Source organism: Rhyacophila brunnea, unplaced genomic scaffold, assembly GCF_057557595.1.
Source record: "Rhyacophila brunnea isolate RB1 unplaced genomic scaffold, BYU_Rbru_1.0 scaffold_19, whole genome shotgun sequence".
Taxonomy (NCBI): domain Eukaryota; kingdom Metazoa; phylum Arthropoda; class Insecta; order Trichoptera; family Rhyacophilidae; genus Rhyacophila; species Rhyacophila brunnea.
The window spans coordinates 34,148,199-34,220,287 of NW_028232848.1; the positions used below are offsets into that span (position 1 = coordinate 34,148,199).

Here is a 72,089-nt window from a genome sequence, read left to right on the forward strand (position 1 = left end):
AAATAACAAAATATATAAATTATTAATACTTTAAAATTCTCTTCTTGCCTTTGGAAAATAAATCAATCCAATGAGTATTTATTATATCATGAAAATAGTAACAAAAAACCACGATACGAATCTATTTACTTAAAAAAACATTGAGATTAAGAAATCACATAATATTGTGTATTTTTGCAGTCTATACGTTTGCACCACATAGATACACATACTAGTGTATGTATGTATGCAGTAATAGTAGGTAAGTAATTAAAAAATAGCGAAAGAAGAAAAAAATTGATACTTTTTATACAAATGTAAACAAAGCTATTAACCAAGCACATAAAACTTTTATAATAATGGGCGACCTAAATGCAAAAATAGGCCAACCCAAACAAGACGAATAATTAGCTACGAAATCAAACGGGTATGGAGAAAGAAACCAGAGAGGCCAGAGATTAACACTTTAGAGGCGGCCTTCACCCGAAGAGGGAATTCTTACAAACCAAACAAACTAATTACATACCATTGTTCAATTTATAAACATAATCTAATAGTATTATATACAAAAATAAAAAATCTTAATATATATATATAAAATAATAATAATTAATATTATATAAACTAGAAAATAAGTAGATAATACAACCATAGATAGATATATATGTTACGCCGAATGTGCGAAATTGACTATTACATGAAATGGGCTAAATTTTGCCTAAATCATGAAAAATGCAAGCCCGTTGCCTTATTCATGAATTAGACAAAATATCTGGTGAGTGCATGAATTCCGCAGTAATTTTTCTGCCTTGTTCATGCATTGGACAAATTAGATAGTAGCGCTACGGTGGTATTTTTTGCAACTAATTAAACTAACCAAATGTCATTGATTATAATATAAAAATATACCAATCAATAACTAAAATGACGTTCATATCCATTTACTATGCGCAAAAAAACTAGAACTATAATATGATAACGGATGAATTTTATTAAAAGGTATTTCCGCGATTTGATTCGTGCTTGGGTATCGTACATGCAATGGTCGATTGTACGTTTTTGATAGTTTGTTTGATAGACCTCAAAATGGACATTCAGTTGAATAATTCAGAATTTCAAAACCTAACCTAACCTAACCTTACCTAACCCAACCCAACCTAACCTAATAATATTATATTATGTCCAATTATAACTAATAAAATCATCCGTATTAAATTTACTTTTTCTGCTGTCATGTTGACAGTTTAAGAATTCCATGCCCTGGCGACTTCATGTACTCGGCAGAAAATTTACCTTATTCATGAATAAGGCAACAGGCTTGACTATTACATGAATTAGCTAAAATTTAGCCCATTTTATGTAATAGTCAATTTCGCACATTTGGCGTAACATATACCTATACATAATAAATATATTCATAGGTTTTATATATATATTCATTAGATATAGTCATTTAACTGTCATTTACTTTTGTTTGTAAGAAATAAAAAGGCTTTTTATTTATGTATTTATTATAATTAAAAAATTAAAGATTGTTGACTTTAAAAAGTTCAAGAAGGCATTTATATTAGATTTAACCGAACAAAATCTCTAACAATTCCTCTCATCCGAACTTCATAGCGACTGGATGACTTTTCATTTTCAAGTTGTATGTCACTCAAATCGATTTTGTCTTTCTTCAGCAAGGCATCCATATCCACTACGTCATCCTCCTCGCTCATTATCGATGGTAAAATTATCAATGACATCCCAAGGCCATACGGTAGCAGCAGCTTCAAATGCTCCCTGAAGATGACTTCAGGGAAAACGTCCTCGCACTTCACGTCCATCAAGGCTAACCTGGCAGTCAAAGACATGTAGTAAAACTCAATCATGTCGTGGAAATGCTCTCGCCGTATATTCTCGTCTGTGCTAGTGAAGAAGAGGAATGCCAGGTCGATTATTGGTGATGTATATCTCATTACTTGCCAGTCGAGCATCATGATGTCAATTGGTTTCAAACCCTAGAAAAAGAAAAATTATGTATAAGTTTTAGTAGGTAATCACATGAAAATATGTGCTACAGCTAGGTTGAAAAAATAGCAGTTAAATTTTAATTTGAACATCGTGTGTGACTCATAACATCAATTCCAAAGCAGCGTAAATGTAATATATATGGTTGAATAAATGCGCCTTTTCACGATGTCGCCTAACGCTGTATATATGGACGGCGTCTTTGATTTACAACAAAATGGTTAGTTGACACTTAAATTCTAAATCAATCATGCCACTGAAGCATTAAAAGTAGAATGTACTTATTATTTGTAATTTCATAATATATTAAAGATACTTTAAGTATTTACTTCAAATATTTGTTGTAAATATAAATCCAAGCAAATATTGATTGATTAAAATATATTTAATTCTAACATCTTAAAGCACAGTGACGTCCCATGGGGGTAGGCAGATTGAGCATCGCTTGGGGGCGGCAGTTACTCGAAGGGCGGGAAATCGAAGAAACTCATTTGGAATATATAGAAACTTATAGAAACTTAGTAATAACGAACATATCTCACTGGTTTTGTCGGGTTTGTGATATCTAGTTTTATTTCCGTTGTCGTTCGACGTCCTTGGTGACCAGAAACGACACGTGCAAATTTTCGAATAATTAGTCTGATATTTTGTTAGTAATGTATCCTTAGTCCTTACAACACATTTCTTAGTCATTGGACTCATGCAAGGATGATAAAAAATGAGGCGGCATTTTGGCGTAGCCTAGGGGCGGCATTTTATCTAGGGACGTCACTGTTAAGGCATAATAATTCTCAATCCGTAATACAAATATGTCTAGCGCAAAATGTATTAGGTACAACTACTAAGTAGATAGACGCATATTAGACTGTCTTGTCTACTTTCTCTACCAAATCGTAAAGTACGTCTATTCCTTTGCGCATTTAATTTGATCGTGCGTCGCCCAGTTGTCCGGCGGCCAGTTAGCGGAGGCCACTCAGCCGTGGCCAGTTGGCGGCGCCAAATCGTCCCATTACCTCGTAAATAGATCACTTATTATTATTTATACCTACATTGTAACAATTTATTTATCTGACATTTTGATAATTTACCGAAATTACTTTTCTATCTTAAGGTTCAAATAGACTATATGACGATCGGGCACATATATGCTAAGAGCGTTTTAGTGTCTATGATCAAATCTATGCCTTTCCGACATTTATACATACATATTGCATGACAGCTATGACATCGTATTTACACTCAGTGACACCCTGTCACAGGACGCCAACATAAGAAACGGGTTTTACGACATATATATGACCGATCGTCATAGAGTATATTTGAAGCATTATCAAGATCTTTTCGTGTCTTTTTATCGGGTAATTATTCCAATTTTAAACTACCTACTAATTTATTTTTCGTTGACATATTATTTAACGGCCCACGTCCGCCATGTAGATTTTATGGTATTTTCAGAGCATAAGCCAGGACATTCCTTAAACGTTATAGATAATCTATTTATATAATTTTGAAGCCTTATTATTCTTTATATTTATTTTAAACATTTGATGACTGCATAAAGTATTTTTATTACATAAAATAGTATTCTTTTAATCCTTTGTTGCCTAGTGGTTTCACTGAGAAACCACCCAATATTATTTTTGTGCTGCCATTTCAATCTAGTTTTGAGTAGCCACATTTTTTATAATTATAAACTATATATAGTTAGATATAATATGTTAACATGATCTTACTCCCTACTTCATTTATCGTTTGTAAATTTATGGCTACGGCCGTATGTTGTAGCTTTGTTATGGGTTGGAATTATTAAAAGATATTATTAATTGTATTTAATGTTGTCCATTATTTCCGGTTAATAACACAAAATCACATAACATATTATTACTGGTATACTAATATAAGGTTGAATATTACTAGGTACAATATGTGTTTCTTATTAGAAGTCCGGCTGAAGAGTGTTTTATATATTGGAATACTACTAGAAAGGAACAATAAAGATGATGCAACAAACTTAAGAAATGAACAAGATTTAACATGTAAAAGAAACAATGAACTCATTGTTTCAGCCGGTCGAATCCACTGCTGACTCACTAACAGTTACAATTTTGAATGGCACATAAAAGCTTTACCACTGGGAAATGTCAGTAGAAATGGTATATTTCAAAAAAAAAAATACTACCTTATTCTTAGGTCAATAATTATTATAAAACAATCATTATTCGTAGGATGTTTTATCACATTTGAATGGTCAAAGACATTGCTTATAATCAATATCTTTAGAATTATCTTCAAATGTGTTAATCGTGCCCATTGAGTAATAAAATGCCTAACTGTTGTCTAATTTGGGATCACGGTGATTATAAATATAATTTTTATCATAATTATTTCACTATACAATGTTAACATTAATTTTACTAATGGTTTTATAAATGGTTTTAAAAATTAATAAATCTAAAAAACTTAACACCACTGGACAGGATGTGCTGAAATATGACTATATTATTCTAAAACATTAGATCGAGAGGTTTGAAAGAATACTATTTTATGTAATAAAAATACTTCAAGTCTTTAAAAAAAATATAAATGATAATAAGGCTTCAAAATTATATAAATAGATTATTTACAACGTTTAAGGAATGTCCAGGGTTATGCTCTGAAAATACCATAAACCCTCCATTTTGACCTACGTTGGGCATGTGGGCCCTTAAATGAACTAATTTTTAATGTGTTTTTCAGTAGCGAACCTGATTATTGAATAGCTACATTACAAACATGACGTGGTTGTCGATGTTTAAATGAAGATCTTATGATTCTACTACCCTTAGTTTTAAATGATTTATATATTCTCAAATATCTGATTGAAATTGAAAACCTACTTAACAATATTATACTTTGTTATTGCAATTAGTGTTGCCAACTATCGTTGATAAAAAATTGCCATACCGGTTACGAAAACGAATTACTTGGCAGGAAAAAACACTAGATTTTGTTAAAATAAAATTGCAAGTAAATTTATTTATTCTATCAAGAACGAACTCAATACATTTCCTTTCGCATATGGAAAAAGTGAAAAAATCGAAAAATGTATATACGTGTAAAAACTATACATTTTATCAGAAATATATTTCAAAATTCACAACAAATATTTATATTGTGTCAACGACATTCAAGTTTCTCGTTTCATGTCATTTCATTAATCGTCAATCTGATGCCTCATACCTAAGCACACATTAAATTATATGATACCATTTCACTATAAAGCCACGAATGCTCATATTGTTTCAAGCGTTAAATTATATTTTATTTCTCACGCTATTAACATAGGTACCGACCTTCTAGTGCAGGATCCCATAGACTTTTCGTATACATAATATGCGGAACGCATTCTGACAATTGGAATAGATTGTAGGGGTCGCAAAGATATATAATGTCGATGTTGCCAGGCGATATTAGTGGTTTTTTTTTATTGAGGTTTTAATTATTTTTCTTATAACCCACCAAAAATTGTTCTGAGTTCTTCAATAAAACCAAGACCGAATCAGGGCTTGATTGAAAATGCAATAATTGTACCATGCCATCAGCATGGTCGTAGAAAAGTTCGCCCCATTTGAAAAAATAAAGATAGCCGGTAGTGCAATGTGTTCAAAATTATCGATTCGTAGGATTCTCCTTGGCTTAAATTATTTTATTTAGTAGCATTTTTGTATAGAATCAACCAGACTGGTTTCTTTACTATATCTATGGATATGACATTAGTTTTAGTATTATGGTTAATCCAGAAACAGTGTAGGTTGCATATTTATTATATAGGTAGGTGAATAAATGAAATAACGATAACCACTAACCACACTAAGTACCTACACATTTATTAAAAAAAAGAAACAACAAGACAAGTGTTCAAACTGCTTTAAATATCATGATCACAGTTTTTACAAACACTACTTATCCATTTGCGCAATGATATACATGTCAAAGCCGATTTCTTATAACTACATGATAATGTACGGCAGTTAGAATTACATTTGCATGGTTTAACTAAATAGTTTGGTAGAAGTTCATTCGTCATTTGTCTTGGATACAAATTATGTTCTCGTAACTCATAGCCAAGTTGTAGAAAATCAATAGGCTCAATAGTATAAATATTAGAAGTAAATCCCTGATTCGGTCTTGGTTTTATTGAAGAACTCAGAACAATTTTTGGTGGGTTATAAGAAAAATAATTAAAACCTCAACAAAAAAAATTGACCATTAATATCGCCTGGCAACATCGACATTATATTAAAACTTTGTAATTGTCAGAATGCGTTCCGCATATTTTGTATACGAAAAGTCTATGGGATCCTGCACTATTCCTTCATTAAGTGGGTATCTGATAGTCAAAAATTTGATGCGCATGAAAATAAATAAACTAAATATCTAGCGTATTTTCACCACAATTAAAGCTGTTATCAAAGCTTGCAATTTGCTGAGGTATCAAAAAATTCTAGATTTCTGCAAGAAAACGCTAAATTGGCAACGCTGATTGAAACACCCGAGGAGACTTGTGGCGCGTGGCCCGATTGGCAGCGATAGTGCCTTTCTGCGGCCCTGTTGTTAAATTTACGATCGTAACATTAATTGTCATTGATAATGCATATTATGTTACGCCGAATGTGCGAAATTGACTATTACATGAAATGGACAAAATTTTGGCTAATTCATGTAATCGTCAAGCCCGTTGCTTTATTCATAAATTAGGTCAATTATCTGCTGAGTGCGTGAATTCGCCAGGGTATGGAATTCTTAAACTGTCAACATGACAGTAGAAAAAGTAAATTTAATACGGATGGTTTTTTTTAGTTATAATTGGACATGATATAATATTATTATTATTAGGTTAGGTTAGGTTTCGTAATTCTGAATTCAACTGAATGTCGGTTGAGGTTAGCTAACAAGTGTCAACAAACTATCAAATCATACTATCACAAACATACAATCGACCATTGCACGATTGATACCCAAGCACGAATCAAATCGCGAAAATACATTTTAATAAAATTCTTCCGTTATCATTTTATAGTTCTAGATTTTTTTGGGCATAGTAAATGGATATGAACGTCATTGTAGTTATTGATTGGTATATTTTTATATAATCAATGACATTTGACACATTTGGTTAGTTTGATTAGTTGCAAAAAACACCACTGTAGCGCTACTATCTAATTTTCCCAATGCATGAACTAGGCAGAAAAAATACTTCAGAATTCACGCACTCGGCAGATATTTTGTCTAATTCATGAATAAGGCAACGGGCTTGCATTTTTCATGATTTAGGCAAAATTTTGCCCATTTCATGTAATAGTCAATTTCGCACATTCGGCGTTACACATACACGACTTGATTTAAATCATAATGATAAACCACACTGTATTAACATGCAAATTATAAATACACGCAAAGTAAATTATGTAAAGAATTTGTCTCACCTCATATTTGAATAGCAAATTGTTTATCCAGCAATCTCCGTGACAAATAATATTATACGGTTCAGCCGTAGATGGACTCACAAAATAATCCAGTTTATTACCTAAATCCTCCGAAAAAACCTTTAATTTTTCTATACACGTCGCATCTTCCAGCACTCCAATAGCTCTCTCACTGACAACATCATAAAAATTCGACGAATCAGAATTTAATATGAGAGGATTCTCCAAATTCTCGGTCAACTCTGCAAAAAGTTCTGGATTCACCTTTTTCATAGCAAACGACAGCGCGTGGAAATTTGCCAATGTAACAACGGTAAGTTTTAAGTGATTTAAATCCATTGATTTCTTTCTGTCAGCCATTTCAAAATGCTTCTCTTTTAAATCGTCAAGGATTAGAAACTCCTTCATGTAACTCCCGTTTGTCTTATAGCATTTAGTATATTTAAACTTTTCGTTTTGTGAAATATTAAACTTGTCTTGAAACTCTGACAACTTTGGTAAATTAACTTCATACGCTCGAATTTCTCTATTATACAGCAGAGTAATCGAAAACTTTTCTCTCAACATCTGCGAATCTAGCGGTACTTTAACTATTAAGTTTATTTCTTTTTGTTTTCCTTTTTCATCTGTACCGGACACTTTGACTCTGTCTATTATACCAAGAAAGTTTTCTCCTTTACCAGTTGCCTTTGTCACAGATACTTTATAATCATGAAGCTTCTCTGCTTTGATAATATCTTCAATTGCACTCCTCGTGTGCTCATCAGGCAACTCAATTAATTCGTCTGTCAGAGTCATTATAACAATTTCGATATAAAATCAATGAAGTTACTTCGTTCAATGCTCGAATGATACTGCAAGGAAAAAGTTGTGTTTTGAAAACAAACCGGCAACCAATTTATGTACTTACATTATCAGGCGCGCACATAAAGGGGGGGTTTTCGAGTCACGAACTAATACAGTTTATATTTGGTGAATGGAATAGTATTTCTTCTTTCTCTACGTCACGACCTCATGACTGAGAATCGTGACCCCGATAATTTAGCTGTCTCAACGTGGTGGCCCAGTTCTTATCAACATTATACGATATGCAAAGCCTGTGGTCACTAGAAGACTCAAAGCACCCATGTATTAGTGCAACCAATCTTTACTTTAATTCTCTGATGCGGCATTATCTAATAGACAAAGCAGCGCGGATGCCATAAACGAACACTGACGCTGACTATTAGACCGAACGAATTCAATAACTTCTTGTGAATGCGACAATAAATCGTAGGTCAGTACTCTTAGTTATACCTGCAGGCCCGGTTTTTATCGCTAAACTCAAATTTCGGAGTGTCTGGATATACGGAACGTTCATTGAAAAGTACGGGGGGAGTCCGCAGTAGAAGGCGGGTTAAACGTGAAAGTTAATGTCAGCTACTAGATTTTCTTAACCCCGCCCCCTCCCGATGGCTTACAATTAAAAATTATTATGAATATACCTAGTTCCCCATGAGTCAAATATCGAGTGTCTAGTAGAGTATCCTCCAGATAACCTTGCCATTATACACAGTGACAAGGATTTGTGTGTATACGCAACCGTATAATTGTATTAGTAAAGGCCAGGCACTTGATTAGTTTACTCACGTACGCCGTATAATTGTATTAGTAAATTCCAAGTACCTTGATTGGTTTACTCACGTTTTAATTCAAAAAATCTATTTCAAATGGCAAAGTTACGTGACGGCTACTCTAGTAACGTGATAATTTGTTTTACTACATGCTGCAATGACATGGCTAATAACAGTGGCGAAGGGTGACTTTTTGAAAGAGGTAGGCTGTGGTAGTAACCATGCATGTCAGATATATTTGCGGGAAATAAGAAGATAACCCAATATGAATAGGTACGCTAAAACGTAGAAATTTCAAAAGCTAAATTGGTTTGTTATAATTAGTTCATAAAACTAAGCAATTAGCTTGAATTACTTATGTATTTTCCTAAACATTTATAAACGTAACATACGCTCAAAATATATTACCTATCATGTATGAAAATATCCGTTGTTGTATATGTATTATGTTCCATAACAATTTATAATTTAACCCGTAAAACTAGACATTTTAAAATACTTCTATATTTAAAACACAGACTTAGGTAGGTACAATATCAGATATCTAAATTGTCTAACGAGTGAACTAATGAATAAATAAAAATCACGAGATAAATTATTTTATATTTTTATCAATACATATTTATGTGATTTAATGGCATAGAAATTATTTTTTTAAATTATCTTTTTATTAATTATTTTGAATAAATGCGCTCTCGCGACGCAAGCGCTAACGAAACAGCTTGCACATTTGTATGCGGGACGCCAGACATTTTGAAATTATGAGAAAAAAACTTCATATTGAAAAACCCGTCGATTAACGCAAAAATAATCCTATACAATATGTGAAGTGAAACGCGGCGTGTTTTATTTTTTTAAACTTTCAAGAGATGCCATAGATGGTGCTTATTGAAATATGGGAAAAGATCGTAAAATTATGACAATTATACGATAAATGTCTTTGGGGCATATTGAATATATTATTATTTGTGATTATATAAATACGTTAATATGAAAATAAAAACTATTTTTCTTAAGAAGGTAGGCTTTAAATGATCGCCTAGTATGGAGTCTTCGCCACTGGCTAATAAAATTGTAGGTTATGTTGTTTGACGTTTCAATCAAAATTTCGAGCATTTCTAGGTTCGGGTGAAAAAAAAGATGAATTCACCGGCACGAACATACCCGAATTTGACGGAATAGAGACGTATTTCACACGCATGTCTACCAACCTTAATTTTCACCGTATTACAAAAACTTACCAATTATTCTAGATAATCTTCGATAGCCGATAATAACGCTTTGTGTATGAAATGGCTTCCGTGTTAATTTGGACCAATTAAAATAACCGAAACGTACTAAAGTGCTGTTAAGAATAGCTGCGCAGTGCAAGCTAGTTTCTTGAAATCTTGAAAAAAAATGTAACGCCTCTGTGCACTGATTAATATTATTTGTATTCTTTATTAATATACGATTATCTACTTAAAAAGTAGATAATATGTTATCTTTATTTTATTTTATTTTCCATGTGTATTTTAATATTTTTTTTAATAATACTTACTAAGTACATAATAATATATACTTTTACACATTGCATGAACTGTACATAAAGCTCCACAATAAACTAAGTACATAATTATTTTTCTTTCTTTAAATAAAATAAATAAAACCTGCCCATATTAGATATCTTTATAATATTATTTTCTCGCAATACTAAATGCAATAAACTCAATAATCTCACCTCGAGTGCAATCTTGTCTTTAATACGAACTAAGGGTAATTTTGTTTCCAATATATTGTATTTTATATTGTCACTGTTCTGGCAGAAGACATTAATTCGAAAAAATGACATATTGAGTTAGTTATACCAAAATGTTCCTTATTTCAAACTTTACCGTCTGGAAACCTTCTTAATAAATAAACAGTCTTTATTTTAAAGTCATCCTTTTTACGATTACTTAATAAACTCACATGATAGACCATTTCAAACATTTTAAGAACTTCAAAGTCAAATTACTCAAAACTAGTATTCTCCAGTTAGTGTGTTCTGCCAGAACAGAGACGATATATAGCAAGAAGCCGGTTGGAAGACTGTCTAATAACTACCCCTATTCTTTGTAAAATACCCTATAGCCCGCCTTTCTAGTATTTCCTCCGACAATCTATGCCCGATCCAGCGCAGTCCCTGCATTTTCATATTACACTTGATCTTCTTGGCCCCATAAAGGTGTACAGCTCCTCGTTATACCGTGACCTTCAAATGCCATCATTTATATTATTAAATTATGCATTTATCTGTCTATCTGTAACGCATTTAAGATGTCTATCTCTGACGCACGTACATTTTCATGCAAAAGATTTTGCGTCTTTGTTGCGCGATCGCATAATTAGAGCTCCCACGATGAATCCCTCTGCTGCGCACTCCGGTTAATCACTTATCATACAAGGTATATATTATATATATATTATGTATTATACCAATTGTATTAAAGTTTCGTTATTTTCATAAATTAAAAAAAATCACGTGAATACACCTGATGTATCGAAATAAATACCTACGAATCTATATTGGTATTTAAAACGACGGGTTCTTTAGTTATGAATATTGTTACCCTATATAACACCCACGGTGGCCGCACGGCTTAAGCGTTGGACTATCACGTCGTGTTTTTCAATTTGTGTGTGAGTCAGGGTATGGACCTAATAGATTGAGCAAGTGGCTGACATCCATCATCATCATCAGGGGCGCGACAACCCGGTGTGGGTCCTGGCCTCCTCCAACAGCTCCCTCCACCTGTCCCTATCCAGTGTGGCCGCTTTCCAATTTGGTACCCCCAGAATACGGCAGTCACTGGCAGCTCCATCTAACCAGCGAATCTTTGGCCTCCCTCTTCTTCTACGTCCTATTGGATTGCTGGACATCACTCTCTTTGCCGGTTCATTGTCATTCATACGGTGCACATGACCTAGCCATCGCAGTCTCCCAATCTTAATTGATTGAACTGCGCTGCAATCTTCGTACAGTCCGTAGAGCTCAGCATTATATCTTCTCCTCCAATTGGTGCCATCCCTGATCGGTCCATATATACGGCGGAGAATTTTTCTTTCAAAGATGTTCAGGGCTCGTTCATTTCGCAGAGTTAATGTCCAGGTTTCCGATGCGTAGGTGAGCACTGGCTTTACAAGTGTTTTGTAAAGAGTGCTTTTAGTTCGACGAGATAGTAAGCGGGACTTAAAATGTCTTAACATACCAAAGTAGCATTTATTCGCAGACATGATTCTCTTGTTGATTTCTTCTGTAATATCATTATGTCGAGTTACAAGAGATCCAAGGTATATGAAACTGTCGACCGTATCAAACTTGTATGCACCAATATCTAACTTTGGTGCGACTTCTCGTGGTGTGACATAGACAGGCATGTATTTAGTTTTTGCCTCGTTTATTTGTAAACCCATTCTTTTGGCAGAGGCTTCTAGTGCTGTGAATGCCTTTTTCAGCGCCAATTCTGATATGGCAATGATGTCGATATCATCGGCATACGCCAGCAGCTGCACAGGCTTAGTAAATATCGTGCCGCTGCCACGGGCATCAATCTTTGCATCCCGTATCGCCTTTTATAGCGCAATATTGAAAAGAAGGCATGCCAGAGCGTCACCTTGCCTTAGGCCATTCAGTGATACAAATGGCTCGGATATTTCCGCTTGAAGCTTTACCCGGCATTGTACTGGTGTCATTGTCATCTCTACAAGTTTAATTATTTTCGTCGGAATTTCAAATTCTCGCATTGCTTCGTATAGCCGGTATCGATTAATGCTATCAGCTGACATCCACTTCTCGTAAAAAGAAAATCTGTTAATATAAACCTCCGCTCTGTGGAGGCCCATAATATGATCCTATTAGGATCGGTAAAATATTGCTTTGCTTATGATATAAAACTAGTGGGTAACACGATGGCCGCGCGGCTTAATCGCTGGCCTATAGCGTCCTGGGTCCCATGTTCGAATCCTGGCTCTGGCAAGTACACATATAATTTTTCATTTTGTGTATGAGTCAGAGTATGGACCTAATAGGTTGAGCAAGTGGCTGACATCCACTTCTCGTAAAAACAAAATTTGTTAATATGAACCTCTGCTCTGTGGAGGCCCATAATATGATCCTATTAGGATCGGACATGGTCGAAAGAAAAGAAGCAAGAAATAGCATTCATTATTCATCGCATCGAAAAGAGTGTAGACGTGAGTGGTACCCACCTGTTATATTTTTTTCAAGTATAACGGTGTTTCTCCTCCTGATTTTTTTTATTTTCGGACGCAACTGGTAGTACCTATGTTGTTTTTTTCTATTTTTTAGAGGTCAGAATTAAATTGTCAAACGCTGTGCGCAACTTTTGGTCTCGACGCGTATCATGGTTATGTTGATAACCTTGAATTTATTTAAAAATACTATCTCCCCGCCAATACAGCGGAAAAGGCGGGAAACTACAATATTTCTTATTCAGACGCAGTGTTGCCAACTAAAATTTTCAAAATTCAGTAGGTAGTTTTTTTGTTTTTTTCAAAATATCAGTAGATTGACAAACATATATGGAATTCAACGATTGTGCTTGGTGAAAGCATGCATATTGACATAATCTCACAAGTGTCTTTTAACAAAATATGTAAAAAGTGACTTCTATTCAACACAAATATCATAATTAATTTCTTCTGTTCCTGGCCAAATTTCAGAAGACATGGCAACACTGGGCAGGACGTCTGTTTGTCTACAATACATTATTATTCTACACAATATGGCAAGGGCCGTCAAAAAGTAACGATTCTTTCTTCCGATACAATACCGATACAAGGCATCAATACTTTTGCTTTCGATATGACGGCCCTACATATAGCGCTAAACCTTTCAAATTAGCCACATATTCACTTACATGCCGAACTGCCTACATGCATTAAGTATTCTCTTATTAAAATTCTATTTTACAACGTTTTTTTTAGCTCGCATTCTTATTTGTCTGGTGGTTGTTTGTCCGGTACAAATCTTGCAATCGATTTTAACTAACAAGAAATGAAAATATAATTACTATTAATATTAATTATATTTTCATTTCTTGTAAAATGGAATTCTACCAAGTAAATGCTAACTCAATTAATGATTTTAACTAACTTCCCGACTAGCTAGACATTTGAAACTTTTATAATATATCAGAACACGATGCCAATGCATTTTTTAAATACTTTTAGCCATCTTTAAGTAGTATTTAATTCATTTTGAATTAATTCTGTTTTGTATGAAAAGTTATTTCGATACCATTATTGGTTGCTAGGGGTCCTAGCAACTAAATTATTAATATATACGTGCGTTACTATGGAAATGCAGAAGCGACAAAGAAGATAATATATATCATGTTATTTGGTAAAGTACGCTTTATGATGGTCAAAGTCAAAGGTACTTTTAAAATTTAAGAAATCAAAATTATCAATCACCACATAATATTGAACTGTTTATAGGTCAGACAAACATCACATCGTTTTTGTGTATCAAAATGATTATGAGACATTTATGCAACCTGCATTATGAATAATTTAAATTTATTAATATTAATCTTGTATATGTACATAGAATTTTACAATTTATTGTAGTGTATAAAATATGTACATCTAAATAAGCCTCAGGTAAGACTTCATAGCTTAATAATAATAAAATAATTACAAGATAAAATGAATTATATATACAACGTTTTTAAATTTTCTGTTGAATCATATAAACTTGACTTGACTAGCTTAAACGATCAAAAAAAAGTGTACTTGATAGAAATACTGAATAATGAATGTCATTTCATATTGATTTCCATAGTAACGTACGTATATATAAATAATTTAGTTGATATGGTATCGAAATAACTTTTCATACAAAACAGAATTAACTGAAAATGAATTAAATTCTACTCAAAGATGGCTTAAAGTATTAAAAAATGCATTGGCATCGTGTTCTGATATATTCTAAAAGTTTCAAATGTCTAGCGAGTCGGGAAGTTAGTTAAAAATCGATTGAAAGATTTGTACCGGACAAATAAGAATACGAGCTAAGAAAAACGTTGTAAAAAAATAACCGTTCATTGAACTGTTAGTCGTTCAGCTATTATATTTATCTTTTGTGCAATTATTTTTATCTATGTAATTGTCTTTCTCGGCATTTTTTTAAATTAATCATAGTAAGAAAATTAATGGTAAAAAACTCTATCTACCAGAGACAATCTATCGTACTTAACTATATTGAGATTGTGCAGAAAATATCTTAAATATGTACGGATATTGAATCTAAATTATGACATATTTCAGAGAGTATTTATCTTTTGAGTCTATACATACCAACCTGACATTACTAAAAATGCAAAGTCCAAAGACATCCAACGGGTGAGATTTTCCGAAAGTGTTATTTCAAATTGCATAAGGGTGGCACTTTGCCTAAGGACGTCAATGGTTCTGTGATACTGCAGTGGCGAGGGGCGGAAGTAGGTTGTTAATATTCGACATAAATAGTGCACAGTGAACTTTGTCAATCATAATTATTTGTTTTCATTGAATTAATAATACAATTTCCAGGGGGTGCTGGTTAGTTTTTAAAATTTAATAAAACCCAGCCTAATCCAAACCATAATTGTTTAGGTGTGCTATATGCGATCCGACAAAATAGTGCACACTTTTTTAGTCATACTTATTTGTTTTAGTTTAATTAAGAATTTACGTATTACAGATGGTGTTGGTTGGTTTTTTTTTTAATTCATTAAGGCCTAACCAAACCATAATCGATAAAAAATATTGTTCTATCCATAAAATATCTAAAATTGTGTATGGTTTATAATTTTAGATATTTTATAGATAAACGAACATTATTTTACGATTATCTACATCACTATCTATCTACTTTTTAAAAACTAATCAACATCATCTGTAAATTATAGTTTTGATTCGATAAAAATAACTTCGTATGACTGACATAGTTTTATGTGCACTATTTATGTCTGATCTTAACAGCCTACCTCGGCCCTTCGCCACTGTACGATAATATTACTAAAATTGTAAAAAAATACTGATATTATTTTCATAAAGCCTTAAGGCTATACTTCAGTTGAGGCATGGTCTAAAAAGATCGTGGCTAGGCGATGCGCGGATTGTGCAAATGACGCGTGCCGAACGAAATATAATTAGTCATAAAAATCCAACATGCGTTCATTTAATGTTATGTTTATTGTTATATTACTAATAATAATAGTATATTCATTGACTTGTTTTCTTTTTTAAATACATACGTAATGTTTTTTAGTCATCTTTACACGATTTAAGAATATTTTAATCCGACGCAATGACAAAACAAATCATCGACGCTCGGACACCTCGACTGTCTGTCTCCGATTGGCGACCAGTGAGAAATTTCGTCGCACCTACTGTTGAAAATTATTTGCCGTTTTACTGAAGTACGCTCTTAATAAAATATCCAATCTCAGAATATGTTGAAACTCTTAGTGTTTTTTGTGCACGTAATAAAAGCAAGTGAAATATTGAAGGGTCTATGCAATAAATCGCTAAAACTGATCTTAACTTAGTCGTTCTGTATAATATTATGATAAAAATATACTTTTGAGTCTTTTTCGTGGAATGGCAGTATTGTTTTTGACGTTATTCTTCTTTTGGCGCGTTTGGGAAAACAGATCAGAGTGTATTTATGGCGTGTGACGAAGTTGCGCGCGCCGATGTAACAATAATTTATTATTATACATATATTCATTTCGGTCTCAAGGGTGCATACGCATGCGCATAGTGTCATTTAGTAAGTCGTTCAATACAACCAAGTAAAGAGCACGTGTTGTAAACATAACCGATATTGTGTCATAATAATTATATATGTTTATAAACAAATTTCTGAAGACTAACATTCTACACTGTTAATTTATATTCATAAAACTGGTACTGTTCGGTTATACGGAATACAGCGGAAAACACATTTTGAAAATAGCCGATAAACTGGATTATTTGTTAGGTTAAACAAGGTTAAAAAATAGTACCATAAAACTTTATTTATATTGGAGTGTATATTTATTTTTCATTGTAAAGATTGTGTATCAAGATTTGAGGCTATACCTATTTATGTAAGTATTATTTATGAGTAAAATTATATATCAATAAATAAATTAATTTTGTCAATGTTGAGTTGGTAAATAATTCAAAAAATATATTAAAAAATATTTTTTTTATTAATTCAACATGGGCACTTGTGAATCGATTATAACCGCTGTGTGGCAAAGATGAGTTTTGGTCCAATACAATAATTAAATTACAGTTATTATTATGTGCTATATGAGACACTGATGAATCGCGTACGTTTTCATCAACCTAATCCACTGTAATATTAATAGACTCAGATAACGGCTTTTGTTTTATGATGCCAAAGAAGTATAACTTCTAACGCGCGTACGTATCATTATCATTTAACAGAGTAGTCCATTTCAACAAAGCAAAAAGGATTTTCTCCTTATTAAACCGATTCATTTGTTTTCGGGTATACTGCCCTTTGGATAAATGCCATTTTGGATACTGCCTACCCAGGGGCACGTCACTGCAGAAATATTATGCTGTGTGGTTATTCGATGAGTGGTCTGTTAAAATTAGCACAATTAATACCTACTTAATATGTTTTTGGGGCTTAGGCAACTCAAATCAAAAGCTGTCTTTACAAAAACGTGATCATTAAATTTAATAAAGGTTTATGTTTATAATGTTATTTTATTTCGTAAAGGTGAATCTCCTCGGGAGGCGTCCAAGGATGTCCACATCGGATTGTAGATACGATGATATTTATTATTAATAAACTAAATTTTAATAATAAATATGACCATAAAATATAATATAATAATAAGATATGAGCCTGCAACGAATTAAAATTTTATTACATTTTTTTACACAATTGTAAGTTTATCTTTGAATTAAAAAAAAACATTTTAATGTTTTCAGATACATATTTATTAATGAATATAGTTGAAATGGTAAATTATAAAAAAAAATCTCAAATTGCAAGCTTCGCATTTTTCCGCTAGGTTCTCTGTTGGCATAATATAGGATACCCCTTAACAACAATGCGTCACATCTATTACGTCACTCATCGTCATTTCAAAGTAAAATAGAATCTTTTTGTTTTACTACGACTATCATATTTCTGTTATTTATTGTAATTTGATTCGCAGTCGTTGTTTATAGTGAATTTCATTTTTGAAATAATATTTATATTTATGGGGGAATAAACTGGGTATTTTTCTCAATCACACGCATCTGATTCTTGTCATTTCCATCTCACCTACCCTCGTCCTTATTCTTACCCTATACACCCGTAACTAAAGATGACAGTAATGACACATAATTAGGGACCCCGAGCTATTTTCGATACCTATGAATCCCGGGATTGATAAACATAATCCCGGGATTTCGGGATTGATTTTTTTATCAATTTTTATGGAAAATAAAATAAAAGCGAAAATAAAACAGAAAAAATACTTTTAATAAAAAATAACTACATTAGAAATAAACTGAGTTTGAATGAAGTTTGATTTATACCCATGTGTAGGTTGCCGATTCATTTTATTTTTTCACATGAATTATTAAAAATGAGAAAGATTGGGAAAAAACAATGCTTCGCACTTTTAACAAAGAAATTCTACCATGATATCATACGTTTTACGGCAGTTTCATATTTGACTGACTAATTAGATTTATGATGTGGAAAGGCCGTAAGTACGCCATGATTATTTGCTTTACTATTTGAAATTCGCTAATCCATTCATTATGTCTTTACTATCAGAAACAGCAATCTCATATTAAATTCACATTATTATATATATTACAATATTATTTACTCCATTAAACTTGTGTATTTCCAAGATATTCCAATAAATGTCTTAAATAGTATAAATTATACTAGATTTATTTTTGACCGATTTTATCAATGTTATTTGTAAATATAAAAATTTTATATTAACAATGGGAAAAAATGCCAATCCCGGGACTGGTCCCGGGATCCCGGGATTGTCAAATTGTAATCCCGAAATCCCGGGATCAGAATTTTGGCTCGGGATTGGATTCCCTACACATAATAATATTAGTGGTTTATTTTTGAGTACGAATATATTTCCAATCAGTACCTACATTTCGACTACAAGCATGTGTTCTTGAATGACTTTTTCTTCTTATCTTAAAATTATATAATATTTAATCTGATACAATCACGAACTATACCTCTCATACGAACTTCATACCTAAGTGCGGATTGCTTATTCTCAAAATCAATATCAGATATCTCAATCTTCTCCTTCTGCATCATCTCATCCATATCAGGCACATCTTCCGGTTCTCCGACAAGTATCGGCACCAGCATCAGCGACATCACCAAGCCAAATGGCATCAAAAGCTTCACATGGTCCTTGTAAATGGCCTCGGGATATACGTCCTCCGCGTTAATGTCCATCATTTCCAATCGCGCCTTCAGCGTGACGTAATAAAAATCAATCAGTTCTTCGTAATGATTGCGACGAACGTCTTCGTCGGTCCCGGTGAAAATTAAATAGGCGATGTCCGTGATTGGTGACGCGTGACGAAGGATCTGCCAATCGACGAACATTACATCGACTGGTTCTGTGCCCTGAAATCAACAACAATTAAATCAATTAACAATATGCAGGTAACAGCCCACAGAAAACTCAATTCAACGGTAAGCAATATAAGAGTAATCAATCACTAATGGTGAATCTATCAATTCTTAAGCTCAAAATACATTGGCAGATTCTCAGGCCAGCCGCCTAGCCCGACCGTCTGCTACAATCGGCCCCGATCGTGAAAAAACACTATTTTTTTTGACTTTTGATCATCCTTTTAGTTGTTGTTGGGGCACTCCGACGCTGGGCCTCATCCCCTTCATCTCTATTTTTTAGGTCGCTGGCAAAGGTTTCGCATGATTCCACGTGGCGATGTTAGATTCCGGTCCTTGATGAGGGTCGGGAGATGCAGCAGCCTCCTAGGCAAGATGTTGTGGTTCGAATCCAAAAAAAAAACACTATTGAGTCGTTCCCTGGAGTCGTGACCAAATTGGAATAAATCCTATTTTTTGGGCATCATCATGTCGAAGATTACCGAGAACGTATGAAAATATCCGAATTAGCTTCGAGTTTCCAAGATTGGCCGCGCGAGCGTATCGTGTCTTGCGTTAGACTTTTGATATCAACACAAATTTGACGTTTACATAATGAAAGCTCCCTGACTTTATTAATTATTTTAACAGATAAATAATATTACAAAATAAAAATGATTCCCTACTATTTATAATCAGCAATCCATTAATTGTAATTAATGTTCATACTAGCAACTGAGCATTTACTATGAACTGATATTGATACAGTGACTGAATGCAGTCGATGTGTCCTTCTTTAAGGTTGAATTTAAACTGAATTGAAAAGCTATTTTGATTCCATATAAAATAAACCTTAATATTATGTATGGCATTCTCAGACGACAATATTCGTTAGAATTAAGTTTGAAACAATGAGCGATAAATATGAATTGCATTTCAGTCGATTAGATCAGTATTTCTCAAACTGGGGGGGCGAGGCCCCCTGGGGCACTGGAGATCCTGCTAGGGAGCTGCGAAATATTTTAGTATTTGAAATAAATCATAAAAACGTGATCACTGGACGATGTCTGATACAAATAAGTCGAATTTTCACACGATCACATATATGCGATATGGATAAAAATAATCTACTCCTTAATGTTTATAAATTATTTAGATTTTTTAGTTTTTAGCTAACTTTTATCAATAATTAAAATAAACACAGGTCGTGTCTTTCAAAAGAGACTTGGGGCAAACCCTGCGAATTAGAATTTCAAACATTGTACCAGTGATATTGACTTATTATGAAAAAATATGCAATCACACCCCTCTCACTGTTGTATGCTGTAGCTGTAATACATTTGAAGTAAGTTAATTTGTGTTTTTTTTTTGATTTTTGCTTTAGATGCAAATAAAATAAAATGTAAATAAAGTGTTGTTGGGCACTGAAGACTAAAATTTTTGGGGAGGGGAGCCTTGGATTTTTTCTGATTTCGGGGGCCGTAGTATGAAAACGTTTGAGAAACACTAGATTAGATTGATGAGAACAATGGCGTCGGAGGCTCAAATGGGGTACTCACATTTTGCTTGTATATGATCATACATCGCAATTTAAATGCTCGCTTTCTCTGTCTCTGATTATTTGATTGAAATGTAATTCTTAACAGTTTGCCATAGACTCATTAAATACGCAGTAGATATTATCTGATTTAATATTTTTATTTATAATTTTATTGAGGTTAATTGAGTGACTTTATCAGTAGGTAATTTAAATTATCAGATTATCACTTATCAGTTTATCAGTAGTCACATGCCAGTCACTATTGTAATATTGTACATGCAAATAGGACAGCCATGTCGAAAAAAAGTAACGATTGTTGTTTGCGAGGAAGTTTTTTCTAATATCTTTAACTAATAGCTCAAGTTAAAAGCTCAATTTAAAAAGTAGCTCAATTTAGAAAGCGCTTCAGTGAGTATTAAAAGCCATAAGTTAAAATTGGTCGTAATTAAGTATGACTCCTTTAGTATTGTGGTCAATCTGTGTGGGCGCGATACCCGAGAGATGCAGGTTCGATCCTGCTTACTTTTTGCAAAAAGATATTTTTTTCAAAATTATGTATGTTCAATTAATTTTTTTTTGTGTCCCGACCAATGACATTAATATGGACGAATCATCTGGATAAGAAGATGACACTCACTTTATTGTCGGGTCTGCCGAATGGGATAATCTGTTCTAACGCCATTATAATAAAGGTGATATTGCCATAAATTCCTGATGCTTTTTGTTGGGTCTGCCGAATGGTTCGGTTCGAACGGGTTCGCTCAAAAATGAACATTGACATTAGAAACACCGCTCTAACGCCATTACAATAAAGGTCATATCGCTATAAATTCCCGATGCGTGATATCGCATAATGGAAATTGCGTGACGTCTACCAATACATGCGAATGCGCGAATTTACTTGCTAGCTACTGTATTGAGTGCGTCGTCCATTAATAATGTCATTGGTCCCGACGTTCACAGAGTTTAAGATTTTCTTAATTAGCTTAAATTATTTATTAGCATCTCTGTGTATATACACTACATATCTGCTTATTTGACTTAATCTAAATGTTCAACAGTAAATAAAATTATTAATATGTAGTTACTTACATCGTATTTAAAAAGCATGTTGTTATTCCAGCAATCCCCATGGCACATCACGTTGTATGGGCCGGCAATATCCGTACCTAGGTAACTCAGCATTTTGTCATACAAATTAACTCCAAAGGCGGTCAATCTCTCCTTGCAAATGCTGTCATCTAAAACTCCAATCGCCCTATCTCTCATAAGGTCAAAAAGATATTCAGACTCCTTGTTCATTGTCATGGGGTTTCCTAAATCTTTTGTGAACTCTGCAAAAGACTCCGGGTTTTCATGTTTCATTGCAAACGATATTGCGTGTAAATTAGCTAGAGTATTCAGAGCAAGTTTTAAGTGTTTTGCGTCAAGGGATTGTTTTCTGTTTGACATTTTAAATCCTTGCGCTTTCAGGTCATCAAATACTAAGTATTCTTTATAAGTTTCCGCGGTTGCATCGTAGCATTTTACGAATTTGAATCTGTCCTTTTCCGGTATATTAAATTTACTTTGGAATTTAATCAGTTTTGGCAGAACTATATTATACGCCGTAACTTCCCGAGTATACATAATCCCAACGGGGAATTTGTCTCTCAATTGCTCAGATTCTAATGGCAGCTTTAACATTAAATGAAGTTCTGCTTTTTCATCGTTTTCTTTCGTGCCTGTCACTTTGATCCTTCTCAGGATACCCAAAAAGTTTTCACCTTTCCCCGATGCAACCGTCACGTCTATTTTATAATCCTTGAATTTCTCTTTTTTAATAACATCTTCGATGACGTTTCGTGCGTATTCACTACTCAGTTCAGCGGCGTCCCCACACTCCCCCATTTTAAAAAGTTAAAAAAAAAAAAACTCTTTCGTAAACGATTGCACTAACTTTGACAGGTCCTACAATACTGTCTGATCTTCTCGTAACACACTACGCGGAACTGGCGAAATTTAGGTAACCAGGTAAGCTGCATGTTGGGCCCGCATTGATATTAAATACCTACTTATTTATTTTTCGATAATCACTATTTTTACTACGTTTTTATTAGCTCGTATTATTCTTTGTCCAGTAATTTTTTTTTCTTGTTTGTCCAAGATTTGTAATAGACGATTGAAGATTTTTAACTTCCCGACTAGTTTTTGAATAGACATTTGAAACTTTTAGAATATATCAGAACACGACGACAGTGCATTCTTTCAATATTTTTAGCCATATTGAAGCAGAATTGAATTCATTTTCAGTTAATTCTGTTTTGTATGGAAAGCTATTTCAGAAACGTCAAAAGTAAAACACTATTATTGGTTGCTAAGGGGGTCCTAGTAACTAAATTATTAATATATACGTGCGTTACTATGGAAATCAATATGAAATGTCAAAATGATATTTCAGTATTCTATATTTATTCAGTATTTCTATCAAGTACAAAAAAAAGTATTTATTAATACATAGAATTGTCAAGTTTATATGATTTAACAGAACATTTAAAAACGTGTTATATAAAAAGTTATTTTTATCTTATTAATTAATTAAGTAATTATTATAAGATTATGTACATTTTTTTTATTTATTATTTAATCGGAAATACACAAATAATTATTATAACATCGTCATCAGCCGGAGTCGATACCAAATAAAATGACCTTGCTTGTAATATAAAATTTACGATTGGTTCGATATAATATACAACTTTACTGCACCTAAAAGCGGCGGAGTTTTTTGGTTTTGACCGTTTCCCGCTAGAGGCGTTAGTGTGTCTCGGCCATTTTACTTTTTTGACAGATTGCCGAATGTGAAGCCGTATGCCAGCGCTCCATTGGCGAGCCAAAAGTCCGAGGACAATAAATCGTCCGATTTGTCTATGCCCTGCTACTGATCAATGAACGAATAAAAAAGTCGAGCTGTCAAAAGTCAAAAATTGCGATTATCGTAATGTCTTCTGATAACCCTATAATTTTGTGTTATTTATATGTAGACTTGCGTAAAATAATATAGCAGTGAAAACAACACAAGATTTACGTTTTCTTTTATGAATTTCATAAATACAAATAAAAAAATAATTGGTAAATCTCTCATTTTATAATGTGTAAATTTACAAATAAATCAATGAAAATGTTTAAAACAATTTCAGATTTTTTGCGGTCCGAATGATTGCGTATTAATGTCAAATCGAATTTGCATTGCGATCGACGGACGAAGTCTGGCAACTCGGAGAGTAAAATATCAAACATGTTTTAAATCCAACGAGCCTGGTCTGCGGATTAAAAAGTCCGCAGACCTGGGGTGCTCCACGCGAAAAAAAAGTCCGAAGACTGTAAATCGTCTGACTTGCGTGCCAATGGAGCGCCGGCAGTAGGTATAATATCGTAATGCTCTGTCATTGTGTTATTTCTCTTGTATATAAAATTGGCATTTAAATATTTAAGTATTGTTATTTTGTAATATAGGTATGTACATATATACGTGTTTTATTCAATACATCGGCTCCTGTTTACATTCCCGTAATTACATTCTGATATCACAATTATTACGTAAGTATATGATTGATGTAAGTAGTTTCTTTATGGGTTAACTTTATTTGCTACCTACTTATATATATATATATATATATATATATACTGCTATGCTAGTATAATGATTACTAATGGATTTACCACATTTGCTCACTAGTACGCTAAAAAGTAAGCCTGTGGGAGAAGATGCAAAACTAACCTTCTCAGATATTAAGACGAATGTAATGTTTATCAATAAAAGGAAAATACGGACACCAGAAATCCAGTGAAAAGAAAAACTGAAAGAGTTGGTGAGATTCTTGGTATAATATTAGACAGGCACATCAATTGGGCGAAACCATAAAGGAATTAAATAAAAAGAGGGGCAAGGAATCGGCTTTCTCATACAACTGAATGAAGCAGGCCAACAATAGCCGACAACTTTCGAGAAATAGCGACGTGATAAAAAAAAAACAGGGCATCACGAAGGATTTACTTTGGTCATTATAACGTACCCATATAATATAATGTTAACGGGGAAAATTTGCCGCAACTTGATTACCAGCCCGCCTCACCATACTTTTTCACCATACCAGCCTGCTTCGCCATACTTTCATATAACCTGCCGCCCCTAGGGCGAAACACATAGACTAGATAATATCTAAGAAAGCAGCTCAAATGGGAAAATTATTTTTAAAAACAGCAAGAGCCACTTGGGGGCATCTGCTGAATTTTCCAAAATTATATAATAATTATACATCAATGTAACTAACTCTCCCAAGAAAGTAAGGGCATGTTTATTTAAAAAAAAATGCAAAGCGAACGACCAGTTGACAGTCGTGACCTAATGTTGATTTTTATATCAACATATTGTGTAGGTGTATAATATAAATATTATTATTCGGAACACACTTGCCTGACCAGTTAGTTATATCAGTCTTGCGGAATTTGTAGCTAATGTGTTACAAAGTTGTATAAAATATCTATTATTAACGTCTTTCTGTTGATTTCTAATATTATCGTATCAATGCGTCATATCGATTGTTGGGTGAATGTTTCTTTCTATTTTTTTAAAATCATTTTTCATCATTGATTGATTGATTTTCTGGTTTGATGGTCTATGGCAGGGTTGGCGAACCTTTTTACGTACGCGTGCCAACATTTCGCATATATTATTTTTTGACTGTCTGACGTGCCGAGCGGTTTTTCATTGGGAAAAAATAGTTTTTAAGAATTCTATTAAAATGTTTAAACATTACAAATGAGTTTGAGATTCTATCTTTCACCATGTTTCTAGACAAAGGCATATCTTTTATTCTTTGAATATTTTTTTCCTTATTTTCAAAATTTTATTTGAAGAGGTGGGACCATTTTAACCATACGTCTTTCATATTATATTCCTCATCACTGAACGGTTTTTTTTTAATTTTTATCAATTATGTTTGAGGCAGTTGTTATATTTGAATGACAGCCGATTCATTTCATTAGGTTAATTGATTGAATTTTTGAAGTTATACTTCTTTTTTTGGCGTGTGACATATAACACATAATTTATTTTTTCACACGAAAAAAAACACACTCGATTGGATTCGAACCACTGATTGTTCGGTTAGCAGCCGAACGCACTACCTTTACGCCACAGTATGATACTGCAATCGCGACGATTATATAGTATAATATTATAATTTAGAATTGTTCCGTTGCCTAGGCAGCGAATTTATTATTGTCGGCCATTTGCAATTCCTTACGTAAACAAACTATTAAACGTAAGAGTGACAGTTAGTACTTTAAAAATAAAAACAACGAGAAACTATTATATAATTTAGTAATATAAGTTAAAGTGTATAGAAATAAACCAACGGTGTTCCAATAAGCGGTACTTTTTCTTGAGTGTGTAATTTAACAAGATAATTAAGAGCTAGTCAAAGAATCTAGTTTATCACAAGTTTTGTTTTTGTTTTGTTACGCCAAAGAAGTATAACTTCTAACGCGCGTACATAAGTACACACACCGATTTTTTTTATAAATAAAACCTAAAAAACACGCATTGCTATGCTGCCATAGGTACATATGACATAAGTATATATTATATTCGTATTTTTTGTGATTTAAAAAAAATATTATTTAAATTATTTAAAGATTTTTTGTCATCAAAAAATATCATTAGCGTGCCATAGGTTCGCCATCATTGGTCTATGGCTACAATATAGTGACACTATAATATTCAATCAGGAAGTTATAGGTAAATAAGTATACAGTGGCACCATGGAGACGGTAAAAGCACCATGCAGTTGTAGTGGTATTGTTTCCTAGCATTGAATCAAGTATTGCAGAAAACAATTCTAAGGCATTGAGTCCACTAAAGCGGGCTTGCGGGGCGCTCGCGCATATTCTATGTGAATCATCGAAAATACAACGTAATCAAATACGCCAGCGCACACTGGATTTGACGACGCATTGTGCCCGCCCGCCCCATGAGTCATTGTTGTGTGGCTTCTCAGCGGCACGAATTAACGAAAATACAACGTAGTCCATTCATTGAACACGGCAAACAAAATCACGCTCCTGTAAGCGTCGTCGATAGACGGGCGAGAAGGCATTATTTAATAACAGTGAACTCTTTGTTTAGTTATTGCATGTCCGATATTTCGCTGGTAGAATGATGTCATCGTGAATATTAATTACAAGCCCCGAGAAATGTAATACTATTTTTATTGCTTTGTTATGAGAAGCGCTGATAATAATAATTATTTTGTGCTCCTTGAGCACATTATTACATAGGTGAAGGGTAATGCGCGGGTGGGAGGGGACCTACTTCGTAGAGAGCGCACCGAGCGCCGCTTTGGTGGGCTTTATGCCTAATGCTCCCGCAAGTCGCCTATGGCAGTGGTCCCCAACCTTTTTATCGCCGCATACCGGTCAAAGTTTGATAATTTTACCGCGGCCCGCTGAGGGAGGGAAGTTGATTGTTTATTAGATTGTTTTGATTTAATAATTTTAATTTAATTGTATTTAAACATGCCTTCAAAATAAAAACAGTTACACCAAAAAATGAATATAAAGTGATTTAATATTTTAACTCACTAGAACGCTAAGTCAATGAGAACCCTGAGCTTATTTCTTTGGAACGAGACGGTTCCATCTGGCGGTAATCGAAAACAATAACACCCGAAGTGTGTTGCGTATGTCCAGTTTATTCCGTTGTTTTGTTTTGGTTGTTGTCATTGCAGAAAACACCGCTTCACACAGATAGGATGTCGGAAATGGCAATAGGGATTTAAGTGCTGTGGTGGCAATCTCAAGTTATTAAACATGAGAAAGTATCGGTGAACAAAGAGAAGAGCGATACACATGGAAAGTCGCACAAACCCGAGAAAAATACACCACAGTAAATAAAATGGAAATAATTTAATGTTCCTTGGGCGGCCCGGTACCATTCGATCCACGGACCGGGTGTTGGCGATCACTGGCATATGGTGCCTCTGTAGAATGATTTAGGTATACATGACAACACTTCACGAGAAGCCGTTTGAATAAGGAGTGGACAATAATATCATAACCGTGATAGTCTATTGTTGCCGTTGTCCTCATTATTGGGGTTCGTGTCCATTAGTTTATCCTACTCCATTCATGTCTGCCCTTCTAATAGTTATTTATTTATTTAAAAAAAGACACGTTGAGTACATAACAAATAATTAATTCAGGACGTTCACAACATTACATTTAGAATAAAAAGTACCAGTAATCAGTCAGAGAAAAAAAAACAAAGTAAAAAATAGTTAGATTTTTGATATTATATTGAGGCATTTTGTTTGGAAAGGTATATTTGATGTTAGTATGACGTACATTGTAGTAGTTGTAATTTTTGTACACCTATTATATTTTTTTATCGTGGGAGACCTTACAATCAACCAGTGCTTCGGGCCTCCGCGTCCCTAAACCCACCACTGAATACACCCCACAAATTTCATTATTTTTTGTTATAATATTATGTTTTATAAAGTTATGGAAAAAGCCTATAATATTTCCGTTAATGTTTTATTATATTTTATTTATACTGCAACACATATGATAATAGTTGAAAGCCACTCACAATGATATTTTTATCATTCTGTGGTTGTTTATTTTATCATTTTTATAATTATTATCTTCAATGTACCTAATCCATTTTTTAATTTTTTATTCAATGTCATTCAAAATGTATTACGTCTATAACTGAGTATTATTTTAATTATCTATACATAATAATACCTGGAATTATTTACTTACCTGTTTTAGTAAGCTCTAAGTAGGTATCGATGGTAACTATTCGTTTGTTATTTTATTCTGCTTTTTTTACGCTAAACATATTCCATACAGTGATCCGCAATCAGTATGCCACGGCACACCAATGCGTCGTAAGCCGATGCTAGGTGTGCCATGATGGAAAAAGAAAAAAATCCTAAATAATTTTACAGAAAATAATAACGCAAAACATATGTGTCAATAAATTACATTAGGCTGTCAGCCCGCGGCAAATCATACATTCGGTCCTACAAACTTATCTAAAGAACGGTCAAAATGGAACTACGAACTACCATATGGACGCCATTTTGAAAACGTCATTCGAATGTCAGATTCTGTCCAGTTGCGAGTCTTGATTGGGTAGTTTTCAACAGTGGCTCCCTCATCTATTCTTTAGATAAGTTTTTAGGTCTGTAGCAGGAACTTTCCCCCCTCTATACACCGCGCAACACACGCTACACCGTATTGCTCCTATAAGATAGAATGGCTACGGCAGAAAAGTGAACAGGTGTGCGGCGGGGTCGAACACAACAATTCTAAAGGATCTCGGCGCGATTTGACTCGCGCGCTTTTCACGTACATGTGACTTCATTGACCCATCCGCATGTATTCGCGGCGTATCACTGATAATTGCGTGTAAAAACTCGCACGCTTTCGAGATACTGGTGACCTCAGTGAGCCTTCCACATGCACTCGCGGCGTGTCATCTCTCGCGCGCAAAACGCGAGCGCTTGCTAGACTATCGAGTAGGCATGTGTTGCGCCTCGAGGGGCCGAGAATACGAATGGTTGTATTTTTTATTATATTTTACCGGAGTAGTCCATTTCAACAAAACAAAAAGCATTTGCTCCTTATGAAACCGATTCATTCGTTCTTGTATACCTACTGCCCTTTCGATAAAAATGCCATTTACAGATGCCACAAAATGCCAGATACAGCGCAGACGTCTAGCCTGCCTGCCCCAACGGGACGTCACTGCAGAAATATGCTGTGTGTTTGTTCGATGAGTGGTATGGGCTATACTTCAGTTGAGGCATGGTCTAAAAAGATCGTGGCTAGGCGATGCGTGGATTGTACAAATGACGCGTGCCGAACGAAATAAAATTTGTCATAAAAATCGAACATGCGTCCATTTAATGTTATGTTTATTGTTATATTACTAATAATAATAGTATATTCATTGACATGTTTTCTTTTTTAAGTATATACGTAAAATTTTTTAGTCATCTTTACACGATTTAAGAATATTTTCATCCGACGCCATGACAAAACAAATCGACGTGCGCACACTTCGATTTTCGGTTTCCGATTGGCGAGTCCAGGCGACTAGTGAGAAATTTCGTCGCACCTACTGTTGAAAATTATTTGCCGTTTCCAATTCATACTTAATATGTTTTCGGGTTTAGGCAACCCAAATCAAAATCTGTCTACAAAAACGTGGTCATTAAATAAATGTTTATAATGTTATTTTATTTTGTAAAATGAATCTCCTTGTCAGGCGTCCAACGACATCCACATCTGATTGTAGATACGAATGATCGTCGAAGGTCTTAAATTAGTTTAAAAAAAAAACGTTGTATCGACCTATTTACTCGTACAATAAAATAATGGTACCTATACGCTAAAATACGTCTAAATTAAACTCTTCTCATAATATAATATAATATCTTGTATTCAGCCACTATCAGATAGATAGGCCGGTCATATCTTTGTCTACCTTCAGTCGTACGACGGTAGATGTCGTGTATTGTCGATCTTCTGTCTGAAATTATTTAAAATTAATAGAGTGCAGTGCTCGGTGCTAGTGACATCTAATGGTGGAATTATTAAACATATAATTAAAAACATTTTCAAAAGAAACAATATCTTAGCAAGCTGTTGACAAAAATGAGTGTTCGTTGTCTTTAAGGAGGATGTCATCAAAAATTGTGATTTCATAGAGACATCTATTACACGATTTGCAAAGCATATACGAAAAATCATATTGGAATATCATTCCAATTCAAAGAACCTTCGAGTCATCTTAACTAGATGTCTTTAATTTTTATGAACGAAAAATGTAGTTTAATAATTTTAATATAAAGGTTATAAAACTTGGACTGCTCCGAAAGTTCGAATACATTATCATCAGGTTATGTGCCGTCACGTGCTTTCACTCCCGCTACGGGAAAAAGTGTAATGTCGTTTTTCTTAGTATTTAAAATGTTATCAGACTCATGCTACCATCCCGTAGTACATTTTGAACCTTTAAACGAACATTTTCAGTTCAAATCTGCCGAAATAGCCATAACAACAATGAGGTCACCTAACACGTAACGCGCTAAATCGCCAACTGCATGACTAAATGAACGTTTTTTTTGTTATATTCTACATGCTTGTACTCTTTCGACTAACGTAAAAATGCGTGCTCTTTGTTTTAATTTTTTCTCTATGGATTTTCTATTAATCTACGTCTGCTAGTAGGGTTCTGTTCAAAATATTATCTGTGGATGCAATATCGCGAGTAATTTAAACGTACCTACGCATACGTAGAAACTCTAAAAATTAATTTAAAGTACCTACCATGAATAATGAATGATTATTCAAAATACTAACAAATAAGAGATGGAACTTACCATGATTGAATTTATAGAGATAATGATCACTCAAAATATTATACAGAATGACGAAACCATATAATAAATTTGCCGTCATACCAGCACGTGAAAGCACGTGATATGATCATAATGTAATCGTAGCTTAAATTTCATCTGTATATTTAATTATACCAAATCTCTTTTTTTCACCATAACAATGATATTTCAAAAATAATATTTGGCATAATGTATTACATATAATAATTAATCAATTTATTTATAATCCAATTCTTATCGATATAATAATTAATTACTTCATACATAATTTGCCGACTGAAGATTGTAATTTATAAATTTATAATCTTCTTTTAATATGTCAGCTATTATTGTGATTCACTGCTATCATATGTAGGTGTTATAATTATATTGTGTCAGATATTTTTAAGTAATTTAGTTTATAATGACATAATACTGACAGCGATAAAAAACACATTATTACATGCAAATTAGTATTTTTTACAACTGTCCATCATTGTACGAATGGACAATCAAATAAAAATATACAAGTACCTACCTATCGAGTGTTCTTTGTAAGTACAATACATTTAATAATAGTTAAAATCAGAGCTGGAAATGGAACCGGAACCGAACTCTAGAACCCTGTAAATCCTTCGATTAATTTGGAACTAGAACTCTTGATTGCGAATCTTGAGAACCTCGAGCCGGAACCAGAAAGTATTATAGGTAACTATAGAACTTCTGAGATTTGAAATAAAATTAAAAATCGTTATTTACTTATAACAACTACACATTATGCTTTGCCAACCTTATAACGCAATTCGATAAGCATTCCGTGTAACAACTTTACTACTAGTTAAAATCGAGGTAGTTCAGTAAGATGCCCGTAGCTTAATAACTGTAAAAGCATACTGGCGCGAATCCAGCAGATACAGATTCAAGTCCCGTCACGTGTCGTATTTTTTCTACAAAATGATTTTTTCTAGTGTGTGTATGCATGAGATGTTTTCAAATTATGTATTTTCAGTATATATATATTGTTACATTCCCAAATCTTGTGTCTTATTCGTTGAATAAAAGAAATTGTTTATTGTACTTATATATTTTTCATAATTATCGAGTCGTAGATAATCGATAGAGATAATGACAGCATTATTATTAGATATTCGATACAAAATTAATGTTCTAATTAAATCTAATAAAATTGAAATATTATTGTCTGAAATACTCCACGAATAACGCATATTTTTTTATCTCAATGCTATACGGCCATCACTTTCCGCTATGACAGCTCACGGTGAAATGTTATAATGTACAATTTACATGTACCTAGCCCTATTTCATACCAAGAACGTCTGTACGCAATGTTTTAAACCCGCGGTGCAATACAAAAAATAACTTTCGAATATTAAATTGATAAAGTGTCCATGTCCACGCCTTGGTTTCGACTAGCAAGGCAGCTCTATCTAGGGATTGTAATACCGAATGAATATATCAATACAGGTATTTCGGTATTTCTTGTTGAATACCGGTATTCGTCAAAACTTGTTTTAGAAAAAAAAGTAGGGGAGAGCAGGTAGGATTCGTACACTTTTTACTCTAAACTGTATAAAAACAAAACTGTAAGATATTTTTAAATAATTTCAATGCTACTATATAGCCAATATATTTGGCTTTAATAATAGTGAAATGTAGTTTAGATACAAATCAGCATGGCGAAGCTACGGTAACTTTTCTGAAAAATGGAAAACGTACGAAACTACCCCACACGTGGGGTAGCTTCGTACATAGTGTGGGGCACATTCGTACATAATGGGGAACCTTCGTACAGTCAAAGAAAATGCTATTTATTCAATGTAATATAATCATGTATTGAGATCAAAGCTAACACAGAATCAGCCTTCATGTAATAATAATTAACAGTTATTGTTTTTAAAGTGCTTATAACTACTTAGTCATAAAAACATAACACTTTTATTTATTTTTTTGTTAATAAAGGAACGAATAAATCAACATTATAAAATTTACCATCAGAGTAATAGGTCTTAATCTTATGTATTTAATAGTTGTACTATCCAACATTATATATAGATAGGTCTTTTTCGAAGCTAAATATTATCCGGGCTGTTCTTGCTGTAAAAGCAGATTTTGATAGCGGGAAAACACATACCACATCTGATATGTAAACTGTTCCTTCATCTTTGGTAGTGGGAAAGACAAATTTCCAGGTATGAGGCTTCTTCCTCAAAAATGAAACTTTGTATTCAACGGGACTATATTTTTTAAGCACCTGCCCAAGATAATATAAAACGGTCTTTGTTTTCTTGAACTCTACTATCACAAAGCGTTCTTCTTTGATGTTCTCTGACGTAACTGGAGTTTTATTCTCAGTATCCGATCCCTCAGACGTCTCTTCGATGGGAGAACAAGAACTTTCTCTTAAACTCATATTAGCCTCATCCTCACAATCAGTTTAATCCTGACTATCAGTCTTTACAGTTTTATTTTGCCTCTTTGGTTTAGTTGTCCCTGAAGTTTTCTTCTATCTCTTTGTTTTGGTTCTTGTATCTGACAGTAAATATAATGCTCGCTTCATCTCCTTAGCCCTTTCTTTCCTCTCTTGCTCTTGCTTCTTCAACTTTTTTGCTTTTTCTATTTCTTCTAGTCTATTTTTTTCAGGGGTATCTGTATATATTCTCGATTTTCCTAGTAGTTTTCCTTTCTTCGACTTTTTTAACGCATTTCTGTCCACTCTGGGATAGGGCCGGATAATTTCTGGAGTTATTAATCCTACAGTTGATGAAGATGCAGGTGCAGTTTTAGGTGATAGCAAAGAGGGTGATAGCGCTGAGCTCCATGGAAGATCTTGTTGAGTAATCTCTGTTTCTGCAGGTAGAGTTTCTGGCACATTGGCATCTTGGCCCGCTGTAGAAGTTGATTGTCCACCTTACGTGGATTCTAACGGCTGCATCTTGCATCATTGCATCTTCATCAACGTCTCCTGTTCTTGTCCCCTTTTTCACATATATTCGCGGCATGGTTCTGTAACAATAATATTTTTGGTGAACAATCTTTCTACTGCCACGCAGTTAGGAATGGGGAGCATTCGTACAGTACGAATCTACCCCACTCATAACTGCACGAAGGTACCCCAAACCGAGAAATCAACAAATTAATTGAAAATAAAAATAACCGCTATAGTTAGGCTAAAATGACTATTTACATATTAAACGAAGTTATCACTTCATAAACTATACTAAGTCACTTATAACATTCGTGCAAAACTTATAACAGTTAAGCGTGTTCAAAAGTGAATACAAAAAAATACTTACGTAGAGGGAAAACACGTATCGGCGTGCTCCATCGAAGCTGTTGGCCGCACTGATGCCCTGCCCCGCGGTTACACTATGCGTATGAGCGGGAGTCACACACACAAACGTGAGCACGCCAATGAATTGGATAGTGAAGATATCGCCACTGTACGAATGCTCCCTGTGTACGAATCCTACCTGCTCTCCCCTACCTATCAATAAATATAACTATTAAAATCTATTTAAAATACTATTTTTTGCAATCTACCCACATTTCTTTAATATGTTTACTTAGATCATAATATTTTAAAACTGCTAATTTTTACAAATACTTGTCCAGGTATGTACAGGAAAATCACTCTCAAATTCAACGTTTGTTGGATGATATTTGTAAAGTTTGGGGGATTTTATTTTAATATTATGTAACTTTTGTTGGTTTCAGTCAATATATTATTTCTATTTTGGCCGCATAAAACTTATACACTATATTCAATGTACAATATAGTGGTAAATAATGATAAAATAACATTAAATTCATTTTCTAAAATGTAAACGAATGAAAATAAATATAAAAAAAATGTATGCTTTCTTAATACCGAAAATATCGGTATTTCTGATTTTTGAAACCGGTATTTCGGTATCAATAGATAATTGAATACCGGTTTTGAAATACAGGTATTGCAATCCCTAGCTCTACCTAGTTGTAATACAATTATTATCAATTGAAGTATTGTAGCCTTAGCTTGGTGTAAATGCCATCCGTAATTGCTTTTTTTTATTGGAGTCAAGGTTAGATAATATAGTATTATGATGTAAGCAAAGTAAATGGTTACTTATTAGTACATTATAATGCATTCGTGTTATTGTTAATAATATTTTTTAATGATATTCATGATTATAACAGTATTTATCTTAATCTGTGTTGTATGCTTTTTTGTCTTCAAAACTAGTTACAATGTTGAAGGTTGGACTGTTTTTTGGGCTAAATTACTCAACTAATAAATATAAAAATATAATGAAAACTGTTTTGCGTTGTTTTAATTTTAGTATGTACAGTGGCGAATTTAAGAACTTGTAATTCCGAGGCACTAACCAATTTTATAAAAGTAATTAAAATAAAAAAAAAACTATGCATTTCAACTACTAATGTACCTAGTTTACACCTATAACTAAAGATACTTACTATATTGAAGTTGACAGTACTGACCCCTAATTTATAATATTAGTGTTTTATTTTTTGTGTTCATTTATTGTGTTTTCAATACCTACGTTTCGAATACAAGCATGTGTTCTCAAATCAATAATATTTCTTCTTCTTTCTTTCTTAATCATCTTCACCCAGAACATTTCGGTGAGGCTTACACTGTACCCAATCACTGTCGTCCTCTAATACGTTCACCATTGACCTTTCCTTGAATGCTGTACTTTTTTCCTCTCATAATGTGGCCGACTTACTGTAGTTTTCTGTTTTTGTACACAAAACTTCTTGGTCCTTTCCCATTTCTTTGGAGATGCTTACCTGGCCAGTCCAAGAATTTTTAGGATGCATTTATACAGGCACATCTCAAAAGCTTAAACTCCCCGTGACATCTTGTGAATAATAAGTGAATAATTAGTGATACGACAAGTGTATAATATTTTAAGTGTAAATTTTGCCAACAGGTATTTATTTTAACTCTGTGTATGGGATGCTAATTGAATCACTCCTCTTTGCGTCACCCCTCAGAATTAAAATTATTATAATTAATAAATATGCTGTACAGTGTACACAGTTAAGTACAGTGTACAGTGTGTAATAAAAATTACTGTATAACTTAAAACAGATATGACATGAGACATGAGTAATCCTCTAAAAAATTACGTGGTCCGATGAAGAGAATTATTTGTACCTATACGTAAAACTCTTGTAAAGCAAAATAAGACTTGACGATATCCATTTTCGAAAGGATGTTTTGTTTTTGTTTGTTTGAAAAGAAAGGTCACTCATATTTTTATTATCACTTTTAGATGATTAGTGGGAAGAAGCTTGCACCCAATTTATAACTATGAAGTCAGCGCTCGAGATGGACAATTTTACGAACCGGAGCGTTTAAAAAATTTCCGAAATTATTAATATTTCTATGTAATTTTATGTAATTTTATTTTAGAAAAATAAGTGTGTTCGATTTTTTATGCGTATTTATATCAGGGAGTTTATTCTATACACAACGACGGCTATCGACCCTAGTTTATCATATTTATGTATTGATGTATTATAATTGTTATAATAAGTTAACCGTCTAAACTTAACTGTCTATCTTTCTCTAAAAGTTAACACAGCCAAGAGAGGGGGGCACTTTTTGACAATTGAGACGGTTAACTTATTGTAACAATTAACCACCTCATTACATAAATATGATAATCTACCATCGATAGCTGCCTTGCTTAATAACTTCGCAGACGGTCAAATATTTTTTTTCCAAAACGGAGCGATACTCTCGGGGATTTCATGAACCAGAGCACAGGCTCCGGTGCGTTCCGGTCCATTTCGAGCAATGAATTGAAGGCCAGTACTTAGTTACCAGACTTAGTTAGGTATATAAGTTTCTTGATAAAATTTTATAATTATAAGATGCATTGTAGTTCACAATCGAGATTTAATTCATATAAAAATATATGTAATTTGATATTTTTTATACAATGTTTTAAAAAAGGAAAAACATTTTTTTATTTTAGTTTCAAATAAATGTAGATACTATGAAATATACTTACTTATCTATAGTTTTATTACTTATGGTATCTTAAAATAGAATTATTAATAGTAATACTTTTTTAATTGTACATTTTTTTTCAGAATAGTACCTATATAATGGTTAAAATAATAATATAACTTAGATACATAATAAAATATGAAATTTTGCAGTGTATTCTCTCTTCGTAGGGAGTACAGAATTAATGGCAATAATGAAATGATTTAATTTAATTAAGTATTTCGAAAAGTAGATTGACGACACATATTTTTTTACGTTTATATGCGGAAACCATCAATGACGATATATTGGTGAAGTTTTTATATCGATAATGCTATTAACAAAAGTAAATGTTTTACAGAACATGTAAATTTTCTAACTGCATTAGCACCTATTTACAGAATTAAAGTATGGCTACACAGAAAATATGCGAAAAGCAAGGCCTAAACAAAAACTAACCACTAATGAGAAAGCATTCGCCATACGTATGATCTCCGCAATACGCGTTAGAGTAAGATAGAAGACATATTAATAAACGACCTACTGTAAAACAAGATTTTCTTGATCACGTATGAAAACTGTGAACTAACCATCCCTTCCGGTGCAGCGATATAGTTTTTAAATGAGAAACGCCCCCAAAAATGGTGTACGGATCTATTAATTTACGTAATTTGATGCTTTTATAATAAAATATGTCTATAACGATCAGGAGTGATGTTAGAATTATTATTAGTAAAGTTTTGGTTTATTGCGAATACAATAAGTCGCATCCAAAAGGACAGCAGATACAACATTTAAACACGCCTTTAGCACGCGTTGCCGCCATGTAAGGTACCCCAAAATGCAATGCACTACTATATGACATCTTCTTGGCTACGTGTTAAAACTGTGAACTAACATGTTCCTCCCATTTTTAACCGCACTTCCATTATAAACTGACAAGCTCGACAACAGCGCCTTCCATCACGTAGCCAAGAAGATGTTGTCGTACAGTACATGCGACTACAGCGACTGTTGTTGTCAGTCATTGGTTTAGCTAATCTTGAAGTTGCTAAATATTGGTTTGACTGGTGTGCTTATGGCAAAACTGGGAGCATGTCGTGTTCCTTAAATATATTTATTTTGTGCGAAAGTAATGTAACTGGCCAATATTTTTAGTTATTTTAGTAAAAAAGATGGTTAACTATGTCGTGTTTACATGTGGTTGCCGTATATCCCCCAGAAATGAAAAATATGCAAATTATCTATTATTAATATACCTATCGACCGGTCTACTCAACGGATTGGCCCCCCTCTTTTCGGCATTCTACGACACGCTAGGTCTGCGTCAGCAACAAATTGGTGCAACCATCTGAGGTATCCGATATTTCATATAATATTTTAATACGGCACGTCTAAAAGCCAAGACAGCGCGAACGACAGAAATGGACACTAACGATCCTAATAATTAAAACGCGCATTCGATAACCACTCGTGGGTCCTACCTGTCGCACGAACCCGTAGTTATAACTACAGGTTATGTGTTCATCGCTAGACTCAAACTGTGGAGTTTATGGGTATGGAAAATGTACCCGTAAAAGTGCGATAAGTTAAATAAGGCTCTCCATATTTTTTTCTGTGTGCAATGGGTGTGAGAACATTTTCATTATTTTACTATGTATAGCTACTAGCTACCATTACTTTGCTTCAGTACTGTATATTCTAACTGAGTTTTTCATCATACTTATATAATATTCAATCTGATACAATCACGAACTATACCTCTCATACGAACTTCATACCTAAGGGCGGATTGCTTATTTTCAAAATCAATATCAGATATCTCAATCTTCTCCTTCTGTATCATCTCATCGAAATCAGGCACATCTTCCGGTTCTCCGACGAGGATCGGCACCAGCATCAGCGACATCAGCAAGCCAAATGGCATTAAAAGCTTCACATGGTCCCTGTAAATGGCCTCGGGATAGACGTCCTCCGCGTTAATGTCCATCATTTCCAATCGCGCCTTCAGCGTGACGTAATAAAAATCAATCAGTTCTTCGTAATGATCGCGACGAACGTCTTCGTCTGTCCCGGTGAAAATTAAATAGGCGATGTCCGTGATTGGTGACGCGTGACGAAGGATCTGCCAATCGACGAACATTACATCGACTGGTTCCGTGCCCTGAAATCAACAAAAATGGAAAATAAATCAACAATTAACTATACAGTTGAAGGTAGGGATTGCAATACCGAATAAAAATGTCAATACCGGTTTTTCGGTATTTCTTATTGAATACCGGTATTTCGTAAATATTAAGTAGGTGGTTATCAATAAAAATATAGCTATTAAAATCTTTTAAAATATTATTTTATAGCAAAAACCTACATACCTACATTTATTATGTTGACATTTAAAAATATGTATTGATCATAATTGTAGAACTAGTGATTTTTTACAAATAATTTGAATATATTGATAATTTTAACAAAAGCCCTCAAAAGTTCATAAAGTGCAAATAAGTTTGGCTGCAGAAAAAGCTTCTTAAATTCAACGCTTGTACGGTCATCAATAATTATAGAATAATTATTGAACATTTTTTTGTCACTGATGTTTTCTTTTTCGAAATAATATTATGATAAGTCATCTCGACAATTACTTATATAAAAATATTTGATAAAATTTATTTTATTATTTTTTCACCTCTCTTGGATTTACTCAATATATCTGCATTTTAGCAGTACATAACTTATAATTTATTTTCAAAAACATAAACGACTGTGCTTTCTTAATACAGAAAATTCCGGTATTTTGGATTTTTAAGACCGGCGTTTAGCTATTGATAAATACCTACTGGAATACCGGTTATTTATCGGTTTTTTTATCGGTTAGCATTATAAAGTTCAAATTACATTGATAGACTCTCAGGTCAAGCGTCTGTCACGATCGCCCATATAACGTACGAAAATATATGAATTAATCTTGAGTTACCAAGAGTGGCAGTTTGGAGCTGCATGGAATACCGTCGCACATTTGATTATAAACAATTTATTACAAGTTATGTTCTATTAATAAATGTATTATTCTATAATTATATAATAATATGTAATTAGTATGTGGTACGATGTTATGAATAATTATTATCAATAAATATTATCATCCATCTTATATTGATTAATTATATAGAAGTTTTTATAATGTTTGAAATGGTCTATTATGTGAGTTTATTAAGTAATCGTAAAAAGGATGATCTTAAAATAAAGACTGTTTATTTATTAAGAAGGTTTCCAGATGGTAAAGTTTGAAATAAGAAATAAGGAACATTCTATATTATAGCAATATTTTTTTTATTATTAATAAATTCCCTCGAACAACCATCGATAGAATACCGATACTAGTTATCAATACTCTGTCTTTCGATATGATGGCCCTATTTGTAAAAATATTACAATGGTGACTAACACGTGATAACTGAAAACATATTAATATACTAAGGGCCGTATGTATGAGATTCCCAAATTCTTTATAAGTTATTTAACCGATTTTCCATCGAATAGCGTATAACACTTTTTGTGACGTAAGCGATCTGACATCACGCGCCATTAAAAATGGCTGCCTCAGCTGTCACTTTCAAATGTCATTTTAATTTTGCATTCATTGCAACAAACGTTTGGTTGAGGCCCATGTTCGTTTTGTAGATTCTGTAAAACATTTGCGAACTTTAAAAACAGTTCCTAGTCGTGTTGTTTACAAAATACGTATAATTTTGATCCCTAGTCTATAATCTAGATAGTAGGTAACTGATAAAATGCCTCGTACTTATTTCGCTTGCAATATTTCTCACGGAGACATAAGATGGACTTACGTAAGATTACGATAAAATATCTCCGCTAAACCACCGCAAAAATATGTACCTACTGCTGTATCTGGCATTAAAATATACAATTGGAAGCATTCTGCGTTCTTCAAAATATTATGGTACCTGCCTACCTAGTTAATTATTGTAAGATAACTGTAATAACCAAGGCACAACTCTCAAATACACTGGAAACATCAATAGTGCCATACGTTGATTGGTATAAATGATAATATTATACAGAGATCATTACATATTATTGTCTAAATCATTTGCATTTTCTGTCATTTATTCTTATTCTGTTTTGACATCTCATAACAATTGAAGTGAAGTTAGTCATAATAATATTCAGTATTGCTACATTCAGTGTTTCGTACAGTAGAATAATTATAAAATACATGTGATAAAATAGCTGATAAATTATTTAAAGTTCATAATAATTATTCATGTATAATTATTCAATTTATATGGTACCGTTCGCACACTTTCAGACACATTTACAATTTCAATTTTTTTAATTATTTATCGGGGAATGAAATTTTATAATACGAACACCATGACACATGAGATGTCACATTCGTGACGTCACTTAACAGCTAATTACGTTTGTACTCATGCATACAAACGTGCAGTATATAGCCTATAAGGTTTTTGGGAATCTCATGCATACGACCCTAATAGAGCTACTTTAGTGTACCACCAGATTTTTTTTAAATAAAAAAAATTAAATGAGTAGGCATTGAGTATTTAATTTACATTTTTACATTTACAATTACATTTCAATCAATTAAACAGTAATTTCCATTCAATTTATTGCAACCGTGATAATTAACAAGACCATTAGATCTACCTACCTATTACACAACATATCTGGTTATCCTTGGTCAACATAGATAATCCCAACTATATATTGGTACATACGTAATTCAAGTACATTTAACAAAATACACGTACCAATACCTAAATAAATCATCTATTTATAAATATTGTTATGTATTATAATATATAGTGTGCATGTAAAACGTAGACTCTTAATGTAAGAGAAATCCAAAAAATACGAGTAGCGCAACGCGATATGGCAAGGTGCATGTTGGGCACAATACCTACGTAAAGATTACAAAAGAAACCAATGGATATGGAAGCAGACAAGAGTACGCGATGTGATAGAGGTCGGTAAGCATATGAAATGGTAATAGGTTAGACATGTGGCTCGTTGAATAGACTAAACGCCTGACAAATGATGTGGTACCCAAGGGATACAAGGACGCCCTAAAACCCGCTGGATAGACGAACTCTTGAAGCAAGAAGAGTGGATAGAGCTAGAGGAGGCCTTCATCCAAAAGTAGATCGACCCCGGCTTATGATGATGATATAACATGCTCCGGATTTGGTCAAAATATTTATGTGGTTTTCTCAAAGCCTGGGTGTTTATGTGACCATTTAGAAAAATAGCTTCTACTAATAAAATGATGTTTCACCACACTACAGTCATTGGGCCACATGGCTTATTGTATCTAGTGTTAAAAAGAATATAATATCTCTACAATCATTCAACACTTGTAGGAATCAACGTTTTTGTATTGCATAGACACCTTAAATGAGAACAATAATTATGCATTACATTTTTTTTATGTTTATTAATGTTTTTTGGAGTTTAAATGAGAACACGTCATTCAAATTATACACGTTGCTATGAAAATAAAAATAATATTTTATACTCTTATTAATCATGTTGCATAAGCAGATTCCTCTTTCATATATATACGTGGGGTGATGTGAAAACTGCTGCTGAAGCCTAGTATAGACCGACATACATCCATATTATGCCCATAAATAAATAAAAATTGTTTAAAAACTGTGTGAAATATTTGTATAAAAACATTTTATACGGATACCCTTTTTTATTCCGCTTAGCAGATGGATAATATGTGGAAATGCATTGACAAACAATAGATTCTAATTAATTATAATTGCGGATTTTTTATTATTTCATCGAAAGCACCGACGCGTGATCTCGTGGAATATCGTTTTGAGTAAAGCTCACTAATGTATACTATGTAAACTTTCCAAACTACATTTAATTTGATAGAAATATTTATTACCCACCGGTGGTGATAGGCGTTGAGTTTCGAAGAAATGTTTGTGGGCATGCATTATTTTGTGTAACAGGCAGATGTATATTAACTAATCTTTTGATTATAATTTATAATAATGTCACTTATACTTATTTACTCGTCAGCACGACAATTAAGTTATTATGTCAATATTGTACTATAATGTTTGTTTACACTGTTTGAAAAATGTGGGATCTAAAATAATTGTCAATGTCAAAATTTTATTTGTAGGTATTTAAAATATCGTAAGTTTCTGCTAAAAGTTGGTTACTATCGAAATCATGTTATGGAGTAATTATTGCAATTTCAAGTTTGACATGCTATATAAAATTTGGCATAATGCTAATTTCTTTGTGCTTTGATTTTTGATGACATTGATTTTTTTTCTAGCATACATATTTATAAATAATATAGATAAATAATCCCGTGTTATCTTTAAGGGGGGACATGCTCGTCGAAGGTCAAAGTTGAGTTTTTATTGTATTTTCAAACCATGATCCTGGACACTCCTTAAACGTTGTAGATAATCTATTTATATAATTTTGAAGCCTTATTATCCTTTATAGTTATTTCAAATATTTGATGACTGCATAAAGTATTTTTGTTACATAAAATAGTATTCTTTTAAACCTCTCGCTCTAATGTTTTAGAATATAGTCATATTTCGGTACATAACTGTGCAGTGGTGTTAAGATTTTTTACGTTTATTAATTTTTAAACGCATTTATGAAACCATTAGTATAATTTATTACGAGATAATTTTTGTAAAATATTCACGATAAAAAATTATATTGATAATCTCTGTGATCCCAAATTTGACAAGAATTAGGCATTTTATTATTCAAAAAATCGGCAAGATTAACACATTTGAAGATGATTCTAAAGATACTTATTATAAGCTATTTCTTTGACCATTCAATTGTGATAAACATCTTATTAATAATGATTGCTTTATAATAATTATTGACCTAAGAATAAGGTAGTGTTTTTTTGAAATACGCCATTTCTTTTGTCATTCCCTAGTGGTTAAGTTACAACATACGGCCGTAGCCATAAATTGACAAACTATAATTAAAGTAAGGAGTAAAATTATGTTAACGCTCGTGTATGTACCGAAATATGACTATATTCTAAAACATTAGAGCGAGAGGTTTAAAAGAATACTATTTTATGTAACAAAAATACTTTATGCAGTCATCAAATGTTTAAAATAACTATAAAGCATAATAAGAATAAGGCTTCAAAATTATATAAATAGATTATCTACAACGTTTAAGGAGTGTCCAGGATCATGGTTTGAAAATACAATAAAAACTCAATTTTGACCTACGACGAGCACGTGAGCCGTTAAATACCTAAATTATCGACATACTAACGTTTGGCAGCGACCTCGCGTATTTCGTTTTAGCACAGATCATACTATTATTTTTGTTTTATCAGTGCGCATTTTGTTATGACAGGAAGTAACCATTTTGCCGCGATTCTATAAAAAGTGTGTCATTTGTTTGGATACCTACGGACTAACTATTTCATATTGTTATGAAATAATTTTATATTATTAAACGTATGTATCAAAAAGTTCTATGTTTAGACGTAAAAAATATCTAAATTCTTATTGAGAACTTGACATATTACACAGAGGCGGTTTTCCTTGAAGCAGAATTAATTACGCAATCGATTCGTCAGAAGATATAAAAGACGTATTTTTTATTTAATATAATTAAACACAGTTTTTCTATCTGACGCGGACGAAACCGGTCCAGATTTATTTATTAAAAGTGTAATAAGTACTAAAAAGGTTTGTTTTATTAAATTGAATCGATAAAAAATGCATTTCCAACATGAATTGACAGTTGACACAATAAAAGAAATATGAAAAGGGGCCTCAAAACAATTCAAAACTGGCATACAATTATAATACATTAAATTACTTCTAGAGTTTTAGAAATGTCAAGCATCATTTTGACATCGATACTTCACTATTCACACTGTGCCTACTATATTATTTAAATAATTCAGTGGTTAACTTTCAAAACTGGACATGTCCCATATATGCTGAAAATGAGATATTATCGGAATATCATTCTATAACCTTATACACACTTTGTTGACTTTCAAAAATAGACACAAAACACCAATTCCATATTGAAGAGGTTTCAAAAAGTAGGTTGATATTCAAATAGGGACACGTCCAACGTTGTTGATATTAATTATTTCATAATTTTCGTCATTATTTCATTACAACTTATTTCCACTGCATATCGTCGCCCCAAAATCAAAAGGACACATGTGCAATTTTGACGGTTTTGAGTTATGAATGCAGTTTTCTTCGTAATTTTTCTCTCTCTACATTATGGGCAAAACGGCATTTGTGAAGCAAACCCCATGAATTCACAATTGAGCAAAGAAAATAAAGGTTACTTGTGTATCTGTAAACTGATGTATATGAAAAAGGTAACATGTACACGATTTTAGGAACTATGTGCAATGTTTACAAAAATAATATAGGAAAAAGGTAATAAGTGTAATTAATTAAAAGTGAGTAAGGGTCTTTGTACAAAAAAAATAATTTCGTTGCAGAAAAAGGCCACTTGTGAAATTTGTGAAAAATTTAAAAACATGTTGGCAGCGGACAAAGAGGCACAAAAAAATTTTTGAAGATCACAATAAGCGTAAAGTGGACGCTTGCAAATCAAAATATGAAGATAAAGCTATTCATAAATGCATATAGGAAAAGGGTAACGTGTGACTTAAAACCTCTTAAAAATCAAAAATCGACAAATTATAAAAAAAATAAAAATTGCATTTCAATTTTGAGTAATTAGGTCACAGGTGTTCCAAATTTCATTTAAAAATATTGAGTAATAACCTCTCCACGATTTTTTTCACTCCAAAACACTTAAAATGCGTTTTTCTCAAAACTCAATTTATGCACAAGTGCCCTTTTGCTTTTCGGGCGGCGACGATATATTCTATCTAAAAATTGTTATTAACGTTAATAATGTCCATATTATGTATATGAAATATTTTTTTATCTTTATAATTGTGGACAAATCTAGTTACAGAAAAGTTCAATTATCTCTGAGGAGTGAATAGTGGACATGATGTCCAGTTTTGAAAAATAACCACTGAATTGTAACTTGTTTTGTTTTGCTTTAAAATGACGTGTTTTGCACATTATAAACCAATAATTCGTAATGTACCTACATAATGTGTAGAAACAAAATTAATTGAATTAACAGATTCCGTCTATCAAAGCCATGACCTAGATCTAAACAAACATTGAAAAAAACAGCGTGTGAATTCACAAAATTCAAGATTCGAACAATTAGTCAAACTCCACTGCGTACACTAAAAATGTCCCCTTAAATATGTAAGTATAATAATTAAACTATTAGTTTAATAATCTACATCAAAACAATTAATATAATAAACAACACTTGATGTAGGCACTATATTTACAGAACTCAGGATTCAGATCAGTAACACACGGATTTAATTGATAAAAGTTTTCTCACTACTCCAGTGCGGGCGCTAACATGGGCGCCATTAAATTGGATAATTATTAAAACGGCAAGTACCTACTCGCACGTTTAAAGAACGTATTGTTATTTAAAATTTCATTTAAGTTGGCATCATAATAAGACAATAGGTACTATCTTTCCACCATGTCCGGAACATAGATCGAATAAAAACAAACTTTTAGTATGCCATTTGCACTGACTGCCAGAGTAGTATAAAAAATTGTCTGTTAACAAAAAATAGAACCCTGGCGTGTCACGTCGTTTTCAGCGTTTACAACTTTCGGAATTAGCTTATAATATTTCATGGCAAATTACTTTTAGCATTTCTGAATATAAACATTACATCTATTTATTGAACTTAATCTAAGCTTTCCAGCAAGTATATAAAATTTTTAATATTTATGTACTTACATCGTATTTAAAAAGCATGTTGTTATTCCAGCAATCCCCATGGCACATCACGTTGTATGGGCCGGCAATATCCGTACCTAGATACCTCATCATTTTGTCATATAAATTAACTCCAAAAGCGTTCAATCTATCCTTGCAAGTGGTGTCATCTAAAACTCCGATCGCCCTATCTCTCATAATATCAAAATAATATTCATGCTCCTTGTTCATTGTCATGGGGTTTCCTAAATCTTTTGTGAACTCTGCAAAAGACTCCGGGTTTTCGTGTTTCATTGCAAACGATATTGCGTGTAAATTAGCTAGAGTATTCAGAGCAAGTTTTAAGTGTTTTGCGTCAAGGGATTGTTTTCTGTTTGACATTTTAAATCCTTGCGCTTTCAGGTCATCAAATACTAAGTATTCTTTATAAGTTTCCGCGGTTGCATCGTAGCATTTTACAAATTTAAATCTGTCCTTTTCCGGTATATTAAATTTACTTTGGAATTTAATCAGTTTTGGCAGAACTACAGTATACGCCGTAACTTCCCGAGTATACATAACACCGACGGGGAATTTGTCTCTCAAGTGCACAGATTCTAATGGCAGCTTTAACATTAAATGAAGTTCTGCTTTTTCATCGTTTTCTTTCGTGCCTGTCACTTTGATCCTTCTCAGGATACCCAAAAAGTTTTCACCTTTCCCCGATGCAACCGTCACGTCTATTTTATAATCCTTGAATTTTTCTTTTTTTATAACATCATTAATGACGTTTTGTGCGTATTCACTAGTTAGTTCAGCGGCGTCCCCACACTCCCACATTTTAAAAATATAATAAAACTTCTGAAGTAAAAAATAACTCTTCCGTAAAAGGTTGCACTGAGTTTGACAGATCCTACAATACTGTCCGATCTCCTCGTAACACACTACGCGGAACTGGCGAAATATAGGTAACCAGGTAAGCTGCATGTCGGGCCCGCATTGATATTAGGTTCTTATTTATTTTTCGACCATCATTGTTTTTATAACATTATGTATTTAAAAAAATGCGATGACAAGTCTTATCACATATGAAAGGATCAGGGAGTTTCAATTGTCACGAAAATGATGCTTGTGTTCTCCTTGTTTTTGTACTGTGTCGCGGACATTATAACCTGAAGATACTGGTGGTTTTGGGTATCCTAGAGAGAAGGCAAACTAGAGGAAGAGTTGGAGCGACAAGTAAAGGAGATCACTGCCTTGAGAAAAGAAGAGGATTGAGAGGGTTGGAAAGTCTAATTTTAAGGTAGTCAGCCATGAGGAAACGACCAAAAAGAGATGTATTAAAAGTTTCACTGCTCGATCCCTTAGTTCCCTCTATTATTTTCAGTCCCTAGTTATTTCTTCTTCTTATCGTGCCATCCCCTACCGGTGGTCGGTCAAAGAACGTTCTTTGCCCTATCATCTGCTACCCTGAACAGTTTGGTAGACATCGTCCTCTGTTATATTTACAATTGACCTTTCCTTGGATGAAAAATTGGAGAATACTGTACTGTTGTCCTCCCATAATATGGCTGAGGTACCTATTTTAGTTTCCTGATGTTGATACTACCTACGTGGAACTTCTCTATCATTTCACATTCGTTTATTAACATCTATATTTGTCACCCGGTCAGTCAATAATTGTGAGGGTGCATTTATACAGCTACTTTACGAAAACCTCAACACTTCTTGACATATTCTGGTTTATACTTAGATAATATAGAAAAGGATTGACTAGAATATAACAAAAAACCATAGGCAATCTAGTTTCCATAAAATCTGCCAAACTTGATGACTTCATTGATCTTGCAGGTTTTATAGCGAGTTTGATGATTTTGCAATACTGGGCACAGCGCGGAAAGATCACAAAAGAAATCAATGGATGAGGCGGCAGACAATAGTATGTGGTATAATACAGGTCATCAAGTCGATAGATAAATAAAAAACAACCGCTAAGCAAAAAATTCAGTCATAAAGTGGTATCCAAGAGGGACTAAACGGACATAGTGGCGTCCTAAAACTTGTTGGATCAACGGATATTTATATAGCAGTGAAAATCTAGTGGCCTACGTAACTGTTTTCGATTTAACAATACAGAGACTCAAAGTTTCAATTGAACATTTGATAACTAAACAAAAATTGACATGAATTTGTAATCTATGTTTCGTTTTATTCATCTACAAAGAAAGTACTTTCGAAATGCTACGATTTTTTAAATTTATAAATATACTTACATTGCTAAACATACATAAAGACCATGAGTTAAAATTTGTCGCAATTAAGTATGACTCCTTTAGCATAGTGGTCTATGTGCGTGGGCGCGATACCCAAAAGATGCAAGGTTCGATTCCTGTGGGGTGTTACTTTTTACAAAAAGGTTTTTTCTATTGGTTATAATATATTTTCTAAGGGGTGTCTTCAAAATTATGTATGTTCAATAATTAGAATGTTACATTCTGAAATCTTGTGACTTATTCGTTGAATAAAAAAAATAATTAATTAAAAAATATACTTATTGCAAAGTAATAATTGCAAAGCGAACTACCAGTTGACAGTGGTCGTGACCTAATGTTGATGTTTATATTATCAACATATTGTGTAGGTGTTCAATATGTATATTATATTCGGAACACACACGCCTGACCAGTTAGTCATATCAGAGAGTCCCACAGAATTTGGAACTAATGTGTATAAAGTTGTTTGAAATATCTATTTTTAATCGTCTTTCTGTTGATTTCTAATATTATCGTATCATTACGTCATTACGTCGTTGGTTGAATGTTTTTAAATTTATATCATCTTTCTATTTTTGAATCATTTTTAATTCACAATTAAAATTTAATGTGAACATTGATTGGTAGGTACTGCATTCATTTGTTTCACAATATCTAAAAAATCTAGTTTTATGCTCTATGTAACTGTGATATAAACGTTTGGCTTCAAGTTTCATTTATTTCGATACTTGGCATTAATTAGGGATTGCAATACCGGTACATATTTCAAAACCGGTATCCCAGAATTTTCCAAACCGAAATACCGGTTTTGAAAATCAGATAATACCGATGTATTCGGTATGAAAAGTGGAAAAAATATATTACTTATCGTAGAAAGATTAACATGACTGTACTTTTTACCGGGTTACGCAATGTCTGGTTTACTTCCGTTGCCCTTCAACACACTTAGAGACCAGCAATGGCACGTGCTATAAAATATTATTATTTAGAGAGATTTATAATATATAAGTACACTTATATATTTATTGGTAAATACTTCTGTTTTTATTTCTGTTAGGGCTTGAACATGCAGAGAGCGGTCAGGCGTTCTGCGTTACGCGTTCAGAGTTCATCGTTCTTTGTAGTGTATTCTTGGTGGTATTGACTTGTGTGTCCCTGATAACTATCTTAGAAATTGGGAGCTTCAGTTTTTTGTTCTCCCAAGATACATAACCTGCCATTGGTGATGCCAATATTTGGGAGAGCAATAATTATTCTGTTCCACCGAATCGCTTCGGATGTTGATATAATTATTCCACCTACGTGAGGATGAAGATAGGTTGGCGTTGTTTTATAAATTCTTAAAATAGGGTGCACTTTGCTCATTCGGTGTTCTTCCATGCTTTATTTATAGTTTAATTTTTTTTTGTACCTATTACTTTACTTTTCATACTGTTTTTGAGATACTGCATATCGTCACCTCAATACTACAACTAGATAACTCTGATGTGGTCATTGATGGAAAGTTAAACGTTACTTGATTAACATAAATTATTAGGCTATAATTATTATTTAAAATAAAAATGGAAAATTGTGCTTGTCTAATTGGGATCAATTAAATAATGTTCAATTATATGAAAAAATATTGTAGGTATATTAGATATTTTATTTATTTGATGCATATATGGTTTTAAAGTTATCTAATCTAATATTTTCAAACACAAAATTAATACAGTTCCCATTAACTTCTGACTTACCTAGTTTTTTTCATTTTGTAGAGAAGGAAATGTAAAATCATATTCAATAGCTATCTGAAAAACAGTGAAAATTAAGTTATCTCGTTGTAGTATTTAGATGACAATATATTTATGTCCTCTTTACACTGTTTTATTATTATTCTTTTGTTTTCAAATGTCACGTTGTGAACGTCTTAAATTTATAATTTGCAATGTTCAGCGTATGTAAAAATAAATAAATTTGAATCACTGAATACAACCCACAAATTTCATTATTACAATGTTTTTATTAGCTCGTATTCTTATTTGTCCGGTGGTTGTTTGTCCAGTACAAATCTTGCAACCAATTTTAACTAACTCCCCGACTATCTAGACATTTGAAACTTTTTAAATTTATCAGAATACGATGCCAACGCATTCTTTTAATACTTTTAGCCATCTTTAAGTAGAATTTATTCATTTTCAGTTAATTCGGTTTTGTATGAAAAGGTATTTCGGAAGAAATCCGTTATCTAATTCACTATTATTGGTTGCTAAGTGGGTGGTCCTAGCAACTAAATTATTAATATATACGTCCGTTACTATGGAAATCAAAATAACATTTCAGTATTCTATATTTGTTTGTACGTTTGTTTTTTACGTACTTCATATCAAGTACAAATTTGAGCATATTGTCAAGTTTATAAGATTCAACAGAAAATTTAAAAACGTTGTATATAAAAAGTTCTTTTTATCTTGTAATCATTTGTTAATAATATTACGATTTATAAAGTTATGAAAAAAACCTTAAATATTTATATTTCAATATTTTATTTTATTTTATTTATACTGCGACACATTTACGATAATAGTTGAAAGCCAATGGCCAATCACAATGATATTTTTACAACTCTGTGGTTGTTTATTTTATCATTAAATTTGTATGATTGATTATCTTGAGTGTATGTAACATAATTATATTTTAATTTTATTCAGTGTCATTCAAATAATGTATTACGTATTTAACTGAGTTTTAATTACTATCTCTATGTAATAAATAAGTAATTAGATAATAATATATTTTATTACTTTGCATTATGTATACATAAAAATTATAGTAAGTGTCCTGGAGTTAATAATTACTTACCTGTTTTAGTAGACTCGAAGTACGGTAACTATTCATTATTTGTTATATAAGGTCTGCTACTCTCGCGCTATATTCTATACCAGTGGTGGCAAACCTATGGCACGCGAATGTTTTATTGCATTAAAAAATATAGTGTCGTATTTTTTTTTAAATAAAAAAAGATTTGGTACTGTTCGGTTTAAAGCGGATACAGCGGAAAACGCATTTTGAAAATAGCCGATAAACTGGATTATTTGTTAGTTTGGGTTAGTTTAGGTTAGGTTAGGTTGGGTTAGGTTAGGTTAGGTTAGGTTAGGTTAACCTAACAAATAATCCAGTTTATCGGCTATTTTCAAAATGCGTTTTCCGCTGTATCCGTTTTAACCGAACAGTACCAAAGATTTTTTTCTATTGGTTATATAATCAGAAGTGATTTCAAAAATATGTATGTTCAATAAAAAGAATGTTTCATTTTAAAATCTTGTGAATTATTCGTTGTATCCGCTTTCTAAATTGCGTTACCTACTTATGACGATCGGCTTTTGTATTTTAAATCAAAGTGTAAAATTACCTTAATTACCAACCGGTAGGTGCCACTGGTGCCAGGATGACTCAATTCTTTTGTGACAACGTATTTTCAAAAAAGATTTTTTTAGTGGTTATAGGTATATTTCTCAGAAGTGTTTTCAAAATTATGTATGTTCAATAAAAAGAATGTTACATTCTTAAATCTTGTGATTTATTCGTTGAATAAAAAAATAGTTAAGAAAACTGTGTGCGTAGCGTGCACTATTTATGTCGGATCTTAACAGTCTACCTCCACCATTCGTGGTTGAAGAACTTTTGATTATTATCCTGAACTATCCAATTTTTTTTTACTACGACATTATCACCTTAAGTAGAAAATTAAATTGTTCTTCGTAAATTCTACAGAATTCGATAAACTCAAAGAGAAAAAAAATGTTGATGATAGCCGTGTGAGTATAATGTTATTTTCTTTGCTATGACACAATGCCAGTGACTGACAACCATTGTCAAACGTGTAGTGTAGAAACAATAAAAATAAAATGACCTTTGCTGCGTTACTGTTGGCTACATCTGGATTATTTTGGTCCATTGAGTCTAATGACCTCGCGAAAACCTCGGCTCAATTGTTTATTATTTACGGTAAATTGGACACTGGCAGTTTAAAATCGGTTTAATTTTTTGATTTTCTTTTCTTATAATCTAACGCGGTTACGGAACTGGATTAATTTTTCTTTTTTTATAAAGCTATCATATTTTATTACATAACTATGTGTACACAATATTAACCGATTCACTGCGGAGCATTTAATTACTTTTTAATTACAACATTTAAACAGCATTCTAGTTATATCTAATGGCCCCTTAATCAGGACACAACAGCTGTGGCGTTCGCCCTGTAAGGATTAATACTAAAACGCATTAAAAAATATTGTTAACCCACCTATTTACCAAATTTAATAAATTTCTGACATTCATATCCACTGCAGATTATGTCAGATTAAGGCCCGTTCCACACGGGACACTGAAGTATCCAGCCACTCGACAATGCAGTGGCTATTGCAGCCACCGAATAGCTAATTTGTCTTCCAAAGTTACATGTCCACGTTTTTGCACGAATCACATTTCCTTTATTGTTTTATTTATATGAACACCTCAGTAGCGAATATGTTCGTGTCATAAATTAGAAATACAAATAATGGAGACATAAAAACTGGCTGCGGTAGGCTCGAGGAGTGAGCCGCCGACGGGACGGTGTCTCCATCTGAATGTGCCCATTCATTTATCTGTAAATGCTGCTTCTCAATACACCGGTGTCTTATGTGAAACGGCTCTCTCGCTCTCAGTGTCGCAGGCAAAAATATCTAATTTCTACGAAATGTACTATCATAATTTGTATTAATCTCTTTTTGTCCTTTATCTGACACCTATAACCACTGCGCAGTTTATCTACCCCTCGAAACGTCACTGTAATAATTATTAATAAGAAACTGTTTAGACGAGCTTAGTACTAATAATTAATATTAGTGCGAGTAGTGATTACTAATGATTAGCACTAAGCCCGCGTAAACAAGGCTTGATGTATTATTTTCGTTCGTTTTAACTAGTTAATCTAGTAATGACATACAAAACTCGAGATGCTGGACCTAAATTCTATGGAATAGTACAGAACTTACATAAATTAGATTTTATATTATTAACAATAACATGTAATATTAACATGCATTGATGCATTATTAATTCAATCATTATTACAAAGGTAGGGAACACTTTGGTTAGTGGATACGCGATCACGTATCGTTTAATTAATTAATCTATTTGAAAAATACACGTTGAGTACATAACAAATTATTAATTCAGGACGTTGACAACATGACATTTAGAATAAAAATTACAAGTAATCAGTTATAAATAGAGTTATTAATTAAAAATAATTTTATACAAAAGAAGTAAAATAAAAAAAAACGACAATAATTCAATAAAATAAAAATTAAACAATAATGATTACGAGATAAAAAGAACTTTTTATATACCATGTTTTAAATTTTTTTAGCTTAAAGTGCTTAAACGATCAAAAAAAATTGTACATGATAGAAATAATACTGAAATGTCATTTTGACATTCATATTGATTTTCATAGTAATGCACGTATATATTATTAATATTATTAATAATTTAGTTGCTAGAGCCCCAGACCCTTAGCAACCAATAATAGTGGATTGGATTACGGATTTCTTCCGAAATAACTTTTCATAAAAAACAGAATTAACTGAAAATGAATTCAATTCTACTTAAAGATGGCTAAAAGTATTAAAAGAATGCATTGGCATCGTGTTCTGATGTATTCTAAAAGTTTCAAATGTCTAGCTAGTCGGGAAGTTAGTTAAAAATCTATTGCAAGATTTGACAAAGAACCACCGGACAAATAAGAATACGAGCTAAGAAAAACGTTGTAATAATAAAATAGAATTTATGTAAGAATACATCGTAAGCTCTTATTTTTTTATATTCATGTTTAGAACACAGGAAAATAATAATGACAATATAGTGTAAGTATCTTTATTTAAAATCAAATAAAAAGTCGCAAGCTATAATAAAATCAATGTTTGTTTCACATGACGCTACTTAATTACAAGGTCTGTTAGTTGAATTCCGAAATAGAATATAATTTAAATAAAAAACATAGCAAACAGATTAATCAAGCCTGAGCATAACTTTTTGCACAAGCCACTAGTGGTCCACTGCCATACTATTTATTGATAACGTACTAGCAAGCAGAGTTTGGTATTCTATAATGACTGAAGACATTGCCGACTTAAGTAGAAAGCCGATACATTCACAACGACTGGTCCTTCTTTTTCCGCCTCTGCCATTGTTGTCTAAGGATGACCTGTCATTGTTCTATAGAGTGCTCATACTGACGCGTCTGTCGTGCTCACACAGGGAATGGTTTGATTTGAATAGATAAGTTACATGATAAATAATACACTAGCATTAACATACCTTCTACAAATGTAATGCATAGATCAATGCTACATATTTTTTGGAAATCGTTATTACCACCGGTTTTCGTCTGTAGGACTAGTTTGACTTTGACAGCTGATGAATAACAGGAATGTATATTATTTATTAATAACACTAATAGTTAATATATTTGACTTGAGATTTTTTTATAATTCAATTTGAAACGGGAAAGGGCGAATCAATATGTCAAGCAATCTGGGATCTGATTTTGACAGCTGAAAAGTGGACCACTCATTACTTGTGCAAAAAGTTATGCTCAGGCTTTATTAATCCAAAGATGGCGGTGCTGAAGAGATTAAATAAGTTATTAGTTATTGTCGTTTAGAATCGACTGTCACATTGACAAACGTCCTAGTGTATTATGATATTATTATACACAGAAGAAGTTTGCTCACTTTGATCGTCACTTCCAATTAATAATAACACATAACCACTAAATCAGATGAACTCTAAGGACTCCAAGATACGTTAAAATAATCTGAAACTAAGAATACTCCAACAAGTGAACACGACAGACGCGTCAGTATGAGCACTCTATAGACAATGAGAAGCAATGGCAGGTCATCCATAGATAACGGGAAGGGCGAAAAGTAGGACCAGTCGTGTAATGTATCGGCTTCCTTCTTCAGTGGGCAATGAATAAACCCAATATAAGGCAATTTTAAAAAGTATTGCCTACCCACGTTGGTTCAGCGATGACGGTATAAGGAAAACCAGTAAAGGTCGGTCACTTATCGGTACCACGGTATCATGACTAATTACTGATGATTTTATGATGTTCACTATACGTAAATAGGATTTTAATGAAATACAAAACATCCAGTCTGCTAATTTTTATGTTTACTTGAAGTTTTTCCTCGTCCTTTCCGCCGAGGAATATGGTATAAAACAAAATAATTAGCGTAAATTCTAAGAGACTTAACGCGACACAGTTTCAAAGTAAATTTTCCAAGAATTCGTTAACTGTTTTCCTGTTAATATCACGTAAGCCTTGTTTGAATAGTAACTTAAAATAATTACAACATAAAAAGAACTTTTTACATACAATATTTTTAAATTTCTGTTGAATTATTATGCTCAATATGCTCAAACTTGTACTTGATATGAAGTACTTAAATAAAAAAACAAACAAACAAAATATATAATACTGAAATGTCATTTTGACATTTCAATTTGATTTCCATAGTAACGCCGCACGTATACATTAATTATTTAGTTGCTAGGACCACCTCCTTGGCAACCAATAAAAGTCTTTTACTTTTTACGGATTTTTCTGAAATAACTTTCAATACAAAACAGAATTAACTGAAAATGAAGTCAATTCTGCTTAAAGATGGCTAAGCGTTTTAAAAGAATGCATTGGCATCGTGTTCTGATATATTCTAAAAGTTTCAAATGTCTAGCTAGTCGGGAAATTAGTTAAAAATCGATTGCAAGATTTGTACTGGACAAACAACCACCGGACAAACAAGAATACGAGCTAATGAAAACGTTGTAAAATAAAATAACATCCCACTTACAGTCTAAAGTTCTATATTATCGATGTGTTGCACCAGTGCTCACTTTCATATAAATATGAACTATTGACGCAAGTGTGAGAGAAATCTAATAAGACATATATATATGTATATATATCGTCACCTCAATACTACAACTAGATAACTTGATTTTCACTGTTTTTGAGATAACTATTGAATATGATTCTACATTTTCCTTCTCTACACAATGGGCACTATATTAATTTTGTGTTAATAATGCACTATAAATGCATTAACTAAATTAAATAATATGTCTATCTACAATATTTGAAGGGGTCTATATAATACATCATGTCAAAAAGTGATTTTATTGACTAAAACGGGTCTATATTATAGCATTGCTCACGATATAGGAAAGTTTTATTATTTTAACTGCCACACTTTTTGAGATATTAGCAACACTAAAATGCTTACCGTAGAAAATATGAATATTTTATTATCCAAAATAAAAAAAATAAAAAAATTGTCAATGATAAAGAGTGTTTTCATGAACATAATTATTATCACAGATATACTACAAAAGTCCGCATGATCGAATAAAAGTTTATTTCCTCTCCTGAACAATTTTGTTTTTGCATATAGACCCCTTTTCCGGGGACGCCTACATTTCTTCTTACAATTGAACATTACATATTTAACTGTTTCCAATTAGACAAGCCCAATTTTCCATTTTTATTTTAAATAATAATTATAGCCTAGATTTATATTAATCAAGTAAAGTTAAAATTTCATTTTCCCAACAATGACCAAATCAGAGTTATCTAGTTATAGTATTGATGTGACGATTTGCTTTATTTTCCATTCTTTCAAGGCTATTCTAGCAGCTAATTAACTCCATTCTTGATTCGAAATAACACGGATATCACTCGGGTCAATTCTGTGTAAGTAGGTACACTAAATTGCTGGTTAACACTTAACGGCCCACATGCTCGTCGTAGGTCAAAATTGAGTTTTTATTGTATTTTCAAGCCATGATCCTGGACACTCCTTAAACGTTGTAGATAATCTATTTACATAATTTTGAAGCCTTATTATCCTTTATAGTTATTTTAAACATTTGATGACTGCATAAAGTATTTTTGTTACATAAAATAATATTCTTTTAAACCTCTCGCTCTAATGTTTTAGAATATAGTCATATTTCGGTACATAAATGTGCAGTGGTGTTAATATTTTTTACATTTATTAATTTTTAAACGCATTTATAAAACCATAAGTATAATTTATGACGAGATAATTTTTGTAAAATATTCACGATAAAAAATTGTATTGATAATCTCTGTGATTCCAAATTTGACAAGAATTAGGCATTTTATTATTCAAAAAATCGACAAGATTAACACATTTGAAGATGTTTATCACACTTGAATGGTCAAAGACATAGCTTATAATAAGTATCCTTAGAATCATCTTCAAATGTGTTAATCTTGCCGATTTTTGAATAATAAAATGCCTAATTCTTGTCAAATTTGGGATCACAGAGATTATCAATACAATTTTTTATCGTGAATATTTTACAAAAATTATCTCATCATAAATTATACTAATGGTTTTATAAATGCGTTTAAAAATTAATAAATGTAAAAAATATTAACACCACTGCACAGCTATGTACCGAAATATGACTATATTCTAAAACATTAGAGCGAGAGGTTTAAAAGAATATTATTTTATGTAACAAAAATTCTTTATGCAGTCATCAAATGTTTAAAATAACTATAAAGGATAATATGAATATCCCGGACTATCCCGCTCCCCATACGACACTGTAAATTTCTGGAATGCCGCAAAGTTGGCCTCGGTTGCTATCAGATCTCCGTGTCCAATTGGGCCCGTGTGAGGACGGAACCTGGCAAACAGCTCCATAAGCGGGCAATCCCAGAGGATGTGTTCAACATTTCTTTTCTGTGGTTCAACATCTTGGTGGTCATGCCCGCAGGTACAACCCGGCCCATCTACTATCAAGTAGGAAGGCTGTATGACTTGAACTGAGAGCACTCAGGTGTTGACAATATGATGATGGATTCAGTTATGGCGCCTACTTCAAAAGAACAAGTAGGCGCAAAAATGCAATGCGCCACCAGTAATCATCCAATGCACCGTGGTTTGGCCACCGCTGATGTAAGTATACCCATATGCAACAACTGAGAAGCGGATATGGCCTAAGCCCTAAGAAGTAGAATAATAAATATAGTTCCTTTAACATTTTTGTAAATCGGAGTGAAGTTAATATAATGTAAGAAATAAAAATATCGGTGAAAACGGGGTCAATCAAATACTTAAGGTAACACATTTGAAGATAATTCTAAAGATACTGATTATAAGCTATGTCTTTGACGCAAAAACGCACGTGTTTGAACATGTACCGTTTAAAAAAAATCGGTTAGGTACATGTTCAAACACGCGCGTTAACATCATTTTACTCCCTACATCAATTATAGTTTGTCAATTTATGGCTGCGGCCGTATGTTGTAGCTTAACCACTGGGGAATGCCTAAAGAAATGGCGTATTTCAAAAAAACACTTCCTTATTCTTAGGTCAATAATTATTATAAAGCAATCATTATTCGTAGGATGTTTATCACACTTGAATGGTCAAAGACATAGCTCATAATGAGTATCATTAGAATTATCTTCGAATGTGTTAATCTTGCCCATTTTTTGAATAATAAAATGCCTAATTCTTGTCAAATTTGGGATCACAGACATTATCAATATAATTATTTATCGTAAATATTTCACTATAATAATGTCAACATAAACTATACTGATGGTTTTGTAAATGCGTTTAAAAATTATTAAATGTAAAAAATCTTAACACCATCGCACATTTATGTACTGAAATATGACTATATTCGAAAACATTAGAGCGATAGGTTTAAAAGAATACTATTTTATGCAGTCATCAAATGTTTAAAATAAATATAAAGGATAATAAGGCTTCAAAATTATATAAATAGATTATCTACAAATTTTAAGGAATGTCCAGGATCATGCTTTGAAAATAGAATAAAAGCTCCATTTCGACTTACACTGAGCATGTCCCCCCTTAATCGGATAATCGGATCAGATAATTCGGAAAAAAAATATTAATCGTTATTAATTTGTAACATCTCATAACCAAAATGGCGTGACTTAATGTGAATGATCCGCACATAACGAAAATAATATTGGAAGCTTTAAATTTGAAATAAATTACTATTATTTTTATATTCTTAACTTTTTTAACTACTCAATACGCACGCACATAGAAACATTATATAAGGAAAAGTTCAAAGATATAATTTCCTTAAAAAAAAAACGTTATAAAATGTGAATTCGTTAAGGTGACGCATCAGTGAAACGCCAAATAATTTTTAACTGTAGGCGCGACGAAATTTTGGACTCGCTCGCATTCATTGAGAGAATGTCGAGCCAGAAACACGTCACTTTGCTGCGTGATGGCGACGGGCCAATTAATTCTAAAATCGTGTAAAGATGACTGAAAACGTTACCCATTTACTTTAAAAAGAAAACATGTCAATGAATATATTATTATTGTTACTAATAGAACAATAAACAGAACATAAAATGGACGTATGTTGGATTTATATGACAAATAATATTTCGTTTGACAGGCGTCATTTGCACCCGCGACCCGCAATCCGCGCATCGCCTAGCAACGATCTTTTTAGACCGTGCCTCAACTAATGCACGGCCTTAAACATAACAATTGAAATGACATTTAGGTACCCACTTGAAAGGTGGATGAACAATAAATTATTGTGAATTCGTTCACTTGTAGGTAGTGACTATAGAGTTGTGTATGACGAATTCATACCTGATAATTTTATCAATAATTTCATCATTGCAAATTTTAATAACGTAAACAGGTAAAGTAAGGTACCCACCTGTTCCGTTGCAGTGCGCTTGCAGTGCTTAAGAATAATATCGTAAATATTCAAAATGCATCTATGAAATTTGTTTCATAATCATTGTGAAATAACCGAAATAACGATGTAATAGGTATTGTATTTCATCATCCACATTAATTATTATTTTATTCATGAAAACAAACAGTTATTGTATGTACATAAAATGTATATACTTTATTGTAATCAATCACTATTAGTAAATTTTCCAATGATTAGGTACTTCAATAATATTCCAGTGATTCCCAAACGAGGTTCCACGAGCCGTGACCAGTCGCGAAGGGTGACTTTTGGAACGAAGTAGACTGCGGAGATCAGAGACAAATAAATACTTGTCAGGTATACCTATTTACGGGAAATAAGAAGATAATATGATATTATTACTGGTGAACGCACACTAATTCGGTAAAATTTCAATAACTCACTGGCGATAAATAAAATTGAGCGATGAGTTTAAATTATGTATTTTCCTAAACCTATTTTATACACATCAAAAATCATTAGATTATGTAATGAAAATTATTTTTTATTTTTAAAAACAACCTGTATTTATTTAAAAGTACATATGTGATTGAATGCCATAGAATTTTTTTTTTTTAATTATCTAATTAGTAATTATTTTAATAATATTATACGCAAAGATTGTAAGCTTATGCATTAAAGCCTATCGTTTTGTATATCCTGAGGTTATGTGACATAAAGTTAATAAAAAAAAATATCGCTATTTACGGCAAATAATTAGACAAATTTCAGAAAAAAAAATCAAAAATCAGAAGTTAATGGGAACTGTATTAATTTTGTGTTTGAAAATATTAGATTGCTTTAAAACCATACATGCATAATAAATAAAATAATATATAAGTACCTATAAAATACTTTTTCACACAATTGAATATTATTTAATTGTTCCCAATTAGACAAGCACAGTTTTCTATTTTTATTTTAAATAATAATTATAGCCTAAATTTATGTTAATCAAGTAAAGTTTAAATTTCATTTTCCCAACAATGACTAAATCAGAGTTATCTAGTTTTGGTATTGAGGTGACGATTTTATTTTATTATCCATTATTTCAAGGCTATTCCAACAGTTAATTAACTCGATTCTTGATTCGAAATAACACGGATATCGCTCGGGTCAATTCTGTATACACTAAATTGCTAGTTAACACTTAACAGCCATTGCGCGTCATGCTACTGACATTTTTTAAATACATAGGTATAATCTACATGCCACTTTAACGTTTGTTTAATCAAAATAAAAGCTGTAATTATATTGTACGCGCTGTATCTCGGTTAGTTGTATTTTATTATATAAGACATTAATTTGTAATATATATTACAATATATGTCAGTGGCGAGAGGTGACTTTTGGAAAGAGGTAGGCTGTGGAGATATGAAAAAAAATACACTTGTCAGGTATACTTACGATACACTAATGACAATCACACACTAAATCGATGAAATTTTAATAGCTCACTGACGATATAAAATTTAACGATGAGTTTAAATATTGTATTTGCCTAAACATTCATACACGCAACAAACGCTCTTAATAATATAATATTATATGTCATCTTTGAAAAAACCTAGTCGTTATGCATCCATTCCACAACAATTTACAATTTTACCAGTATAACTAAATATTTTAAAATACTTATACATTTACAACACTGATGAATGACTTGTGTACCTACAATATCAGATAATTTATCCACATTCAGAAAACACAATAATATGCTGAATTTAGATCACAAATCAAAATAACGTTCATCAATATCTCAAGTCTCAACTGACATAAGTGACTGAATAAATTACTTTAGTCTATGACTGAACTAACTGATAAATTAAAATCAGGAGATACAATCATTTTTTTATTTTTAAAAACAATTTATATTTATATCTAATTTAACCCTATAGATTTTTTTTTCATCTTATTTATTTATTATTTGCTTAAAGCGGCAGCTATCGACATCAAACCTAAATATAAAGAGTAGGTATAAGCTGAATCTGAGGCGCTTACAAATCCAGACCAAATTTGCAGACATGCCTGAGGAGATGTGGCGTCATAGTTATAGAAAACTCACGTTGGATTATTACTTAGATAATTCAGTCATTCAGTTGAAAACATAAGAACTTGTAGGCAATTATTTTTTATTCGAAACTTAACTAAATAAACGGTATTTTAAATTATGATGATAGATAGATCAATATATTATTTAGATCAATATATTAATTAGATTCTGCACATTTTAGTTTTAAATAAAAAAAATACATATAGTTTTCTTAGAAGGTAGGCTTTACATAATCGCCTAGCATGGAGCCTTCACCACTTTATATGTATATTCTACAAAGGTACATTGTCTCTGCGCCCATTATGTCCGAGCGGCTAATGCGTCGGCTTATAGTGCCGTGGGACCCAGGTTTGAATCATATGTGTGGAAAATACTTATATTGTTTTTCAATGTATGACCAGAAGATGTTCAGAGTATGGACCCAATAGGTTGAGCAAGTGGATAATATCGATTTCTTGTAAAAAAAGATTGGACATGGTCAAAAAAAATAGTGTCTCTAAATTTATTAAAAATATTTCACGTAATCAATAACATTTAACACCTAGCGGGCGTTCTGACTACGCAGTGACGCAATGTTAGTATTCATATTCAAAATCGCCGCATCTCAAGTTGCTACTGCGTCCTCTCTCTTGCTCAAAGCAGGTATCGTGACCATCCCGGCCCGTAATAAAAACGTCACGACAGTTCATGTCTCGGGATAATTGACTCCCGGAATACGACATGGAATATTTATCACTTTTTATTGATTTTGAAGTAAAGTGATGTGTTAGAATAACCATGATTGAGTTGTTATACTCTATGACTACCATACAAGTTAATTGAAATAATTACAGGATAAAAAGAACTTTTTATATACCACGTTTTTAAATTTTCTGTTGAATCTTGACAATTCTATGTATCAATAAAAACTTTTTATTGTAAGTACTTATAGAAATACTGAATAAATATTATAGAATTTTGAAATGTCATTTTGACATGTCATATTGATTTCCATAGTAACGCACGTATATGTTAATAATTTAGTTGCTAGGACCTCCTTAGCAACCAATAATAGTGTTTTAATTTTTACGAATTTTTTCCGAAATAACTTTCCATACAATACAGAATTAACTGTAAATGAATTCAATTCTGCTTAAAAATGGCTAAAATAATGCATTGTCGTCATATTCTGATATATTCTAAAAGTCTCAAATGTCTAGCTAGTCGGGAAGTAAGTTAAAAATCTTCAATCATCCAATACAAATCTTGGACAAACAAGAAAAAAAAATTACTGGACACACAAGAAAACGAGCTAATAAAAACGTGGTAAAATACATTGGATAGTAGCTTTGGTATGTATTAGAGGTCATCGGACAACGACAATTGGGCAAATTGTTGTAGTATTATGAAAGCGGGCCAAGGGCCAGCAATGGACCGTGCTATTTTGCATAATTTCTGTTAAATTGATAGCTAGGGCAAATAACTGAAGGTGTTCATAAATTATTGGTCGAAAAACATTGTCTTTGACAGCTCTAGAGTTGGTAAGTGTTCCAAGAGATGTGACGCTCTTTTGTTTCTATATTCAAACATATTTTATAGTAAGTTCCATTGCATATAATAATTTATATAATTATTATTTTTTCTCTTGTAACATGATAAATTTGAAAACCTTTCAAGTGTAATAATTATACCATTGGCGAAGTGTGGAAATAAGCTGCTAATATCCGACATAAATAGTGCACACTTAACTTTATCTGTCATACTTTTCATTGAACAAAGAATACATATTGCAGCTGGTACTGGATAGTTTTTAAATTTCAATTAAACATTGCCTATAACAAACCATATTAGTTTTGGTATACTATAGATAGACGATCTGACAAAAATAGTTCACACATAGTCAGTGATACTAATTGTTTTCGTTGAATTAAGAATACACAATAATATTACAAATGTTGTTGGTTAGTTTTTTTTAATTCATTAAGCCCAGCATAAACACCAAACCATAATAGATAAAAAATATTATTCTATCTATACAATATCTAAAATTATGTGGATTTGATTTAATGCCATATTTTTTAACTTTTAGGTACAGATAGACGAATATGTTTTGACTATTATCCATTATGGTTTGTGTTGAGAATTGTGGATTGTTTTGAGGATCGTAAATAAGCAACGTAGTTTTAATATACGATTTACTTTATTTATATTAATCTGCATGAATATTATTATACAGAAGGATCACATTTTATATGAGCGTGTGCTCTAAATAACCGATGACAACTATCACGCCACACACAGGTGCGGCATAAGAAGAGGAAAAAGAATCTGTCTCCCTCTTACAAACAATAGTCGATATCTAGCTTCGGCGGAGCGAGCACTAGATGTCGACACGTACTACTTTATTCTATTATATTATTCTATTAGACGGCTATATCTCAACAGTTTGGTTTACACAATGTTTGTTTAAATGATTTTGAAAAACTAACCAACATTATATGCCATTAATAGTATTAGATCAATGAAAATATATACACATGGCCAGGGAACTCAGATATAATAAATTGTTCTGTGCGTATGACTGACATAGCTTAGTGTGCACTATTTATTTCGGATCCCAACAGCCTACCTCCACCCTTCGCCACTACCTTATACCTATACTAGTTTTTGATTTTATAAAAGATCTTTTATGAAAGACGTATTTTATAAAATATAGTCTATTACACTGTAAAATATTTTATAAAATATTCTTCATAAAACTTATTTATCAAATTAATATCATTCATAGTGTAATATCGGCCTAATTTCCATGCTGTTTTTCATTGTGTGTCAGGACGCAGAGGATGCACCTTATCAGTGTTGCTGACTGTCGTTGACAAAAACATGCCAGACGGGGTAAGAAAACAAGCTATTTGGCAGGAAAAACGCTAGATTTTGTGAAAATATAATTGCAAGTAAATTTACTTATTCTACCAAAAAAGTGCAGATTTCGAAAAAATGTCTATAGTGTAAAAACCACACATATTAACAAAAATATATTTCAAACTTGACAACAAATACCAATATTGCGTTAACGGCGTTCAAGTTTCGTTTCATGTCATATCGATTATCGTTAAACTGATGTCATAAACCTAAGCACACATTAAATTATAATTATGATACCATTTCACTATAAGGCCATGATAAATATTTGCCGACCTACCTGCATTAAGTAGGTATTTGATAGTCAGAAATTGTATGCGCATGAAAATAAATAAATCAAATATCTAGCGTATTTTCAATGCATTTAAAGCTGTTGGAGTCATCAAAAATGCTATTAAAAATGCCACAAGCCAGATGCGTTTTTTGCAAGCTAGGTGCCTATCGAAAAATGCTAGATCTGGCATGAAAAAAGCAAATTGGCAATGGAACCTAATAAGTTAATCAACTGGTTAGCATCTAATAATCATCGTAAGCAATTGTTTAGAAGTCTCTTCATGGGTTGACCAAGATCCACGCTGGTTTATAGAACCAATGGAAAAAAGTATTATTTTAAAATGATTACAATTTGGCGGAACGTTATATTATTTTTGGCGCCGGCGTAATTTGACGATAATTTGGGGCCCAGCTTCCACTTATCTTTAAATAATATGGCAAACATTAATATCAGATCAAGTTGAATATAACACAGTAATTTTCCGACTATAATGATAAGTAATATTATAAACAACAAATTTTTGAGAATATTTTGTTTATATCAGGTATACCTAACGACTTACCTACCAGCGGGTTTTTAGGATCACAACGGTCTAACTACAAATAATTACAAGATAAAAAGAACTTTTTATATACTTACAACGTACTTACAACCATTATCGACACCGGGGCTAACTCAAAACATGCATTTTGAAACACGTTTTTCTTAGTTCTTATTTGTCCAGTACAAATCGTGCAATCGATTTTTAACTAACTTCCCGACTAGCTAGACATTTGAAACTTTTAGAATGTATCAGAACACGATGTCAATGCATTTTTTAATACTTTTTCATTTCAGTTAATTCTGTTTTGTATGAAAAGTTATTTCGACAGCATTATTGGTTGCTAGAGGTCTGGGGTCCTAGCAACTAAATTATTAATATATACGTGCGTTATTATGGAATTCAATATGACATGTCTAGTACAAAATTTTTTGATCGTTTAAGGTATTCAAGTCAAGTTTGGTAACCGGACAAAACAGAACATGAAAAAACAGTACAATGACAAAACAGAACAGCCAGGAGGAAAATAAAACATTCATTTTTGTCGTATCTATTTATTAATTAAAACTTTTACACGTTATAAAGATTAGAATCGAAATACATACATATAAATATTTAATATATATAATCACTGCATGTTAGCTCAATGTATCTGCTTGATTTTGATAATCATGCACAACTACACAAAATTATTAAACTCATTATTTCGTTGTACTTCACTAGTCACCCAAGCATTTTGAACATCGTCACTGTTCTGGCAGAAGACACTAATTCGAAAAAAATGACATATTGAGTTAGTTATACCAAAATGTTCCCTATTTCAAACTTTACCTTCTGGAAACCTTCTTAATAAATAAACAGTCTTTATTTTAAAGTCATCCTTTTTACGATTACTTAATAAACTCACATTATAGACCATTTCAAACATTTTAACAACTTCAAAGTCAAATTACTCAAAACTAGTATTCTCCAGTTAGTGTGTTCTGCCAGAACAGAGACAATATTAGATTGATTAAGACGAGATTGAGATTGCAACACCGAGTTGAGTCCCGTTTAATTGAGGCTTTCCAGCGATTTTGAATGCATACATGTCATTATAATGCCGTGTCCACACTGGCAATAAGTTGCTGGCAACCTCATTAAATTTTACGATGATTATCATAATTATCGTAAAATCTAACGAGGTTGCCAGGAACTTGCCAGTGTGGACCCGATATAATATAATTTGATTTTTATGTCGTATTGAAAACCTGTGTTATTAAAAATATATAAGTACCTATAACATATTATAGAGATACGACAATTTAATATTAAATGTTATATTTTTCCCGAAAGGTCATAGTACTCTTTATCGCTGTTCTATTTTGTCACACTAAAAATATTAAAAGAATTGTTGGGTCACTAGTGTGGTGTCGATGTGTAGGTAGAGGATGATGTTAATGAAGTTTTCGATGTAGCAGGGTGAGATTCATTAGCAGCGTATCGGTACAATAGTAGTTACGAGCTAGGTACTTGGATTCGAGTGACATCTAGATAAATTATTCTTCGTTATTTATACACTAAAAAGTAATACATTAACATTAAATTCTGTTACATAATCATATTGAACTAAATATAGGGTCAGCGTTTTAAATTGAGTAGCGAAATGAAATATTATTTATTATTACAGTTGTACGAAAATATGATACTATAAAAATGATTATTCAGCTAATACACCGTAATGATTTATAATGTGCTGTGATATGTAATAATATAGCGTATTTAATGCCGCCAAACAACTTGCTGATTTAGCTAAGATTGTTTGCTGAAAATGGATTCGCTGGGAATATATTACTGCAGAGTAATTTGATATAATAGATATTTGATCGTTTATTATTCTGCAGCTACAAAATATTTAATTTTGAAACCTAATTACATTGCAATATTATTAAAGATTAATTAATTTGTTATTGTAACTTAATTTTTATAATTTATCCATACCTATTCAAATTTAAAATTTATTCATTTACATAATTTATAGTGAACTTTATAAATTATAAATTTAAGACGTTCACAACATGACATTCAAAATACATTAAAAAACAGTATAAAGTTTTAATATAAAAATTATAAAATATGTACATGTAAGTAGGCTGAATAAGCTAAGTAGACTTAGTAGCTTCCCAATTGGCACCATTGATGCCAGGTTAGTTCTGCATCTTGCAAGAACAAGCAACTGATAGTTATGAGGGGGACACAGGACAATAGATACTATAAATAATTACAGTGTTCGTCTAACTGAGAATATTTTTATTATAGTTTTAAAAGATGTAACATATTTACATTAAGTACACTTAATATTATAATTATTTCTGAAAAAATGTATTTATGGCCGCCATCTTGATATTTCATGGACATACAATTAAAAAATACCAAGTGTAATTTCGTATTAGTATTCAGCACCATAAAATCGTGTCTAAACCAGTAGTTCTCATGTGAAATTTTAACTGTGGCCGCACAATTGACATTGACAGTTCTATGGAAACGTCTGGTGGCCGCACCAAATTTCACTTTTGTTGTGATTGAAAAAATTAAAAAAAATGGACCAATTTACTTATAGACAAGTCCATCTAATAAAATACATTTGAACATTTTAGTACCTATATATCGATTTATTTAAAAATAATGCAAATTAATGACAATAATTCCTCAATACTCCTCTTTTCCAATGTGAGCCGCATGGCTGCATTTAAGTTTACATTCTGTCAACTGGCTTTGATATTTGTTTTTTATGAAGTGCATTACACTGATTGATCTATCACAGTATACAGTAGTATGAAAAATCGGCAATATTAATAAAGCAATTGTTGCCAATTCTTTGAATTGACTTGATTCTTGGTCAACATGTAACTTCGACCAAATTTTTTTAACCGTGGTATTATTAAAATGGTTTTTAAGTACTTGGTCATGACTCATTTGAAATAACGCATATTTAACGTTAGTCCAGTCAATTAAATGAAATACTGAAAATGATGATGACCAGGGCCGCACATGAGAACTAAAAACAAACTGAACTAAACTGAAAATCGATCAAATAAAATGGTATTAATAGAAAAATGAATTTATATCTGCGATTTTTGAATTTAGTTAGAGGCTCCTGTATACGTTTAGAACAATCTCAATATCGTAATCCTTAAATGCATGCTGGCAACTTTTTAATGATGCATGTATTACTTTTCTAAGAATCGATCATGATATTAAATGTGTAATATTGTTATTGACTAACAGTGGCACCTGTTAATAAAAACTATAACTATTTTGTTAGTATTTTTGGTCAACTGCAGAGAGTTGCAAGGTTTTAAATCAAAATTTCAGCCACAAAAAATATGTAAAGATTAATATAGTTTGTCTCTGCAAGGGAACACCGTACAATTAAGGCTATACCTCAGTTGAGGCACGGTCTAAAAAGATTGTGGCTAGGCGATGCGCGGATTGCGGGTCGAGGGTGCAAATGACGCATGCCAAACGAAATATAATTTGTCATATAAATCCAACATGCATCCATTTAATGTTCTGTTTATTGTTCTATTAGTAACAATAATAATATATTCATTGACATGTTTTCTTTTTAAAGTAAATGGGTAATGTTTTTAGTCATCTTTACACGATTAAAGAATTAATACGCCCGTCGCCATCACGAAACAAATTGACATGTGCCCAGCTCGACGTTCTCTCTCAGAATGCCAGCGAGTAGTGAGCGAGTCCAAAATTTCATTGCGCCTATAGTTGAAAATTATTTGCCGTTTCACTGATGTATCGCCTTAAGGGTTAAGAAAGAAAATATGTAGTTATATGCATCATGCTTCTTTGAGTTACGCCGCGGGAGTATTAGAACTAAAATTAAAATCACAAACCTTCATATCAGATCAAATTCAACCTCACAAAATCATCAATAATCCCTTTCATACGGGAACTATATCTATTAATTGTTAATTCATTTGTGAAGGCCAAATCACTGGCATCAATTGTTTCCTTTTCAGACAAAAACTCTACGGTCTTTACGTCCTCCGCTTCCCCGACAGCGGCTGGTACCAGTATCAAAGACATCAAGAGTCCAAAAGTTAACAACTTCTTCGCGTGATCTCGATAAATTGTCTCTGGATAGACATCTTCAACGTCGATATCCATTAGCCGTAGTCTTGCTTTTAACGAATCGTAGTAGAAATCTAATACGTCTTCTTCAAAGTGACTTCGTACATCTTGTCCAGTGCTTGTGAATACTAAATAGGCAATGTCGGTTATCGGTGATGTGTATCTTAGCATCTGCCAGTCGAGTAGCATAATGTCCACCAGATTTGAATCCTGGAATAATGATAAAGGAAAAATAATTACTGTTACAGTTGTGCAGAAACTATGTACATCCTCGTATGTTGACACGGACAGGGGCGGCTCTACCTTAAGGGTTTGCAGGGACCATCCACACAGCCACATCGTTATCATGGCGTAAATCAATGACATATTAAATGGACAACTCACTTCATACCGGCGCGCACGAGAAATTGTGCATGAAAGTCATTCACAGATGTATAGGTAGATGTCACGTGACCATATGACGTATCCATTTCCATTATGCGATACAAGCTTCGAGAATTTATAGTAATATAACCTTTATT

At 32.5% G+C, this 72,089-nt stretch overlaps 4 protein-coding genes across 4 annotated transcripts in view; all 4 read right to left on the minus strand.

Moving 5' to 3' along the window:
• Positions 1–1,457: 1,457 nt before the first annotated feature.
• Positions 1,458–8,298, minus strand: LOC147072918 (uncharacterized). The gene is made up of 2 exons (XM_085946216.1): positions 7,458–8,298; positions 1,458–1,982 (listed from the first exon to the last, which is right to left on the minus strand). Exons 1-2 carry the CDS (start codon positions 8,253–8,255, stop codon positions 1,542–1,544), a joined length of 1,239 nt encoding a protein of 412 aa, XP_085802342.1. The 5' UTR covers positions 8,256–8,298; the 3' UTR covers positions 1,458–1,541.
• Positions 8,299–19,197: 10,899 nt separating this feature from the next.
• On the minus strand, positions 19,198–23,212 carry LOC147072919 (uncharacterized). Its single transcript, XM_085946215.1, has 2 exons — positions 22,348–23,212; positions 19,198–19,730 (listed from the first exon to the last, which is right to left on the minus strand). Exons 1-2 carry the CDS (start codon positions 23,143–23,145, stop codon positions 19,290–19,292), a joined length of 1,239 nt encoding a protein of 412 aa, XP_085802341.1. The 5' UTR covers positions 23,146–23,212; the 3' UTR covers positions 19,198–19,289.
• A 14,719-nt stretch (positions 23,213–37,931) lies between these two features.
• Positions 37,932–48,458, minus strand: LOC147072920 (uncharacterized). Its single transcript, XM_085946218.1, has 2 exons — positions 47,599–48,458; positions 37,932–39,877 (listed from the first exon to the last, which is right to left on the minus strand). Exons 1-2 carry the CDS (start codon positions 48,394–48,396, stop codon positions 39,437–39,439), a joined length of 1,239 nt encoding a protein of 412 aa, XP_085802344.1. The 5' UTR covers positions 48,397–48,458; the 3' UTR covers positions 37,932–39,436.
• A 22,290-nt stretch (positions 48,459–70,748) lies between these two features.
• LOC147072921 (uncharacterized) overlaps positions 70,749–72,089 on the minus strand; it is a 7,733-nt gene continuing 6,392 nt past the window's right edge. The window contains exon 2 of the mRNA XM_085946212.1: positions 70,749–71,778. Coding sequence (XP_085802338.1) covers positions 71,338–71,778 — 441 coding nt within the window. The 3' untranslated portion in view covers positions 70,749–71,337. The remainder of the gene's footprint in view (positions 71,779–72,089) is intronic.

Excerpts from the sequence above, each read along its gene's own strand:
- LOC147072918 (XM_085946216.1), bottom strand. The coding sequence starts at position 8,255 with ATGACTCTGACAGACGAATTAATTGAGTTGCCTGATGAGCACACGAGG. Across the intron at positions 1,983-7,457 it reads ATTTGCTATTCAAATATGAG|GGTTTGAAACCAATTGACAT; the intron begins GTGAGACAAATT and ends TTCTTTTTCTAG.
- LOC147072919 (XM_085946215.1), bottom strand. The coding sequence starts at position 23,145 with ATGGGGGAGTGTGGGGACGCCGCTGAACTGAGTAGTGAATACGCACGA. Across the intron at positions 19,731-22,347 it reads ACATGCTTTTTAAATACGAT|GGCACAGAACCAGTCGATGT; the intron begins GTAAGTAACTAC and ends TGTTGATTTCAG.
- LOC147072920 (XM_085946218.1), bottom strand. The coding sequence starts at position 48,396 with ATGTGGGAGTGTGGGGACGCCGCTGAACTAACTAGTGAATACGCACAA. Across the intron at positions 39,878-47,598 it reads ACATGCTTTTTAAATACGAT|GGCACGGAACCAGTCGATGT; the intron begins GTAAGTACATAA and ends TGTTGATTTCAG.